Consider the following 71,716-nt stretch of genomic DNA (forward strand, 5'->3'; position numbering starts at 1 on the left):
TGGACGCACCTTACCTCCATGCACAACCAAGATGGGAACAACAACAATTTAGAGGCAGAATAACACCCAGAACTGACAGAAAATTTATCTGAATGGAAGTCGGACAGCCAAGAAGTTGAAATAGACCTGTTTATCCAGACTGGTAGGAGGGGTGGAGAGGAGAAGCCGGGCGCAGGTCGCAGCACGGAGAACAGGGAGAATTGAGTGCATAAGGCAACCGGGAGCGCATAAGGCATCTGGGGTGCGCAAGATCGCAGCAGGTGGACCCTGAGTACACAAGCGGCAGCTGGCAGACCCAGTGAGGCGACAACTGTGGAGCAGGACAGAGCGTGCAACCAAGGATCCCAGGGAAGGGACTGAGGTCCCATGGAGAACAGAGCTACCGCCATTGTTCCTTCTCAACGCTGCCCTCACATACAACGTCACAATTGAGCGACTGGGGTGCCCAGCCCTGGTGAACACCTAAGGCTCCACCCTTCACCGTAACAGGAGTGACCAGACCCCCCCCCCCCCCCCAAAAAGGCTCAAACAGAAGAACAAATCAGTGCCCCAGAACTCATCCTTTTGAGTGACTAAGAGATAGCTAACCTATCAGATGCACAGTTCAAAACACTGGTGATCAGGAAGCTCACAGAATTGGTTGATTTTGATCACAAATTAGATGAAAAAAATGCAGGTTACCATAAAAGAAATGAAGGAAAATGCACAGAGAACCAATAGTGATAGGAAGGAAACTAGAGCTCAAAACAATAGAGTGGATCAGAAAGAAGAAAGAAACAACCAAACAGGAAAGAATGGAGAAATAAGAATTCAAAAAAAATGAGAAGCTTAGGAACCTTCAGGACATCTTGAAAACATTCCAACATCCGAGTTATAGGGGTGCCAGAAGGGTAAGAGGAAGAGCAACAAGTGAAAAAGTTATCTGAACAAATAATAAAGGAGAACTTCCCCATTCTGGCAAAGGAAATAGACTTCCAGGAAGTCCAGGAAGCTCAGAGAGTCCCAAAGAAGTTGGACCCAAGGAGGAACACACCAAGGCACATCATACTTACATTAGCCAAGATAAAAATGAAGGAGAGAATCCTAGAAGCAGTAAGAGATAAGGGGACAGTCACCTACAAAGGAGTTCCCATCAGACTGTCAGCTGATTTCTCAAAAGAGACCTTGCAGGCAAGAAAGGGCTGGAAAGAAGTATTCCAAGTCATGAAAGGCAAGGACCTACACCCAAGATTGCTCTATCCAGCAAAGCTTTCATTTAGAATGGAAGGGCAGATAAAGTGCTTCTCAGATAAGGTCAAGTTAAAGGAGTTCATCATCACCAAGCCCTTATTTTATGAAATGTTAAAGGGACTTATCTAAGAAAAAGAAGATAAAAAACATGTATGGTAAAATGACAGCAAACTCACAATTATTAACAACCACACCTAGAACAAAAACAAAAACTAAGCAATCAACTAGAACAGGAACAGAACCACAGGAATGGAGATCACATGGAGGGTTAGCAACAGGGGAGTGGGAGGAGGAGAGAGGGGGAAAAGGTACAGAGAATAAGTAGCATAGATTGTAGGTAGGAAATAGACAGGGGGAGGGTAAGAATAGTATGAGAAATGTAGAAGCTGAAGAACTTAGAAGCATGACACATGGACATGAACTAAAGCGGGGGGGAAGTGGGTGGGAGAGGGTGTGCAGGGTGGAGGGGAGTGAAGGGGGGAAATGGGACAACTGTAATAGCATAATCAATAAAATACATTAAAAATATTCTTTAAAAACAAAACTGAACTCACATGGTGTATCAGCTGGACTGTGACTTAAAATGAGTAACCGAGACCCGAAATAACAGTGGCTTATATGTGATTTAAGTTCATTTTTCTTTTACATAAACGTCCAGAGGTGGATGAGTCCGGGTTTCTGTGGAGCCCCTGTGGCCACCTGGGGTCCAGGCTGTTCCTGGCTCCCCACCTCTCACCCCAGGGCATAGCCTCAGCCTCCAGGTATAAGGTGGAGTGCCTGTCATCCTGGCCACGTTCCAGGCAGGAAATGGAGGAAGGTACTAGCCACATGTCTCTCAAGGAAATTTCCCACAAGCTGCCACTTCTATTCATGTCCCCTCAGCCAAGGCTGAGCCACATGGCCACACCCAGCTCAAGGAAGACTGAGAATTTTACTCTTCACTGCAAGTCATCTTGTGCCCAGCTGATGCTTAGAGCGGTGGGGATTATTGGGACAGACAACCACCAGTTTCTGTCAAGTCTCATGACTTCTCACATTTTTCTCTTTTCTGTCTCCACCAGGGCCCATGTTTCACTGCTGTATTTGCCAACAGAGATAGTTTGTCTGGTTTGGGATGTGGGTTAGAATATTATTTATGATAAGTAATATTCTAACATACTGTTATACATTATGTGTGATTTTTTTCTACCTTAATAAAATGTTATCTGGTATTTTTTAAAGGTTTTATTTATTTATTTTTTAGAGAGTGGGGAAGGGAGGGAGAAAGAGAGGGAGAGAAACGTCAATGTGTGGTTGCATCTCGTGCACCCTCTACTGGGGATCTGGCCCACAACCCAGGCATGTGCCCTGACTGGTAAGCAAACCTGTGACCCTTTGGTTCACAGGCCAGCACTCAATCCACTGGGCCACACCAGCCAGGGCTCTGGTATCTTTTTTTATTCTTACCTGAGGACTTTTTTTTTATTGTTTTTGGAGAGAGAGGAAGGGAGAGAAACATCATGTGAGAGAGAAGCATCGATTGGTTGCCTCCCATATGCACCCAGACCAGGGATCAGGGCTCTAACCAAAAACCTAGGTATGTGCCTTGGCTGGGAATCAAAGTTGAAATCTTACGGTCACAGGACCATGCTCCCACAAACAGAGCCACACCAGCCAGGGCTATTATCTGGTATTTTAAAATTTACTTTTAAAAAATTTTAATTGATTTTAGAGAGAGAAAGAGGAAGGGAGAGAGGAACATTGATTTGTTGTCCCACTTATTTATGCATTCATTGGTTGATTCTTGTTTGTGCTCTGATTAGGGATCGGAGCCGCAACCTTGCTGTATTGACATGATGCTGTAACCCACTGAGATACCCGGCCAGGGCCTTATTTGGCATTTTAAACACATATACAGAAGCAGTTAAAACTTTACAGTCTTGACTTTGTTTAGCCAGATCCTTTATATAAAGGATTCTTAATTTTCCTCCTCATCTTTAGCTGGTGTGAATAAATCATTGAGAAAATGTATATCACTTTAGTCTAGTATTGCCTCATATTGTTTATGATTAATACTAGTTACTCTATGGTTAACCATATGAGGCTTAGTTATTAAAAACAAACCTATTTACCTGTCATAGTATACATGTTTTAACATGTCCCTTGATATAGAAATAATTAGGAAAAAAACCTAGAGCATCGATCTATAATTTGAGTTTTATGGCTTCACTGAGATGTGAACTCTGACTTGAGACCCTATGGGTACAAAGCGGCAGCTGAGTCAGGTGGCCAAAGTGCTCCTCCTCCCTTCTCAGCAGCTTTGCCCACCCTCAGCTGGACTCTGATTTGCAGGCTCATGGCGCCACCTAATGCCCAGTGAGGACACTGTCTTTTGTGCATCCCACTTTCTGTGTGTTAGCTGTTTAATTCTCACCAGAACCCTATGTACTAATGTTATCGCATTTTACAGGACAGGACGCTGAGGCCCAAAGCTCAGGCCATCTTCCCACGTGTGCAGAGATAGAAAGTGGCAGAAGCCCCAGGGTAGTGCGGGGCTGCCTCCAAAGCTCACGCTGTATCAGTGGTTCTTAACCCTGGAAAGCTCTTTTAAAAAGTGTCAATTTTTAATTTAATTGACCTGGAGGGGGAGGGAAGCATGGTATTATAGACTGAATTGTTGTCTTACCCAAATTCATAAGTTGGCATCCTTACCCCGCAGTGTGACTGCATTAGGAGATAAGGCCATTATTGGAAGTAATTAAGGGTAAATGAGGTCATAAGAGTGGGGCTCAAATCCAATCTGACTGATGTCCTTTTAAGAACATGAAGAGCCCTGGCCAGGTAGCTCAGTAGGTTGGAGCCTTGTCCCTGAAATGCAAAGGTAGGGGGTTCGAGCCCCAGTCACAGCACATGCTCTAATCAACCAATAAATGCATGGATGGATGGAGCAACAAGTTGATGTTTCTCTCTTTCTCCTTCTCTCTTTCCCACCTTCCTCTCTCTCCCTCTAAAAATCAATAAACTTAAAAACTAATTTTAGAAGAAGAGATACTAGCAATACTCCTGCATAAAGAAAAGGCCATGTGAGGTCACATTAAGGAGACAGCCATCTATCGACAAGGCAAGGGGAGAGGCCTAGGGAGAAACCAGACCTGCTGACATCTTGAGTTTGGACTTCCCAGCTTCAGAACTGTGAGAAAATAAGTTTCTGTTGTTTGAGCCCCCTAGTCCGTGATATTTTATTATGGTCATCCTAGCAGACTAATGCACTTGGACATTGTTTGTTTTTTTTTAGCCCCCCACATAATTCTAGGGTATACCTAGGTAAGAATACCTTTGGTGGTAAGCCTGAAAGAAAACCCTAAAAGAAAAGGCAGTGTTGGATTCTGGGTTAAAAATGGGCTAACCATCTTTAGAATTCTTGGAAGAGTTCAAATGTTTCTCTCAATAACTCTATCTGTGCCCACATTTTCTTTTATTCTATTTATTTGACATTAATACTTAAGATAAATAAAATGTCCTTTCTTATCTGCTTCCCTTTTGTTTTATGACTAGTACTGCCACAGTATTGTTTTGCACTGCTCATTGCAAGGGTGTGCTATTTCCCTTGTGTTATTGGACAAATAACATTTTTTGTGGGTTGCTAGGAGACCTTACCCAACAGCCATAAGGGTCAATAAATGTATTTCAGGGTTTAATAACCAAATTAAAAATGGAATTTGGTAGTGTCTCCTGAATCTAGGTTTAAGGATATCTGTATACCTGTGTGTCTTGGCACATATTTACTGAAATATTTATTAATAATTCTACTGAGTATGAATTCAGTATCCAGGCTGGCTGTGCAACCTGGATACTGAATTTAAATTGGAAGTCTTGTTCCTAAAAGTTGAGGTGATACTTAGATTTAGCAATGCTTTAATACATCAGAGTCACCTGGGGATTAAAATACAGATAGCTTTGCCCCCATCCTGGGCTATCTAAACCACAGTCTCCTGAGGGGGGCCCAGAAATCTGGAATCTGTCTTCTGGTCTCCAGGGGATCAGCCTTATAATTGTGTGGTGTTACTGGACATTTTATGTGATGTTGAGTAATTTGAAAGCATATGATACAAAATTCATTTTATACACCAAATTTGAAATAAAGCCAATCCTCTCAAATTAAAGCAAAATTTCAAGAACCGCAGTTTGAAAGCTTATGAAGGAAAGTTCACTGTTCACACCGATGTCCCCTTCACTGATAGACACATGCCTGCCTCCTTTGTATCGGAGCTGAGTGGTGGTTTTGATTTGCTTCTGCACCTCCTGTGGTCATGTTGTACAATGTCCTTTATTTTAAAATATACCATATGTCACAGCCAAGAGGAGCCTAAAGAGACATAACTAGTAAATGTGAAGTGTATTCTAGACGGGATCCTGGGATTAGAAAGGATATGAGGTAAAAACTAAAAATATGAGACTTCCAGCCAAGATGGAGATGTAGGTAGACACACTGTGACTCCTCACACAACCAAAATAAGGTCAGCAACAATTTAGAAACAAGATAACAACCAGATCTGACAGAAAATTGAACTGTATGGAAGTCAGACAACCAAGGAATTAAAATATACACATTCATCCAGACCGGTAGGAATGGTGGAGTCAGGCAGCTGGGCATAGAGGGCTCGAGGCACAAAAAGCAGTGGCACTGGGTGCATAAGGCATCCCGAGTGCAAGACTGCAGTGGGCAGAACTTGGGCGCACAGGCAGCTGGCAGACCCAGTGAGGTGGCGACTGTGAAATGGGACACCGCTCGCAAGACGCCTGGCTGTCCAGGCGATCCCACATTCACGCGCAGATAAACCAGATGAAATTGGTCAGTGAGACAGGCTGCACTACCCAGAGTCCCAGCGCCAGCAAATAGAACCTCGGGACACTGATTGAAAACACCTGTGGGGGTTGAGGCACAGGGAGAGACTCCCAGCCTCACAGGAGACTGCGTTGAAGAGACCCACGGGGTCTAGAATGCTAGAATGTAAAAAAACTCACCCACCTGGGAATCAGCACCAGAAAGGGCAAGTTAGCTTGGGGGAAGTGGTGGAAGGGACTGAAATCCGACGGAGAGAGGAGCAAATGCCATTGTTTCCTCTCAGACCCTGCCCCCACATATAATGTCACAACCCAGCGACTGGGTTGCCCCGCCCTGGAGAACACCTAAGGCTCTGCCCCTCATATACATATGAGTCACAACCTGATTTAAAAAAAAAAATGGCTCAAATGGAAATATAAATCAAAGCCTCAGAGCCAATACTTTTTAAAAAAAGATTTTATGTATTTATTTTTAGAGAGGGAAGGGAGGGAGAAAGAAAGAGGGAAACATCAATGTGCGGTTGCTGGGGACAGTGGCCTGCAACCCAGGCATGTGCCCTGACTGGGAACTGAACCTGGGATGCTTTGGTTCGCAGCCCCCGCTCAATCCACTGAGCTATGCCAGCCAGGGCAGAGCCAATACTTTTAAGCGACCAAGAGATAACCAACCTGTCAGATGCACAGTTCAAGGCACTGGTGATCAGGATGCTCACAGAATTGGTTGAATTTGGTCGCAAATTAGATGAAAAAATGAAGGCTACGTTAAGAGAAATAAAGGAAAATGCACAGAAAACCAATAGTGATGGGAAGAAAACTGGAACTCAAATCAATGGAGTGGACCACAAGGAAGAAAGAAGCAACCAAACAGGAAAGAATGGAGAAATAAGAATTCAAAAAAATGAGGAGAAGCTTAGGAACCTCCAGGACATCTTGAAAACATTCCAACATCCGAGTTATAGGGGTGCCAGAAGGGTAAGAGGAAGAGCAACAAGTGAAAAAGTTATCTGAACAAATAATAGAGGAGAACTTCCCCATTCTGGCAAAGGAAATAGACTTCCAGGAAGTCCAGGAAGCTCAGAGAGTCCCAAAGAAGTTGGACCCAAGGAGGAACACACCAAGGCACATCATACTTACATTAGCCAAGATAAAAATGAAGGAGAGAATCCTAGAAGCAGTAAGAGATAAGGGGACAGTCACCTACAAAGGAGTTCCCATCAGACTGTCAGCTGATTTCTCAAAAGAGACCTTGCAGGCAAGAAAGGGCTGGAAAGAAGTATTCCAAGTCATGAAAGGCAAGGACCTACACCCAAGATTGCTCTATCCAGCAAAGCTTTCATTTAGAATGGAAGGGCAGATAAAGTGCTTCTCAGATAAGGTCAAGTTAAAGGAGTTCATCATCACCAAGCCCTTATTTTATGAAATGTTAAAGGGACTTATCTAAGAAAAAGAAGATAAAAAACATGTATGGTAAAATGACAGCAAACTCACAATTATTAACAACCACACCTAGAACAAAAACAAAAACAAACTAAGCAATCAACTAGAACAGGAACAGAACCACAGAAATGGAGATCACATGGAGGGTTAGCAACAGGGGAGTGGGAGGAAGAGAGAGGGGGAAAAGGTACAGAGAATAAGTAGCATAGATTGTAGGTAGAAAATAGATGGGGGGGGTAAGAATAGTATGGGAAATGTAGAAGCTAAAGAACTTATGACACATGGACATGAAATAAGTGGGGGGAATGTGAGTGGGAGAGGGTGTGCAGAGGGGAGGGGAGTGAAGGGGGAATGGGACAACTATAATAGCATAATCAATAAAATATATTAAAAAACTAAAAATCTGAATAAGTTACGGATTTTAGTTAATAACAGTGTATCAACTGGTTATAACTGATTACAATTAATTATAACAAACAGCCCTGGCTGGTGTGGCTCAGAGGGTTGAGTGCTGGCCGTGAACCAAAACATTGCAGGTTCAATTTCCATTCTGGACATATGCCTGGCTTGGGGGCCAGGTCCCTGGTTGGGCATGTGCTAGGGCAGCCAATCAATGTTTCTCTCATACATCAATATTTCTCTCACTGTCTTTCCCTCTCCCTCCCCCCTCTCTAAAGATAAATTTAAAAATGTTTTTTTTAATAAATTAAAAAATTATAATAAATGTACCATACTCGTGCAAGATGTGAACAGGGTAAATTGGATATGGGGTATATGGAACTCTGTACCACTTTTGCAATTGTTCTACCTGAAAACTCTTCTAAAGACCTGCAACCTGAAACTCTTCTGAAATTAAAAGTTTACTATTTTTTCCAGTCTTATGGAGATATAATTGACATATAACACTGTATTGGTTTAAAATGTGCAGCGTGTTGTACACCATAATGAACGAATATATGTATATGTTGTGAAAAAGTTTACTTAACATAAACAATAAAATATTACAAAGATGGCAAAATGTAGTTATAATTTTTAATATTTTATAGCATATAATATAACCCTTGCACTTATTACATAATTGTGATAATGTTAGCACTGAAAAAATGCATATAGAAATCTTACTTTAAAGTGGAAGTAAGATGTAATTAAACCCCATCGAAAGGTTTTAACGGCTGCCATGCTGCTTGGTTCTACAAATTTGGGAAAGAGTACCCTGTGAAATCATGGAGATAATAAACACGCCTTAACACTGAACACACTGAGTGATTCCAGGTGTAGGAGCCATGTGATGACACCTCTTCACTTTACCTTCATTCCTATGGGGAAATCGTTTTAAATTATGTGATGTCTTTAGAAATTTGTTTCTTGTCTAAAACTGGCAGCTCTGTACTTAGTGGTTTCCGCATCTAAGGTGTACATCATGGGCAGATGTGGCACACCTGATTGCTCCCGTTTCCAGCTATGGAAACCAAGAGGTTAAGCCACTCTATTCAGGTCCCAGAAATAGTAAATATGTGGCAGAGCCAGGAGCAGATTCCAGGTCTTGTGATGTTTCATCTACTCTGCAGCAGCAGGAACTGGTCCTTAATCCTTTAAAGGGTATGCCAGCCTCTCTTTTTCCTTCCTATCAGAATGCCACTCTCACTCGGGTGTCTACACCTGTCTGGGGCCCCTGACCTCCAGAAAAGACAACCATTCTTCAAGTGGCTCCTCAGTAGTCTAACATGAGGGGTTCTCAACTTGGGGGCACATTGGCATCACTTGGGGAGCTTCGCTGATGCTTCAATCCCACCTCCAGAAGTTCTGAGATATTTGGTCTACAGAGAAGCCTGGGATTAATTTTGGCTTTGCCCTAAAATTATGATATGTTGTTGTTTAATGTTGCTACCAAAGAACAGAAAAGGATCTGTCCATTAAATCTGCTTCAAAGAAGGCCACCAGAGATTTGATTGGATGTCATTCTGCAGATCATATCAGATGCTAGAACACTTTCCCTTTTGAAGCAGACATCTGGCTTTAGCCTATAGTCTTTGGGTCTTCTCTCCAAGAAGGAGAAGTTCTGCATCTCAGGATATGAAACAGAATTCACCTTGCTGGTTGGTTCTAGGTTGAATGGCTAGTCACACAAGGTAAGGGCTATAATAAACCTAATCATATCCAAATGTGGCATGCTCTTGTTTTAAGTAAGCTAGTCCAAAGAAGAAGAATAGTCCTTTGACTGGCCTCTTTCTTTTATTGAATTTATTGGAGTGCTTTGGTTAATAAACCTTTGGTCTCTGAGTGGGCTGAAATAGTCAATGAGTGTTGTAATTTAACATGTAGGCTTTGTGAAGACAAGGGAGTACCATGATTTTGACAAGGCCTGATATAATCATATATGTCCCTCTGCATCATGCCTAGTCTCCTCCAAGTTCAGCCCCTATCTGTCCTCATCCGAACAACCTACATCTCATATTAAGCACTATTTATTAGAATGCTGGGAGGTATTACATACTTACCTGATTCGGAGATGCTTGTCCATCTCCTTCAGTGATGCTGTTTTTCCCTTTGTGGGCTCTGGCAACTTTCAGCAGTTTCCCACCAGTGCTAGAGATGACCCCAGAGTCTTCTAACATCTTGGTACCAAAGATACTGCCTAGATCAATGTGTCCTCCCTTGGGTCCAGCACAGGAGGTCAAACTACATACTCAATCATGAGTAGGGAAGGGTCTAGTTAAGAATGTGTAACTATAAAATTTATTGTTGCTTATCCAGAGGTGGTCCTGTCCAAAAATAAATGCTGAAATATATAAAATGAAGAGATAAAAATGTGAGTTCAGTGTAACAGAAAGAGAAAGGGGAACAGAAACTGAGATGTATTTGAAATACATACTTGCACACATCAGCCCCTCGCACTGGTTGCTCACATACTTCATCCCAATTCTATTTGAGAATCTTCCCTTTTTTAAGCTTCTTAATATCAAGATCAACCAACATCATTAATGAACCATCTCATTGTTACAGTTTTTTAAAAGATTTTATTTATTCATTTTAGAAAGAAGGGAAGAGAAGGAGAGAGGGAGAGAAATATGAATTGTAGTTGCCTTTTGTGTACCCCATACTGGGGACCCTTTCTGACATTTCATATCATAAGGACTTGGTGATGATGAACTCCTTTAAATTGACCTTGTCTGAGAAGCACTTTATCTGCCCTTCCATTCTAAATGATAGCTTTGCTGGAAAGAGTAATCTTGGATGTAGGTCCTTGCCTTTGATGACTTTGAATACTTCTTTCTAGCCCCTTCTTGCCTGTAAGGTTGTTTGTTTGTTTGTTTGTTTGTGAAATCAGCTGATAGCCTTATGGGAACTCCTTTGTAGATAACTGTCCTTTTCTCTTGCTGCTTTTAAGATCCTCTCCTTGTCTTTAATCTTGGGCAACTTAATAATGATGTGCCTTGGTGTGTTCCTCCTTGGATCCAACTTCTTTGGGACTCTCTGAGCTTCCTGGACTTCCTGGAAGTCTATTTCCTTTGCCAGATTGGGGAAGTTCTTCTTCATTATTTGTTCAGATAACTTTTCCACTTGTTACTCCTCTTCTTCTCCTTCTGGCACCCCTATAATTCAGATGTTGGAACATTTAAAGTTGTGCTGGAGGTGCCCTGAAGCCTCTCCTAATTTTTTTTTGAATTCTTGTTTCTTCATTCTGTTCTGGTTGAATGTTGAATTTCTGGTTGAATTTCTTCCTTCTGCTCCAAACTATTGATTTGAGTCCCAGTTTTCTTCCTGTCACTGTTGGTTCCCTGTACATTTTCCTTTATTTCACTTTGCATAGCCTTCATTTATTCCTCTATTTTGTGACTATACTCAACCATTTCTGTGAGCATCTTGGTTACCAGTGTTTTGAACTCTGCATCTGATGGGTTGGCTATCTCTTTATTGCTTAGTTGTATTTTTTTCTGGAGCTTTGATTTGTTCTTTCATTTGGGCCATATTTCTTTGTCTCAGGACACCTGTTACACTGTAAGGTGCAGAGCCTTAGGTATTTTCTAGGTCCAGGCAACCCATGTCACTGAGTTGTGGTGCTGTACATGGAGGAGTGGTCTGAGGGAGAACAATGCCGTTTACTTGGTTCTTGCCCCATTTTCAGTCACTTCCCCTGCTACCCACCAGCAAATTGGGCCCTTCTTATGCTGATTTCCAAGTGGGTGAGTTTGTGTACATTCTAGGGCCCTGTGGGTCTCACCAATGAACTCTCCTGTGAGGCTGGGAGTTTCTCCCACAACCTTAACCCCCACAAGTTTTTTCAGTCAGAGGTTTTGAGGCTGTATTTCCCTTCACTGGAACCCTTGGTTGCTTGGTCTATCTCACTCTGGAGTTGTTCCTCCCAGTTTATCTACATAAAAAAGAGGGACTGCCACCTCCACCAGCTGCTGCCTCACCTAGTCCTCCAGCTGCTGCCTTGCCGCAAGTCCCCTTCACCCCAGCTGCCCATCTCCGGCCCTCCTACCGGTCTGGATGAATATTCCTTCTTTAACTCCTTGGTTGTTGGACTTCCATATAATTCTATTTTCTGGCATTTCTGGTTACTTTTGTTTTTAAATTTGTTGTTGTCTTTTGGTTGTGCAAGGAGGCAAAAGGTGTCTATTATACCTCCATCTTGGCTGGTGGTTGTTACAGTTTTGTTTACTGACCCTCAGGTGTTACATAGAACTTGTGGACTCAAGCGTTAGCCAACATTCCTTATGAAACCCTATGAAAAAGTAATCAACCATGTTGTAACTATTGATGTAATGGGATGTAAGGGGCTCTGCAAAGCCAACTGGGCTACACTTGCTCTTTTTACCAGCTTTGCCTTCTACCTCAAATTCTTGTCATTACTCTTAGACTCCTGGGTTAAGGTACTGTTTCTGTCCACTGTTAAAATTCAAGTTAATCACAGAAGACTTCTGGTCAACATGTACAAATGGTCTCTGGTGCAGTGCCTGAGGGCAGGTTGGCTTCTTATCACCAGGTGGGGAGATGAAAAATATCTTTACAAAAGAACACAAGTTACCAGAGGTCAAATTAGCTCAAATGCCAAGAGTCAGAAAGAACAGTGGAAGAGTGGTCAGAGTGAGAAGAGAGGAGTCAGGGAAGGCTTTGTGGATGTGATTTGTGGAACCAGGTCCTGAAGTAGGGAAGCCAAAGAAGGCTTTGTAAACAATGCGAAGTATTTGTAAGGTTTGGATTTATTATTGTTCTTTTAAACCATGTCTCAAAGCCCATATTTTGCTCATGTGGATAAGACTTATACATGATTTCATTTATTTATTTTTAGTCGGGGGGGGAAGGGAGAGAGAGATGGTGAGAAACATCAGTGTGTGGCTGCTTCTCGAGTGCCCCCAACTGGGGACCTGTCCCACAACCCAGGCATGGGTTGCCCAGGAATTGAACCAGCAACCTTTTGGTTTGCAGACTTGTGCTCAACCTACTGAGCTACACCAGCCAGGGTTACATGATTTCTTATATGGTACGAACACAATGAGGTCAAGGAGGATCATTTTAATGACTCAGTACTGCAGGGGTAGAGTGAGTTTGATGTTTGATGGAGGGGGAAAGGCAATGAGCCCAAGATGAGTCTAGAGAGAGAATTTGTGGATGTTTGCAGCAGAATTAAGCCTCTTGAGAGGGACCCTGAAGTAGTATCACAATTGTGGATTTCAGTGGCAGTGGAACAAGGTCAGCATTGTGAGCAGGCTCACGGCATAAGTGAATACACAGAATGAATAGTGAGTAATCAGAGTGTGGGAGATGGCAAATGGTCACATTCGTGAGAGGAGGAAAGCTGAGTCATAGAGAAGAGATCTTATTGGAGGACTAAATAGTTCATCTAAGATTTTTTGATGGGCCACATTCAGCTGGAAAATGACACCATGAGAACAGAATTCAGAGTCATTCTGGCAGTCCCATGGTTCTCTAGTCACATGTGGAATTTATGTCCTTGTGATAATGGGAGACACTGAGACTTGATTTTCCTCTCATGTTATTTTCTCTTAAAAAGAGCCTCAGAAATATTCATGTAGGATATTTGCCCTGGCAGGGCAAATAATTTCTACTCAAACACAAATTCAGACTAATTAGTGGCAGTTAGCTGGACTTGGGGCTCAGTGGTCGGGGGCACCGTTATGGCTCAGTGATGTCTTAAACCTGGTAGCAAGTGTGCTGATTATTTTGATAACTTTGTGAAGACTCCAGAGCCCTGGTCAAGAGCCTCATATGCTGTGTGGTACAGCTGTCTTCTGCTTTGCTTTCGGATCACTTGCTCCCTTGTATACTCTGCTGTTATTTCCAGTGCAACACCTTCTACTGCTTCCAACTTCCTTTCTCAAAGCCAAGCACTGATCCTTGCACCAAGGCAACCTTCTCTGCCTCTGCATCTGACACCAAACCATGGAACAGTTATTAGGAAGCTGAGGTTTCAGGTATTGTTGCATTTTATCCTATGTGAAAGGGGTCATAGTTTCATCTGAGAGATGTGGATTCTGGAGGCACCCTTTTGGCTTAGAGACTTGTCCAAGAAGGATCTGCTGTCCCAGAACTGAAAACATGACCTTACTAGGTCAGGCTCAGAAGTGGTCTCCCTGGATTCCTCGGTATAATTGTTAACTCTGGAGAAGGCGGTTGACTTTCTGTTTTACCTTTTTCTTCTGCATTGATGGAGGTGTGAGGGGAGCACCAAAGACTTAATTGAACCTTGACTCCGCTTAAGCCGGTTGTGTGCGGAGGTGAGATATGAGGATTTCAGGTCAGCTGGGTTCTACTGAAATGGATGCAGCATGGCTAGTGCTTCTCAGGGGCATGTACATAGTCTGATTTCTCAAGGAACACTCTGCTTATCTAGGGTAAAGTTGTGTTCATAGGAAATGGTTAGGTCACAAAGGCAAGATGCATTTTTGTCATGCTGAATGAAACTTCAGGTGTGTAAATTTGGCTAGTTAAAAGAAGAGAAGGAAGGCAGGATCAAGAAAATAAGATCAAGGACAGAGATCTAAAAAGTGGATGTGTGACAGTGGGAGGAGGAGAGCAGTTCACAGGAAGAGGAAGCTATCTCAGCCTGTGTCCTAGTGTTAAATCATAAACTGGCCCAGAGTTATACAGCTGGTCCTCACTTACCATTGTTGACAGGTCTGTGACTTGAAGTGAAACGACATATAACAAAACCAGTTTTACCACAGGCTATTTGATATAAACAAGAGTTAAGTTTTTATGGCATCTCAACAATGTCCCAACAAAGTGATGTTGAACAAAACAACACTATTCAGGGACCTGCACCTGTGAGAGAAGGGGTTTTGAAAGACCTGAAGATTTTCAAGGGGGCTGCTTGTGGTCATTTCTTCCAGAATTCTAACAATGGCTTACACTTATGTGCCGTCTGAGATGACATTGAGTTCTGTTATTTATAGTTTGGTGATAGCTTGGAATGTGGTCCATAGACAACTGAAAATATAATTACAATCAGCACCAGGCCCCCAACAGAGTTGTAAGCTAATTAGAGAGATGGTGTGATTTAAAGTATTAGAAATGAGGGTAGCTAGTGCTGGGAGCCCTCTCCCCATGTGTTCCATGGATAGAAGAGAATGGACCAGGGTGAACATGAACAGTATGTCTTTTATTTTTCATGTGCCTGTACCTGTGTGAATTGAACAAGGCAGGCAAGGTTCCTACCTGCCATTTTTTTCAAGAGGAGCAAAACTTCTTATACTTACCTATAAAAATCAATTCATTGAAAATCTTGAGCCTATCAGGAGACCGTGAAACATCAGCCTCTCCCCAGTCATACATATCTGCCTATACACTGGAATGGGAATGGTATTTGTGGATCATAAACCTTAGTCCTCTTCCCTCAATAGATTCCCATTGCTCCACATGGCCCCTAATTGGCTAGTATAATAAAGCAGGTGGGTAGGGGAGCTGCTGGGAAGATACAGCTTATCCTTTTCCTGTCTAACTCACATACAGGGATTGATCACATGAAGCACTGTCAATATCAGGGTCAGTCACACCCAAACTTTAGTGTGCGTCAGAACCCCTGAAGGTCTTCTTAAACACAGATTGTTAAGCCCCAACCCCCAAGTTACTGATTCAGAGACCACATTTTGAGAATCACTGACCTAGGCTTTTGGTTTTCAACCTTGTTAGCTGTATGTTAGAATCACTTGGAAAGCTAAAAATACAAACACTCCAAAAACAAGCACTCCCTCTCCAAAAACAAACAAACAAACAACTTTCTCAGACTATATCTGAGATCAATTTCAACAGAATGTATATGGGTGACACTGGACATCAGCATTTTAAAGGTCCTCAGGGGATTCCAATGTGCAGCCAAGTTTGAGAATCACTGATCGAGGCTCTTGAGGCAGATGCCCATTAATGCATGCACACTAGGTAAAAGTATCTAGTAGAACCAAACATCCCCCACCCTTGGTTCTGAGGAAAGATACTTTTGTAGTCTGGGCTTGGGATGAATATAGCTGGCTCTTGCGATGGTAATTGACTCCTCTTGGATCAGGGTAGTGGCTTGAGCAGAATGGGGAAAGTTGAAAAAGCAATCATGGAAAATGGCAGGCAAGCTGACTAGGGAAACACAAAATTATTCTGGACAGTGGAAATCATACATTTATCTTGGGGCTCATCTCCAAAGTGTAACATTTTTCTCACTAGTTATTAACAGCCTGTACAAGGAAAATGAATATTCCAACTAATGTGGGGTTAACAAACTTCTTGGGAAGTTGCAGAAATTAAGGCTAGAGTTAAGGATATTGGTGGGAGAGTGGCTAAAGTGATGGACCTTAGAGTTTAGGGCCTTACCTCAATGGTGAACTCAAGAGAAAGTTTTCTTTTCTGCTAGGTTGTATACTGGATATATATACACAGTATTCTTCTCTGAGAATAGTCACCCTTTATGGTGAGGCAAACACAGAAGCCTGCCCCCACGATTGGGGTAGAATGTGACCCAGATTTGGCTCATCCTACTATCCTGTTTCCCTGAATACAATGATTAGTTCAGGGGCGAGCAGCAGACCCAAACAGGGCCAATAATAGTCCTTTTCTGTAATCGGTATTTGGGAGGGGTAGTTAGTTAGAGGCAACATTAGGTGGGATGGAAGGCTTCTCCAACCAGTTTACCTTTGAACTGAGACCTGCATAACAAGAATCCTGTGCAACGAAGGACAGAGGAAGTAACAAGTACAAACAGTCTGAGGTGAGAAGAGCTTCACCTCACTTGTTCAAGAGGTAAGAAGGCGAGTGTAGAATGCTGTCCTCATTGTCCGAACCGCTCTCCCCCTCACTTTGGGTAATTCCCATTCATCCTGCAGAATTTAGCCCAAACATTACTCCCTTCCTCCAATAAGCCTTCCATGACCTCAGAGCAGATCACCCTTCCTCCTCAGCGTCTTCCTGGGATCCAGGGGTGTGTATTTACCAGACTAATGGAATTCAGGAAGGGCAGTGGTGGGATAAGAGATGCAGGTTGAGGGTATTAAGAAGACCCCGCAACCTCTGCCCCTGAAGAAGCGAAGCCCACTCCTAATTTCTCAAAGCCCAGGTCCTTGCTCAGGGAGCGACACCACCGCGCAGAGCGGCCTGTCGAAGGGCGGAAGTGCATCCCTGCAGCCGTTCTAGGAATCCGGAGGACTCAGCTCGTTAGAGATCCCCGGGCTGAAGTGGGCCTCCGCCGAGTCACAGGGACACTCCAGGTAGCAGCTTTGGCAGGCAACGGTGAGAGGGCGCTCAGGTAATGGAGCGAACACTCAAAGAAATGCTGGAAAAGGGGAGGTGGCGTTGGCGTGCGAGCCACCTGCTCCTCCAGCGGAGTGGGCGCGCGTAGATTGGCTGGAGTGCGGGCCGGGTACCGGAAGTAGTTGATGCCTGTCATCAGTGAAACCCAGACAACAGCTGCGGGTTCTGTGCGAGCGGGCTGAGCAGCCCCGGGAGTCCAAGCGGAGCAAGCGTGGGGCCGTGGCGGCCTGCGGTGAGACCTCATTCCGTTCCGGCGGGAGGGAGGAGGGCTCTAGGCTCCCGACTTCCCGGCCCTTAAGCCGAGCGGAAACCCAACAATTAGGCCCGTTCCTGACTTAGGTTCGCTGTGTGACCTTGGACTTTATGGTCAGCTCTGGCCTTCATTTCCCACCTGCACACTGAAGTTGTGGGGCCTGGACCCTGCTAGGGTCCATCCGCACTGCGGTTCCGTGCCCGTCAGCCTCTGGGACGGAAGAAGCAGGGGCACCCCCTTTTTCGGTCCCGAGGTGGGGGGCCAGTAGGAGCTGTGGTTTTCTGACATACCATGCCCAAGTAAACAGCGGGGCCAAAATGGCAAAATGTCAGGGCAGTGTCAAAAACCTAAGGCTCCCTTGTCATATGGTGCCTTATGCTGGCAGACAGGATATTGGCTTATGAGGGTTAGTACTGGAAAGGAGATAGGTAATCGAGCCTTCTTGATTGCGGGAACCAGGAGGACAGCGGAAAGGATAATAGTGCTTAAGTTAAATGTCATCCCGATTGGGAAAAGGAAATTATTTTCACAAATAGTTATTGTGATCAGCCATGTATCAGACATCATTTTAGGCTCTTTAGATACAAAATGAATGAAGTATCCAGTTAGTCCTCAAGGGTATCCCAGTTTCATCATGTAGGTGAGACATTTACACAGAGTCATTTAACAAATATTCGCCAAGTACCTGAAATCTTCTAGGCACTGGAATACCGCGATGAAAACATCATTCCTGCTCACGTTATAAAGAAGAAAGCATACATGAAAATAGACTAATAATACAATGAGGTAACCGCTACAAAATCAAGGAGTTTTAGGGGCAGGGAAGGGGAAGAAAACAGAAGGTACTCTGTGCTGGAGCTTGCTGGAGCTGAGTCCTATAGATGTTAAGTGTACAAGGTGGCCAGGCAGTGGGAATAATCTGTTTGCAAAGGCAAAGAAGCTTTCTAGAATAGGAAGTGTTTGCTCTTGTAGGACCCAGAGCATGGCTACAGCTTTCAAATGTCATTGGAGAGCACCGGACAGGAGTTGGAGAGGGAGACAGGAGCCTGACCAGGAGGACATTATGAGCCAGGTTAAATTTTTATTCTGTAGGTCTTGGAAAGCAATGAACAGGAAGAGACATGATACTGTCGTACAAAGAAAGAGGTGAATTAAATGCTGGTTCAGAGGACCAAGAGAGAGCTACCTTCCTGCAGGTGTTAGTGAAGACTTCAGGGAGGAGGTGATTCTTACACTAGATATACTAATATCTGCCCTTTCAGAAGTTAAGGGAGATACTAATATATGCCCTTTCAGAAGTTAAGGGGGAGTATTTACATCAGTTAAAATGCTTTTGTCTACAAGTAAGACTACAACTCAAGCTGGCTTAATGCGATGTATAAGCTCTCATAATTGGAAGACAACAGGTAAAGGGTTTCAGGACATTTAATCTTTTGGCCCTGGCTCCATTTTTCCTCAATTTTCTGAGCTGTACCTGCCTTCATCCACAACGTGGGAGCAAAATGGCAGCAGCAGTTGCAGGCAACCACACATAGACTTCTCTTCCTGTGACTTCTCTCAGGATGGCAAGAAGCTGTTCTCATAATCTCCCCGCAAACTTTCTCAGACTATCATTGAGCCAGAGGAAGGCATGTGTCCATTTCTGAACCAATCCCTGCTGTTTTGAATGGTCACTTGCAAGGGGGATGACTTTAATTTGACTGGGTTGACTCAGTTGGGGTTCACTCCTGGAGCTCTGAGAGCAAGGCCACTGCATTTTTTTCCCTCAAATACCCCATAAAATAATTTGAAAAGCTTTGTATCCCCTTACATTATTTGTAAGTTGATATCCAAAATGTTTCATCTTTTTGTCATAAATTTGAATGGTTGCAAAGGATATTATTTTTAGTATATTATAAATTTTGACATTTCAATATTAAACCTCATGCCAGTTTCCTGGACACCTGCCCTTGGTTCCTTGTGCTCACCACGTTCTTCACCTTCTCTGTAACCTCCATCTGTTAGTATCCTACTCCTCCCTCCTTCCCCCACTTCATTTGCCTCCCTATCTCAGTCATCTCGGCTATGTTCTGGCTAGTATCCTCAAGCCCCTCACTCCCTCATTCTTCCACTGTGCATATCCTGACTCCCAGCCTGCTCTAGGCCATCAGATGTGTTGCTGGAGAAAGACAGGAAGGCATGCTGATGGATTCCTCCTCATTGTGATGCTCTCCAGCATACTTGCCTAATAAGGAGGTTGTGAGGGTTTAACAACCTGTTGTCTATAAATTGCTTAGCACACAGTACATAGTAAGTGCTCATCATTACTCTCCACATTAAAAGGTCAGTGCATCCTCACTTCTTTATCTACCCCAACTCTGCACATACTACATTGAGGTTAGAATGTTCTTTCTGTTCTTTATTTCTCCTGTACTTCCTGGCTTCTGAGGCTCTGCCCCATGTGCTGTTGTGCAGTAGTCTTTGAACTGAAATCATGGAGGAGGTACACAAATCCTTTGTAATGTCTGTGGGCACATGGATTACTGAATGGGAATCGGTTTCTTTCTAGGTCTTTGACTTCAATATTTACCCTTGCTTACCACTAATCTATTTGAAAATGGGCTTGTGGTGTATAGCTTTCTCTTTTCCTCCTCTACAAAAGAAGGATATATGTGTCACTCATGCCCTTCTGATTTTACTGTGGTGTATTATTACTCTGGCATAGACAAATCTCTGGAGTACCACCTAAAAGGAGAGTTTGTTGAGGAAGTAAATGATTCCTGGACCTGTTGTAATTTAAATCCCAATATATGCTTTCAACAAAAGTTTCAAAAGACCAAATCAGACTGTAGGCTGATAGATTGTTTAAATTTTTTTTTTACTGCAAATTGCAATATGATTTTTGGCAGGTAAATTAAAAGGATTAAGTGATACTGCTATCACAAGAGGTCATTGTAAACTCTGACTTAGTCAGTTTGGGCAAACTCAGGTACAGTCACAGTATCTAACTAGGGTCAGTCTGATAAGCTTAGGAGGAATGTGATTTTTAACTCAGAAAAGGGGATCTAGTTAATTGTATTATATCTTCCCTGTCTGTTCTCAGAAGTTTAGGGAATGGTAGGAGCAGTTAAGGTGGAAGGTAGGAAAAAAGAGTGAGAATTGGCTGTATATCTATAATAATGCTGCTTTACATATGTGTTTAGTTATTTGGTAGACAAGACCTTGGGTTGGGATGGATGCACCAGACTGAGAGTGGGATAAATTCATTTGTTAATTAACACTGTCTAACACAGTGGTTTTTAAATCTTGTGGGGCATCAGAATCACCTGGGGCACTTGTTAAAAATACAGAAAATACAGATCCCTTGGCCGCCCCTGGAAATTCTGATTCTGAGAGTTCTGAGGTGGGAAATTAGTATATTTTAACAGATTTTCCAGTTGATTTTTAGGCATCTAGCTTAATTTCAGGCAAAGAATCATTATTTAAGAGCAATTCATAAAAAAAAAAATCTTGCCCTAGCTGGTATGGCTCAGTGGATTGAGTGCTGGCCTGTGAACAAAAGGGTCGCTGGTTCGATTCCCAGTCAGGGCACATGCCTGGGTTGCAGGCCAGGTCCCCCATAAGGGGCACATGAGAGGCAACCACACATTGATGTTTCTCTCCCTGTTTTTCTCTCTCCCTTCCCTTCTCTCTAAAAATAAGTAAATAAAATGTTTTTTTAAAAGTCTTGCTAGATTTCAAGCCTATTAAACATTTTTCAGTGTTTATTTTAAAGGTTTTATTTATTTATATATACTTAGAGAGGGGAAGGGAGGGAGAAAGAGAGAGAGAAACATCAATGAGTGGTTGCATCTCACATGCCCCCCCACCAGGGACTTGGCCTGCAACACAGGCATGTGCCCTGACTGGGAACTGAACTGCAACTCTTTGTTTCTCAGGCTGGCACTCAATCCACTGAGCCATACTAGCTAGGGCAATTTTCAGTGTTTTATGTGGCTTCCCATTGTAGATTTTCATCTTTTAAAGTTTTACTTCTCATCATTAATTAACAGGCAGGTATCTGGTTTGCGCATCAGTATTTCGTGAATGAGGCTTTCTGAGCCTACTCTTGGGTGCACTAAGAAAAACAAATCCAGGTCTGCAGAGTTGAAGACCCTATGCTGAACTGTAGAGATCTGGTAGAGGTCTGCTTGTCATTCCCCTGACTGAGGGCCAAGAGTGGTCAACTTACTCCTCTGATGGCACCTCCCTCTTATTTCTCTCCAAAAAGAGTTAATTTCAGTGTAGAAAAGTAAAGAAGTGAGAAACAGAAAGATAGGAAATTATATTTGGAAATGTAAATTTAGGCTATGAGTAGTGGAGTGTTTCCATATTAGGATGAGGTTTAATGTGTGGCTGTGCCTCTGGGAAAATCAATCAACTGGAGATTTGCTTTGATTTGTATATACCTCTGTAAAGCACTATTTAATAAATGACGTTAATATTGTGTCACTGGTAGAATGCAAAGCAAAAGAATGGTCAGACAGGGTCAAATTTAGTGAGGGAATACTTTTTGGATTTGAATTTTGAACCAGATTCTGAATCTGGGGATAGGTACATACCTAACTTTCATATTTTTATCTTGTTTTACTGTGGACGAGTGATTTTTTCATATGGTGTGGTACAGATTTAGGTTCTATGAATGGTGACTTTGTAAAGAGCTAGATGATAGAAAAGAAGTAACTATGGGAGAGATGAGGGTGAAAAGGAAAGGCCAGAGAGGGCTGGAAGTAGATAGGGACTGAAATACCAGCCTGTGGAACTTGTTCTTGGCTGAGTATTAGAGAGAAATTTGTTTAAGACAGTACTTCCCCACTCAAATGGTACCACAGGTGAAGAAGATAGCTAAATTCTCTACAATGGATCCTTACAATTATATGGATACATATTGTCTATATTTTCAAAACTTTCAACAGAAAGGAGAAATCTGCTTTTGGGTGCTTGCTTCTTACTCCATGGAAAAATGAGAGAAGATGACATGGCAGGGAAAGCTGACAAAGATTCCATGTCATTTTGAGGGGTAGCACAAAGAGTTTCCAAGGCTTCAGGATTCCAGTAGGAGATCAAGTTCCTAACAGGTGCTGGAGGTGGGGGTTTGTGGGGGCCCTTACTAGGGCTGCACTGATGAGTGACTAGGAAGGCCTCAGGGTAGGAAGGTGGTAGTAACTACCACCCTGAGGATGACTGAGAGGCTGGGCAGAGAAAGAAGGGCAGTCCTAAGGTCACCCCAAAATTGCCACTTTCCCCTTCCCTCAGTACTTGACTCCAGTGTCTCCTGCCTCTCAGAGTCTTCATTTCTTCAGTAATCTCATCTTTTCCCTCTTAACCCCTATTTCTCTACTGGCACCATCACTTCTAACATAAACATGTTCAAGTCTTTCCCTTCACAGAAAATTCTTCTTTGACCTTTAATGCTACTGCCCATCTTCATCCTCTCCTTTCATCCAAAATTTTTTAAAAGAAGCAGCAAATTTACTAATCAGTGTATTGTCACTGGCTTCTGTTTTGTCATTCTACTGAATCTGTTCTCACAGATCATCTGTAACCATCCAATTGTCCCAGTAGGGGTTTTCCAATTCTTATTCTACTGGATATCTCAATGCGTGTGTCACTTTTTAATTCTCTCTGACATTGTATTCTGGTTCTTCTCCTACTTCATTAACCATTTTTTCTCTCTCTTTTTTTTGGCAGGCTTCTCTCCCTCTACCCACCCTTTTATCATTAAGGTCCTAACAGGAAACAGATACTTGATGCCAATTGGGATAATTTCAGGAGGGTTTATTTGCAAAGAGGTTAATTATAAATGATATATATGTGGACAGGGTGTTGAGGCAACAGTGGAGTGGTCATAAGAGACTAAAGATAGGAGAGGTTAATGGAGAACCCAGTTGTTTAGACATTTGAGTAGGATAGACTCCTTGAGAGGAGTAATGACCTACCATTGAGGGAGACCATGAGCCCAAGGTGATCTCATAGGAACTAGGAGAATAAATATCCTGACCTTACTATTGTCCCTACTTCCAGCTGCCTGCTGGGCCTCCCCATTGATGGAACCCAACTAGAAGCCAGACGGCCTGTTGATATATGCTGTATAGGGTAGCCATCTGGGGCAAAGAGCAAGGTGGAGATAGGTAGAAAGATCTGGAGAGGAAGATGGGAGATAATTGGAGTACCCTTAAATGTTAGCTTTGGCATTTTAGGTTTCTGTCCTCAGTATATCTGACAATTCTCATACTATGCTCATACCATTTATGCTAAGTACTCTCAAGTCTGTATTTCTAGTCCTGACTCTTCTAAACTTTAGACTAATATGTTTTGGCTGATTCCTTGATACCTTTATATGGATATTTTGAAATTCATATAGTTCAAAATAGAGCCCATCTATCATCTTCCTTTCTAAACTAGCTGCTCCTCCAGTATTCCCAACCTCAGTGGTACCACTGTCCATCTAATTACCATTCCTCAAATAAAGGGAGATCTGGCATCATCTTGGATTCATCCCTATTCTTCACACACCAAATCTTACAGAATTTGTCCTCTTAAATATTTCTCCAGTATTTGTCCTTTTCATTCACCACTGCAGTTGCCATGGCTAGATTTAATGACCCTTTACCTTGATGACTGCATCAACCTAACTGATCTTCCTATGTCTAGACATACTACTGTATAGTTCAGCCACTAAATGGCCACTAGTGTGCATCTACCTGAAATGCTAGTCTGGCAATGGACTGTGTCACCCCTTGGCTTAAAAACCATTCCATAACACTGCATTTTCTAAAGGATAAAGCCCCATATTTACCTATCCCCCTTGAGAATTACCTTCCACTTTTACTGATGGGAGGACTATATTCCTCAGATTTGCTATGGTACAAAAATACACTCGCCTAGGCAAAAACCCCTGTCAATATTAGCTCTACATTGCTTACTACCTCAGCAGAGGCCAGGCTTATTCTCCCATCATTTGGATTTCTGTGATTGGGACAGCTAAATTCCTGGGGGCATTGTACCAGTTTGGAATAGGTTTGGCTTAATTAAACACAAAACAAAACAAAACAAACAAACAAAAAAACCCCCCAAAACCCTCATCCTCACAAAAAAAAATCCAAAAAACAACAACTAATGGTTCAAACAAGGAAAAGCTTATTTCTTAAATAAAATAACTCCAGAGGCAGGCATACCAGGGCTGCTATGGCAGCTCCATGGACTTGTCAGGGACCCCCGTCCCGTTCAGCTCTGATCCTGTCATAGGGTATTCCAATGTATTCATGGTTCAAGATGGCACTCCAACTACCAGCTCACACCCCAGGCACAGCATGGAAGAAGAAGGTGAAGGAGTGCATCCCTTCACCCTGAAAGAGACTTACCGTATGTCCTGTGTTCTTTCATTTGCATCTTACTGTCTTGTTGGCCAGAAGTTGGTCACATGTCAATACCTAGCTGCGAAGAAGTCTGAGAATTTATTTCTTTAGGTAGGCTTATTGCTACCCTAAAAAAAAATTCATAATTCTCTTGCTGATGAGGTACGGAAGAATAGATTTTTGGATAATAATTAAAAATCTTTGGCATAGCATTTTAGAAGTTTTAAAAAAGCATAGGCTGTAGATCTATAAAAATACTGAGAAACTTCTATAAAGGGGCCAATTATAAAATTAGTATGTAAAAGTCAATAGCATTGCTATATATGTAAATAGAACCAGTTAGGAAATATGCAAAAATGTGCTAAAAGAAGATTCATAAAGAGACATGGTAGATACAAAACATCAGGATGTTAGGAGATTTTGCAAAATTATGCTAAGATTTATTTAGAAAAATATAAAAATAAGAAATATGTGAAAAAAGACTAATGAGAGTGAACTTTCTCTAACATTAAACATTTTAATAAAGCTATAGTATATTGAACACTTTGGTATTAGAGAGGGAATAAACAGATTAACAGAACTGAATGGAGTCTGCAAATTGACCCAGAAATTAACCAAATATATATAGATGTGCTATAGATGGCATTTCAAATCAGTAGAGAAAAGAAAGTAGTTATTTATACAATTTACTAACTGTCTGGAGAAAATTAAGCTAGAACCTTACGTCATCCAATTATAAGAGAGCAAGGATAGTTACTTCTGTGCTAGTTATAGCTAACTCAAGTTAACTTTTGAATGGATATATATACAGTCCCCTGTTCTGTAGAGCTGGTGAGCACCAGAGGACTGGACTCAGGATAGTTCCTCTTGCTACTAATTTTTTATTACTTTTTCTATAAATCCAAAACTTGTTTGTATTAGTCATTTCTTTTGCCCCATCTCTCAGACTTTTCCATGTACCATGTATTAATATGGCCACCATTTTCGCTAAATGTTTTTCTTACCAAACCTCAGGTTCTGCCCCAACTCACTGTTAATACCATGGGACTTTTATCAGCATCTCCTTACCTTCCAGTTCTTGTTTCTCTCCTTAACTCTCTTCCTCTAATCATTTCTCTCACTCTTTTCAGTCAACATTTGCTGTTTGTCTGGCATGTCCACCATAATTCTAAATATCTTTCTTCTCTTCAGCAGCATTCTATCATTTCAGCAGATAACAGGACTGCTTTTGAGAGCTGTCAGAGCATGTCAGAGCTCCATACTCTTCTAGCATTAGCTTCATTTAGGTATGATATAGCCACTTGACATACTTTCTCTCATTTCAGATTGTGAGATGGGGACTGAGAACAAGGAGATAATTCCCAAAGAAGAAATTTCTGAAGAGTCTGAGCTACATGGGGCAATAGAAAAACTGCCAAAGGTAGTTTACGAGGGTCATGAGTGTGGACCCTCATGTGAAGAAGACTTGTTGGAGGGGCATTCAGGAGAGTCCACAGAAGAGATTATGGAGCAGATGTCTCCTCAGGAGAGAGACTTTGCATCAGGGTTGATTGTCTTTAAGAAATCACCCTCAAGTGAGAAAGACCAGGAGAATGTGAGTGTGAGAGAGTGCAATCCCAGCCCAAGACTGATTACACGTCAGGGAGATATTACAGCAGAGGCATTTGCTACCTGTGGCCAAAACATTATAGAGAATTTAGAACCTAACAAAACACAGAGAAGTTCTGTGGGAGAAAAACCTCATACATGTAAAGAATGTGGGAAAGCCTTTAATCAGAATTCACATCTTATCCAGCATATGAGAGTTCATAGTGGAGAGAAACCCTTTGAATGCAAAGAATGTGGAAAAACATTTGGAACTAACTCAAGTCTTCGCAGGCACCTGAGAATTCATGCAGGAGAGAAACCCTTTGCTTGTAATGAATGTGGAAAGGCCTTCATTCAGAGTTCACATCTTATCCACCATCATAGAATTCATACTGGAGAGAGACCTTATAAATGTGAAGAATGTGGTAAAGCCTTCAGTCAGAATTCAGCCCTTATTCTACATCAGAGAATCCACACGGGAGAGAAACCATATGAATGTAATGAATGTGGGAAGACCTTTAGGGTTAGCTCACAGCTTATTCAGCATCAGAGAATTCATACTGAAGAAAGATATCATGAATGCAATGAGTGTGGCAAAGCCTTCAAGCATAGCTCAGGCCTTATCAGACACCAGAAAATTCATACTGGAGAAAAACCATATTTGTGTAACGAATGTGGGAAAGGCTTTGGTCAGAGTTCTGAGCTTATCCGGCATCAAAGAATTCATACAGGGGACAAACCATATGAATGCAATGAATGTGGAAAAACTTTTGGCCAGAACTCAGAGATTATTAGACATATTAGAATTCATACTGGTGAGAAGCCCTATGTATGTAAGGAATGTGGAAAGGCCTTTAGGGGGAACTCAGAACTTCTTAGACATGAGAGAATTCACACTGGAGAGAAACCCTATGAATGCTTTGAGTGTGGAAAGGCCTTTAGGCGGACCTCCCATCTTATCGTGCACCAGAGAATTCATACTGGAGAAAAACCTCATCAGTGTAATGAATGTGCAAGAACCTTCTGGGATAACTCTGAGCTTCTTCTCCACCAAAAAATTCACATTGGTGAGAAACCTTATGAATGTAATGAGTGTGAGAAAACATTCAGCCAGCATTCTCAACTTATCATACATCAGAGAATTCACACTGGAGAGAAGCCTTACGAGTGCCAAGAATGTCAGAAGACCTTTAGTCGGAGTTCTCACCTCCTTCGACATCAAAGTGTTCATTGTATGGAGTGACTTACAAGATAGGAAAGCTTTCTGTGGAAAAGCTCAAGTCAGACTTAATCATAGGCTACATCCCAAGTTCTCAGATCAAATGAATGGACAGAACTTCCTCTGTCTTTCTACTGATTTTTATTTAAACTGTTGGTCAAATAGGATGAGGCACTTTTATGAATTATTCATTGAGAAGTTTCAATGTACTGAGTTAAATCATAAAAGCTGTTTCAGGCCTTAATTCTCCTCTGTTCTTTTTCCTTTTCTTCCTCTCTTCCCCTAGTGGGTCACCTACCATTAGGGGTCTGTGTACCAGCCATTTAGTCTAAATTGTTACTCTTCAGGAAAAATGGAGGAATGTGATTCTACCCCCTCCTAAGAATGAGAGTTGACTCATTGAATGTTATCCCCTGAAATCTTAGAAAGCCTTGGCCTAGAAACAAACCTTGTTCTCTTGTCCAACATTTAACATTGGAATAATACTGTAAGCTTTTACTAGCTTCACAATTTTTCAAACATGCTATCAGTTCCCTTAGAAGATGGCAGCACTAATGAAGTGGAACTCTTTGGGTCATTTCATATCTCCTGCTAGAAGAGGGTGCCACAATGAAGGAAACTGACAGGCAATTTACAGGATCATAAGTAAAGGCACTCAGAATCTAGAGGGACTGATGAACAAGGCCAGGGGATGATAAAGGTGAGGCCAGACTACTCGGGCAAAAACAGCCATTTAGCAGCTATTTCACGCTTTGGGCTGCTCAGACTGACTGCTCCCAAGAACTCTACTGCATTTACTTTTGGCTTCAGTTCCTGCTGCTGCTGACAGATCCTGTGTCAGAAAGTAGCAGACAGGACTATGCAGCTTCACCATCACCAGGCACCTGCCACAGTGTTGAGCCAGGTCACCTGGCTGACCAGGGCCTCCTTGCCAAAGCACTTAATGTTCTCATGACGTGGATCCCACTGGACTGATAGGCCAGGATGTGATGGCCTCTTCACAGTTTGCCCTTGGCCTCGGGACCCTCTTTCTTCATTTCTACATGAATTTTTTGTGTTCTGTGTTTTTTTTCTTTGAGGAAACACATCCTCAATTTTTCATGTGTTCATGTTTCTGAGGCAGTGGGTGGGAGTGGGAATTGCACTGATGGGGATCCAGTGGGCTTAGGCCTGGTTTTAGAACTATACTTTAAATTAAGGCACTTCACCTGCTGGTCCCTAATTTTCTCAACTGTAAAATGAGGGGAGTTGAATTAAGCGATCTCTGAAATTTCAGCCAACCCAATAGTTATTTGATTCTTTTAAAAATCTAACTTTATGTATCTTTAGTGTTCTACTCTTTAATCCCTTCTTTATTATACTAATACTAATCACTAGTATTTATGAATGTTTACTATGTGCCAGGCACAGTGCCAGTTTACATTTTTATTTTTACAGCATCTCTCTGATCTAGATACTCTTTAAAAACAGCTTTATTGAGTATACTTTACACACCATAAAATTCACCTGTTTTAAGTGTTGAATGCTTTTTAGTTGATTCACAGTTGCACAACCATCGGTGATTATAGAGATGAAGAGGGGCAGAAGGGATGTTAAGTAACTTACCCACGATCACACAGCTGGTAAGTGCTAGAGCCCAAACTGCAGTCCTAGTCTGTGCTCTTAACCACTATGCTGTGCTGTGGCTAGGTGGATTCATTACTGCATTATTTGAAATCATTTGCACATTTTATATTAGTAATTGCTACATGGATTTGAATATAATGGATTTATATCATGCGCTTGGGAAAAAAAACTGGTCACAGCTCAAACCCACCAAGTGGGTTTATTCTATACCCCAATATATGATCTCCCAGGTTCACACCCTTGGCGTGAGAAAAGGACTGAGCAAATAAGCAGTTGATTACACAGTTTTCACATCCTTTCAGGTACTTCTGCCTCTAGCAGCCAAACTCTTAGCAGAAGTTCTTTGACTTACCTCTTTCTATAGGGTAATTATGAGTGAGTGACTCTTAAGTTCACATTTAATTATACCCAGGCCATATATTCCACATAAAACATGGATGTCACCTATCCATTTAACTTCTGATTTCTGCATTTGCATAATTCATTTCCACATTTATCCCTTACCAGCTCTTGATATAGATCCCAGCACCACCTCAAGCTCCCCCAAGAATCCCCTCACACAAACACATCCATGAGTAATATGGACTTTCCTGAAGATGCTGTTGTATAAGAGGTGGAGAAGTGGGTTTACATCCTATCATTTTGTTCTCAGAAGTCCCTTGGCCAAACTGCCACTGAAGTTCTTTCTCTTTGTCCTCCCTCTCAGGGCTCACTGACTTCATGCCTTTTTTTCTTGTCAGATATCCAGTTCCTGTCCCCACCAACTCATCCCCACCCCCCAGCTCAAAAAAAGGTCATTCAGTTAATTCGCTCCTTGGGACATTTATTATATAAGGTGATTTGGTGACTGACTTGTGTTGTATCTGAGCATATTCATAGGGGGCTAGGTCTCACATTTTATTTCAAGAAGAATCTTTCAACGAGGAATTCTGGTGAAATTTTCACCTCACTCCCTGCTCTTGTCCACCTCACCCAGTTACCTCAGGAAGATTGCTCTCCTTGTTTGCCTCCTTCCCTCTCAGTTTACTTGGGAGTCAAAATCTGACTGTAGTTTTGACAGGTGATCATAATTTTGTGCAAGTAGAATTCTATCAAGGAAGAGAAAAAACATGAATTTTCTTAATTTTAGACCCATTAAAAAAGTCTCACAATCTCAAAGACTTGCCCAAATACCCAGAAATATACTTCAGAATTTTTGCAGCTATGTCTGTGTATGTTTTTATCCTCTTCTAATAAAGGAGTTTTACTGGTATACTAACTTTAGATAAGTAAAGTATTTCTTCACAATTTTACTAGTTTGATACCTTTCTAATGTTTATTATTCCAAAGTACACTGTTTCATTATGTTCTTAATATGGTGTCTACTATCCTGTTAAGTCCCCATCCTGTAAGTTTCACTCTTACCTTACCAACCCGTTGTGTGTGCTCCATGAGCACCAGCTCTGCATAAGCCCCTCCCTCTGCCCTTGATCTGTTCTGCTTGGCGAGAGCCTGCATCTTTCATAACAGGACACATGTTACCTATTTGTATGTGTGCGTGGTTTTTCATGATTCACAACTTCATGTAAGATATTCTGATCATTTGGATGGGTCAGTTTTTAAAATAACTTATTACTGAGATTTTGTCCCCATAACTTATTTCTGGGCTGCTGTTTATTATTATTATTGGCTAAGATACTTTAAAAAATGTTTTCTAAGTGACTCCTGGTCTAAGGCAGGCCTCTAAGGTTGTGCGGTCAGAGATCTTTGAGACTCAAGGAAGCTCTGCCTAGAAAAATGTACATGTGGTTTCAGGGAATTCATGGACCATCTGAAACCCGTCCTTGGACCCTGTAGACCTTCACAAATTCCTGAAAAGCACACTTTCACCTTTTTAAAAAAATTACCAAGTAACCCCAATAACCTTTACCTCACCACATCCCCTCAGCTTTTGGGATAAAGCTGTGTGAAAACGACCTGCCCAGGTGAGCCCCTGAAAAGGGATGGGAGCTGGGGCCTCAGTAAAATCCAGTGGGGAGGGGCAAGGACAATTCCGATATTAACTCGGGCAAGTCCACATTCACCAGCCACTTGTGGGGCATCTGCGATGCAGTAGGACTTGTTCTGGGTCCGGGTCTAAGCACTGAGAGGCTGGTGGGGACTCAAGCAATCCTAGCGGTCAGCACTGCAGAGCAGAAGGCTTGGTCATCCCAACAAGCAGAGGATCATCTGCCTCTCCCCAAGCTCTCAGAGCTGGGAAGAGTGCACAGAAGGGAAGGAGAGCAACAGCCTGAGACCCAGGGAGCCCTCTATAAGTCCCAGAACCTGAGTTCACTCCCTCCCCATGTCATCTCCCAACATGCTACTTTGCATGGGGACTCGGCTGCAACTCCAATGTCTCCGGCAGTATCCTGGCGAGAACACTGATTTTTTTTTTTTAACTTGATTGTAACACGCTTTGCAGGCAGTGTTTTCACCTGGTGGACTCAACTTTGCCAGTACCCACCAAATCTCCACGGAGTCACCAAATGTGCTTGGCCTCCACTCAGCTTCCGGCATGAAGAGGTAGGAGTCCCACCCAGCAAGAGAGAGGGACTGACCCCTGTCTCTGTGGTTGCTCTAGGAAGCCAGGACTCCCACTTTTGTGCAAGACCTCTGCTGGCCCCCGGGTGGAACTTGAGGGCCTGAGGGTGCCAGTTAGTTGAGATCCTGCTGTGCCTTTTACTGGTGACCAATGAGGTAAGGATGTTAAAGCCCGGGGTCCCAGGGTGGGCTGGCTGTGGCGCACCAGCTGAATCCTACTTTCGAGTTCTGGATATGATGACCCAGGACCTGGGCCTTTGTCTCAGCCCCAAGTGACCTGTACTTTGTGAAAATGTTTCCCACCCCAGGGTGGGATTCAATAGCCAGTCTGCAGATACTTAGGGGATCCTTAATTGGCCTAGGTTATTTCAGACTTCCAGCTAGATATATTAAGATACTCTTTTAATAACTAATTTTTAAAATTTAATTTAATTGCAGTGTGAAAGGATAAACTCAGTAAAGCAGGGTTGGCTTTAGAAAGAAGGAAGAAGGAAGGCACTGTCCTCTGAGGCTGCTGGAGGAATTAAGACAATAGATGTGAAGGCGATAAGGGCCAAGGCCAGCAGGGTCCATCACTTGAGGCCTTTTGCTGAGAAGGGTGGTTATATGTTGGAGTGGCAGAGGTCTGGGACAGCTCCTGGGCATATCACCCAGAAAATTCATCAAGAACAGAGCAAAATGCTTCTATGCCTTTGATCTACTGGTTATATCTGGCATTCTCTAAACTGGGCTGTGGGTGGGAACGGTGAGGGCCCTTAGTTACAGTAGGACTGTAATCCACATTCTACTCCATTGACTTCCAAGTGGGGGAGGGGGAATCCAAGAGTGCAGTGAATGTGGTAAAGAGCTGGGAGATCTTCATGCCCTTGTGTGGAGAAGTCTTCAGGTGGAGTTCAGAGTTTCCCTGCATCAGAGTGTTCATGCTGCTAAGCAACCCTATTGTTGTACTGAATTCAACCCTAAGATGGAATTTCCACCTTGGAGTTCACAGAAAATTTACATGGAGAAGCCCTTTGAATATCAATGTGGACAACTTCAGCATCAGAGCACCCATAGTGCACATTGATCTGGGATTTACTGACTGTAGGACACCTTCATTCTGATCCGAACCTTTTCCCTGATTTTTCTTCTTTCCTGAGGTCACTAGACTGGAAATGCCCTTTGTGTCAACTAAGTTTGTTCTGCTTCTTGAGGACAGGGCTGACCCGGAGGAAGAATAGGCCACATTCAGCCCAGGGTTGCCACTCAACAATTAACAAATGAATGAATTCAACAAATAAGAGGTTGTAAACAATGACTTGGGTATCAGAAATTTAATTCACTGAAGGTATAGCATCACGAGGTCTTTGCTGTCCTTTACTTTGCTCTGCAAATCCTTTATCCCCCAAAATGATGGTGATGGCATTAAAGCCCTATATCAACCATCTAATCTAAGTAGTATCCCTTTATGTGACATGGGCACAGGTAAAATGTTAAAAGGGTGAACCAAAACTTTTCTTTAGCTGAGGGAATTGATCTGCTATTCCATTTACTCAAATATGAGGTATTCACAGGTTGCATTCATCCATTCATTTTTTAACTGCTCCAGGCAACAAAAGGGAGACTTCATTGAGGCCCCAGGGCCACCGGGTTTGGACAGGAGGTCAGCTGCACTACTGAGAAGGCGGTGCAGGGGCTTTAATTGATCTTCTTTCGGGGTGCAGATGGTTGGTGTAACACTTGTGGCATATCACCCTGTCACTCAGAACTTCCCATGGAGCTGTAGCCATTGTCCAGTCTGAGTGGGAGCCAGGCTCTCTCACCCCTGCAGCCTCCCTGGTTAACGTGTGGAATGGCCACCCAGTAGAGTCCTTCCCTCTTCTAGACCAGCCCAGAGAGGGGTCACACTTCTGCCCACATGAACCATTGTCTGTCCTAGTATCTGAGGCTTGGTCCTGGAGTCACTGGACCTGCAAAGACCAGAAAGATCCAGTCCCTTCCCAGTGGAGCTCTGTCTAGTGTAGCGACAAATCTATCAACGTCTGTGCTATGATGGCTGTGGCGTCTGGGAGCACAGTGGAAGCACTTAACCCTGACTGGGTGTACATCAGGGAAGATGACCAGAGTAAATGAGGCCAACATGAAGGAACTGGGAGGCAACACAGCAGTGCCAAAGGAAATGGGCTTTGGAGTCAGGCAGGCCTGGATTTGAATTCCAGTTTATTTACTAGTTTTGACTCGCTGGGCAAATTATTTTGCCTTCCTGACCTTAGTTTCCTATTTAGAAAACAGTAGTATTCACCAATTAAGATGGAGACAAAGAATGCAAGAGAAAATGAGTGTTAAGTCCTTATCACAGTACCCAACACATAGGAAATACTGAAAAAAAGAAAGGAGCTAGGTAAGGAGGGAGGGAGCATTCCCGGCAGAGGGAACAGCTTGTGGAAAGGCCATAGAGTAACAGGGCAGTGTCTAGGTCCTTGGGGAGCTACAGATAGTTCAGAGGTAACTGTTGGATTTAGGAAGGTAAGCACTTTGCAGAAAGGCCTCCCCAACTATCTCCCACTGCACTCCCATGCCTTTCCTTTTTGGCACTTACCATGGTTGTAATTTTACTTATGATGCTAATTAATCTCGCCTCTGCTCCACCAGGGCAGAGACTGTTGTCTATTTCTACTCCCCCCTCTTTGTACCCCCACCCCGTACCTGACACATATTAGAAGCTCAATAAATATTTACTAAGTGAGAGGATGAATGGGGCTGGATCAGAACACATATATCACTGTAAGGACTGGGCTTCAGGCTCAAGTTAGTGGGAAAGCTCTACAGAAGTTTGGGGATGGGTGGCTCTATCAGATTTGTTCTAAAGAAAGGACACTCAGGCTGCTCTGTAGAAAAGTGGAAGCAGGAGGCATGTCAGGAGGCTGTGGTAATAACATAAGTAAGAGATGATAATGGTGGCCTCACTCTAAGGGCATGAAAAATTGAGAAAATGGACCAAATTGGAAGATTATTGGGCAACACTCCCTTCCTCTACTGTACTGATATGCTCTTTCCCCAAGGCTGTAGTAACAGTGTTGTTTCCTATGAAATATTTATATGGAGGAATGTCTCTTAGTCCACAGTCTAATCACCTGTTCCTCAAAAAGACTTGGAGTTTAGGTCTTTAGCTATTTAAGGTCCTTTCAATATCCTGCTTATCCCTATAAACATCATTCTCACTGTATAAAGGACATGGAGATGGGTTTATAAGAATAAGTTCCCAATTCCCTTTGTTTACATAAAGAAAAAAAAGAATGCTAAAATGTCCCAGTTAGCTAAAGGTTTTGATTAGTTAGAATCTAGGATAACTAAAAAGTGTTAAGTATCTTTAATTTTTAATCCAGGTATATCACTGATAATAGCCATTTTGAAATCCTTTTGCTTCCTAAATATATTTAAAGACATTCTGATATAAAAAGAATATTAATTTATGTGAGATTATTAAAGAGCTTTAACATTTGAGACAGTGATGGGGGTAGGCATGCTCTGTACCACCATCCACAAGCAGCCAGCTTTTGGGATGGTGTGGGATGGTGTAGATGGGCTTCTTCACTTCAAGACATCCCACTAATCTTCAGAGTGCCCCTCTGGGGATGCTACAGCCCCCCAGAGCCTTGAACTTTAATAGGTCATATTCTTTATACCAGTTACAAGACAGCACTGTATCTTACATGGTATGTTTTACTTATAAATACTTTATTTTGTTTTAAAATGATTAGAGCTCCAGATGGTTTTCTGTGTGTCAACAGCAAATTTCAGTTTCTCATTTAAAACTCACAACTGGGTTGGTGGGGGAGAATGGAGGAAATGGTATAGCGAATCAGAAGAGTAATGGGTAGGTACAAAATAGACAGGGGATGTTAAGAATAGCATAAGAAACGGAGAAGCCGAAGAACTTATAAGTATGATCCATGGTGTGAACAAAGAGAGGGGGGCAATGCCAGTGGGAGGGGGGGTGCAGGATGAAGGGGAATAAAGGGGAGAAAAAGATGGGACAACTGTAATAGCATAATCAATAAAATATTTTTAAAAAACAACTCACAATTAGTCCATGAGGTGGATTACTTTATCACTGCTTTATTAATAAGGAAAATAAAGATCAGAGGGGTTACATAGTTTGCTCCAGTCCTGAAACCAATGCATCATATGGGGATTCAAACCCATGTCTGTGCTCCCTCCATACCAGATTGCCTCCTAATTAAATGAAAGGTTTCTATGAATTCCCCTGGGACACTGCCCACATGACACTGAAATGCTCGCTTAAATGGCCCCAGGTGACTGGTGTTCTAAATAGCCATGGGCAGGGTTCCTCAAGGATGACACTAGTGACACTTGAGACCAGGTAATTTTTTGTTTGGGAGGGGCACAGGGCTGTATATTTTAAGATATTTAAAACATCCCTGGACTTTAGACAGTCAATATTTTCTTCAAGTTGTGACAACCAAAATGTCTCTGGACATTGCCAAATGTCCCCAGGAGGCAAAACCATCCCATTGTGAACTACTGATCCCTTCCATGCATTTCACAAGCTACTGCCACTGAGGAAAGATATGAGGTCGAAATTCTCCTTGCCTTACATGGTTTTCTCAGTAGCTTTCTTATTTGATGACTCATGGAAATTCAGATGCAATCTGCCAGTAGTTCAAAGTATAAGAAATATTTAAGGACCAAGTTTGCCCAGAGGCAGGGCCTAATTACCAAATTAGTTGGCAGCTTAAATGATGACCTCTCTTCAGAGTTCTATTTAGATTCCCCAATTCTCAAATAAGCTGTGCCCAATTACATACAAAGTCCTGGTTCAAGACAAAACCACTTCCCCTATAATCAACTGACCTTTCATAGCAGATGCTTTCTTTGAATTCCCAGCAACCCATGTCAACTAAATGCTCAGTCCCAGCACTCAGTCTTATCCTAGTCCCAAAACCTACTGTCCTTCTGTCCCTTGGTCTTTCATTTCCTGATACTACCAGTAGTCACCCCTGTTTCTCTGGGGAAACTCCTCATGTGGCTCTTGTCTCCTCCTGGCCTTCAGCTATCTCGTCATTTCTATTATTTTTTTTTTTTTTTGGTTTCTTCTCAATTAGTGGTTCATTCTAATTCGTACTTTTGCATATGTATAAGCATATTTTTATAAGGATGGAAAAATAAAGAATGTGTAAAACACCTACCTAAGGGGAAGAATTCATCCCAGAGAAAGATTTAATCACACTAAAGTACTTAAGATTTTTACTGGTCACTGGACTCGGTAGTCAAGATTTAAAGGGCTCCTTTCATGGAGAATTTAGTTTTGGGTGTTGCCAAAGTGATTTATAATGATTTAGTAACAACAGAAGTTGCCTAAAACACTGTCAAGTAATTATATGCTGGGGACCATACTCCAATGTAGTTCTGAGGCAGAAAAAGGCTATTTTATGCCCAAGAACTTTTCCACCTGACTACACTTACATGTTTTCCATCCACTAGGACTCTTGTAATGTTACCTTTTTTCAAGTGGTTTTCAATAATAAGAATCCTCTATAGTGCAATAAGATGTGATCTCCACCAGGCTTTTCCTACATGCATTAGGTTGTGCAACCTGTTAGAATAAGTCCTGTGTGAAAACCCTCTCACATTCCCCAAGTTCCTGTCCAGGATGAAGTTTCTGATGTTTAAGAAAGGCTATGTGCCCACTGAAGGCCTTCCCACAGTTACTGCATTCAAAGGGTTTCTCTCCAGTATGAATTCTCTGGTGACTAATAAGATGTGAGTTCTGACTGAAGGCTTTTCCACATTCAAGGCATTCATAAGGTTTCTCTCCAGTGTGAACACGATGATGTTTAATAAGACCTGAGCTTCCCCTAAAAGATTTCCCACATTTAGTGCATACATAAGGTTTTTCACCACTGTGAATTCTATGATGTCTCATAAGGTCTGAGCTCTGACTGAAGGTTTTTCCACATTCTTTACATTCATATGGTTTCTCTCTGGCATAAGTGACTTGATGTGTGATGAGGTCTGAGCTGTTCCAGAAAGTTCTATCACACTGATTACCTGGACAAGCATTTTCTTCATAATGAATTCTCTGCTCTCCTTTAAACAACTCATCCTTGCTGAATGTTTTCTCACCTTCAAGTTTTTCTCCAGTATGAAGTCTTTGATGTTTGAGAAAAGCTGTGTGCCAGATGAAGGATCTTCCACATTCCTTACATGCATAGGGTTTCTCCCCACTGTGGATCCTCTGATGTTGAATGAGGAGTGAACACTGCCAAAAGGCTTTCCCACATTCTTTGCACTGATAGGGCTTCTCTCCAGTGTGAATTTTCTGATGTGTAACAAGGTGAGACCTCTGGCTAAAGGCTTTCCCACATTCACTACATTCATACAGTTTCTCTCCAGTATGAATTATCCAGTGCCGAATTAGATCTGAACTTCCCCGGAAAGTTTTACCACACTCAGTACATTCATATGGTTTTTCTTCCCTATGTATTCTCTGTTGTTTGATAAGGTCCAACTCAGAAGTGCAGGCTTTTTCACATTCAAGTTCCTTTCCAGTATGCAGTCTCTGATGTTTAAGAAAAGCTGTGCGCCCACTGAAGGATTTCCCACATTCACGACATTCATGAGGTTTCTCTCCACTGTGGAGTCTCTGGTGTTCAGTAAGGCGTGAACGCTGCCGGAAGGCCTTTTCACATTCATTACACTTGAAGGGTTTCTCTCCAGTATGAATTCGCTGATGTGTGACAAGGTGTGAACTCTGGCTGAAGGCTTGTCCACATTCATAACATTCATAGGGTTTCTCTCCTGTGTGAATTCTGTGATGTATTATAAGATCTGAGCTTTGATTGAAGGCCTTCCCACATTCATTACATATATAAGGCTTCCCTCCGCTATTAATTCTCTGGTGTAGGACAAGGTTTGAGTTTCCCTTGAAGGCCTTCCCACACTCTTTACATTCATAGGGATTCTCACCGCTGTGAGTTCTCTTATGTCTAACCAGATTAGAGCTCTGATTGAAGTCCTTCCCATATTCATGGCATATATAAGGCTTCTTTCCTGTATGAATTCTCTGATGTATAATAAGATTTGAACTTTGATTAAAGTCTTTCCCACATTCGTTACATACATATGGTTTCTTTCCTGAATGAGTTCTCTGATGTATAACTAGGCTTGAGCCCCGATTAAAAGTTTTTCTGCATTCCTTACATTCATAGATTTTCTTGATATTATCAGTTTTCTGACGTTCAGTTAGTTCTGACTTCTGTTTGAAGCTCTGGCCACAGACGTCATACCTGTGGGATCTTTCTCCAGCAGAAAGTATTTTTCCTCCTTCATTGTATCTGTGGCCCCTCTCTTCTGAAATGGCTTTCTTGGGGATGAGGTCCACTTCCATGATGGCTCTCTCCTGGGAAGGAGGCTGCCTCACCACATCCTCTGAGCACCACTAACCTGTCCTTGGGATCACTGGTTTTGACTAACCCACATTCCTGGGAGGTTTGTCTTTGGTGTACTCCCAGTACAGCCCTCACTAATTCTTTTTCTTCAGAAATTTTCCTCTTTGCCTTCCAGTTCTTCATCTTATTCCTGGTCTCAGAATCTGAAATGATAAGTAGTAGGCCATTCTATAATTCCTAAAATACAAAAATCACCTCTCCCTATGTTGGGAAGTTTAAGAAGGAGGAAAAAAGAAACTAGAGGAGGACTCTTCCCCACTGGGGCTGAGATTCAGACCTTTTTAGAGAGACTGTAGCATCACAGGAACACATACCCTACCAGCAGAGAAGACATGTGTCAGGCGCAGGTTGGAGCTGGTGTGTGGGAGTGGTCTGTTGGGGTGATGGGAAAATTCATGGGAGGAGGCGGGCGGTCTGGAGCTGGCTCCAGGATGTGGCCCTTTTGATGGGGTAGAAACTTGGTGGATCCTGTGTGTAATAAAAGCACACCAGCACCAGGAAGAGTTTTCTTCTTTTTCAGTGGCCTTGCATTGTCCCTCCAGCATCCTCTGTTGACAAAAATCTAAATCTTGTACCAGCTGGCAAAGGAGGAATGGTTGAGATTCAGTAACAGAAGCAAAGCAAGGCAAAGAAGAGTAGATTTGGAGTTGAGAGGCAATAAATTAATAACTGGCACCCTACCCTTTCCTCCCAATAATAACAGTTAAACAATTCTGAAACTATGCCTCAGAATAAAAATGTTTGCCTGTCATTTTAATAGGAATCAATTCTCCCTTTCTCAGACCTGGCATTTTTCTTTCTGGTATTCTGGTAGACTTGCCTCCTTTTGTATGGCAACTTTGTATCCTCCTGTGACTGGAAGCAGATGAGTTTACTATTTTTACGTGTCTATACCCTCAAATTCCTGACATTTCCCCCACAAAAACACATTTCTGAGCTCCTTGAGTGAGCCATTTCACCTTGGCCCTAGTGCTATAAACGCTCTAGCCATTAATCTGTTTGCAATGAATAAGAGGTAACACAACACAATGATTCAGAACACAGACTCCTAATGGACTACAGGGCCAACTGCCTGGGTTTGAATCCTGGCTCCCTCACTTACTCACTGTGTGATCTCAGGCAAGTCACTGCAGCCCTCTGTCCCTCAGTTTCCTCACTCTAAAATGGAGAGAGCAATAGCATTTACCTCACAGTTGTTATGAGAATAAATATATATAAAACATTTAGAACGGTGCTTGGCATATAGAAAGCACTATATTAGTGGCATCTGCTGTTATTATTACTATTAATGTTGACCCTTTAAGCCCAAGAACTATCAGTGAGTAGAATGTCCCTAGCATAAACCTCCACATCCAGGCTGGATTTAAAATACTGGAAAGAACTGGCTTTATCATAATTTTCTCCTAAAGTGTTTTTTTGTTTGTTTGATATATATTGTTCAAAAGTCAGAAACATGCTAAAAGATGGTAAAGGTACTTCTCAAAAGCCACTGAAAACAATGAAAAGAATGATAAATGAGGTGAACTCCATATTTTAAAAGAGGGCCACATACAGACATCTCCCAAAGGTTCATATTTCTGAATGACACATTCAGTGACCTTTTGATCAGAGTGAAGACATCTAGAGCATGGCAGGAGGGGAGTCATGGAGAAAGCAAGGACTGTCCCTGTAGACATCTAGTCTGACACATCAGAGTGGGAAGAGGCGGTGCTAAAGTGGGGAGCCATGCTGGCAGGTCATCTCTATTCCCTATGCCTAGTTCTAGCTACGGAACACTGACAGAGGTTAAGCAAGGTGAAGAAGGAGTAGACAGTGTGACTTTCAAATTGTATAATGAAAAGCCTGTGATCTAAAGGGCTTTCCCTTGTGCCATGTTGATCTCCTGGAAACCAAAAACTGAAGGGAGATATGACTGTAGATTAGATGAGAAGGTGTTTGTGGCAGCAAATCTGCATGAAGGTTCTAAAGTGCCCTTGCTCTGTTCCCTCTGCCTCTTCCCATGGTAATCTTTAATGGAGAGTCTGATTCATTCACTGCTCAGTCGTAATCATTAAGGTAACTGTGTGGGAAGTGTGCTTGAAAATAGGTGGTGGTGATTGTTTTAAGAAAGAAAGGAATGTGAATAACAGAGGGATTAGGAGCATACATCTGAGAAGAATACCAAAGGAATTGATATGAAACATCAGAGTTCTCCATTATCTCAAAGAAGAGATATAAGGCTTTAAAATAGATTATAGGTTATAAAATAATAAAAAATGAGAATTTGAAAGAGTTGAGAAAAATGCAAGAGAAAACTAGAAGTATTATGTAGATGAAATTCACCTAAGAAACAACAAAATAATCACTACAGGGTTATGATGAGACCTGGAGAAATCATACTGAATGAAATGAATATAAATATGATTATAGAGAAGACCAGTAGCAATAGAAAGATATTCAAATACATAAAATTAGTACTACTGAAGAAAAGAACAAAATAAAAACATTCAAACATGTAACAGAGGAAAATATTGCTGAAAAGAAGACTTGAATCTATTGGAAGGGTGTGTTGTAGCCCATAAAAAGTTGATATGTAACAGTCAACACCAAGATATCTCCTGGTGAAATAACTATATTTCAGGAACAAATGAGCCAATGGGCATGTAGGCAAAAAAACAAGTAATATGTGAGGTAATTTCAGGTTGACTTTACACTTCTCCACAGTTACACTTAATGCCAGACAGAACACAGTTGGCCCTCCACACTCTAGCATTCTATAATTGTAGATTCAACCACTACTGTTGAAAATCTTTTTTTAAAAAGTACATAGTTGCCCGGGCTGGTGTAGATTGACTCAGTGGGTTGAGCGCAGGCTGGGAACCAAAGGGTCACCGCCGCAGTGGGCCAGGTCTCCAGTGCCAGGTCCCCAGCGGGGGCCATGTGAGAGGCAACCACACACTGATGTTTCTCTCCCTCCCTTCCCCTCTCTTTAAAAATAAATAAATACAATCTTTAAAAAAGTTACATTGTTGTTGACATGTACTTCATAGTTAGGCCTATGATGGTTGCTTCTATACTGAACATGTACAGACTTTTTTTGTCATTATTCCCTAAACAATATAGCATAAATAAGTACATATCATTTACATTAGGTATTGTAAGTAACCTAGAGATGATGTAAAGTAGATGGGAGGATGTGTGTAAGTTATATGCAAATACAACACTATTTTATATAAGGGATTGAGCATGTGTGGATTCTGGAATCCACAGGGGTCCTGGAACCAATCCATATCCCAATACCCAGGGATGACTGTATAGTAATGCCTAAAAAAGTTATGAAGAGAAAAAATGTGCTCCAAAAAAGTTTGTACCCAGCAACATGCACTTTCATGTTAAATGCATGGGAAAACATTATCAGGTAGGTAAAAAAAAACTCATGGAGTTTGACACCCATGAGCATCCTTTTTGGAAAGGACTGCTTGCCTGAAATATAGCCAATGAAGAAATAAATTAAACATTAAGGAATTGAGAAGACAATGTAAAAAAATCGATGGTGAGCACTGAATCATTTTAATTGCAGGACTGAGATTAAATAACTGGAAACTGTTTTTGTAGAATAGGAAGTGAATGATTTAAACCATGACAGTGTTAAAATAATTATATTATAAAAATTGCACTGTGAGGAGGAAAGGTGGTGGGAATGAGTATAAATTGTGCTGCTTTGCCTATCTTTCATGACAGGAAATCAACAGATACCATTAGAGTGACTCAGACTCTTAATGGATTTCATAATCATTTTTTCATAATTTTAGAGAAGGAATCTCTTAAAATTACAAATACTTTTTCCATAACATTTTTGTTGATTATAAAAATACTGCATGTTTATTACGGGAAAACAAAAAACAGAGAAAATAATAAGCACCTATAATCCCTCGATCCTGCCATCCAAAGACAGCCACTGCCAATGTTCTGTTATATACAAAAGTGGGATCGTATTATACAGTCCCATTTTGTCTTCTTCAGCCTACTTTTGGTACTGGAGCTGGACCATGAAACATTTCTCCTGTCCTCTGGCTTAGTCAGCAGAGGGCGCTGAAGGACCACTGTGAGCCACACACAGAGAAAGGGATTTCTCTTCCTGATACTAGTAAGCTATTTTGGTTTTGGGGGGGGGGGGGGGCAACAAATCAATAGATGGGATGCTTAATAGCTTGTGGTGGACCAGCTCTGGCCCACTCATGCCCTCCAATGAGTTTTCCACCACCCAGCAGGCAGACTATACCCTACAGTGAATTTCTCTGCATTAGGCAGACCACTCTTACAGACCAGCTCTGGCCTATGCCCTTTGACAAGACTCTTCACCACCATCAGGCTATGTGTCCCTCTGGCAGCCACAACCTCTTCAAAAACATCTGAATCTCAGCTTTGAGCTATGGAGTCCCCTTCTAAATTCTTGGTTCCCTCCTTGTTTATTCTCCCTTAATGTGAGGCAAGGCTGCTTCCTGCATCATCTATTTCTGTACTCTTCAGAGTCCTCTTGTAACCCTTTAAGTAGTTAACCACCTTTTACTATGTAAACATTCTTTATATAAAATGTCCCTTGTTTAAATAACTGGTATAGTTTTTGTCTCTTGACTGGATCCTGGCTGACAGTGAATACACAGTATAATTTCATCTTAGATCTAAGACAAAGTGAAGATGATATAAGCAAAGTAATAAGGGAGCTAGAAGGAGGAAACAATACATTATTTGCAAATAGTGATAAAAGCACTCTTCTATAAGAATCATTAGAATCAAACTTTGCCACAGGCATGGGAATGGTAATGTACCCAGTCCTTTGTCATACACAGCTCTCTCCTCAGAGGCTGGTGGCCACACTACTCAAATTTTTCATCCAATTCCACCAGAAGTAGTTTAAGGAACTCTTTTCCTCAGAGGATGTCTGAAATAGAAGGGAACAGCATCTGAAACATAAGCTTGATCAGTGATGAGTCCTCCTCTACAGTCCGATATAGTGGAACTCAGAGTTTCTGGGAAAAGGGCCTCAGTGTTCATGTCACTTACTGATTTGTTTGTCTAACATACACTAACTGAGCACCCACTGTGTTCCAGACATCGCACTAGGTATTGGCAATACAAAAGTGAACATCAGATGTGGTCTTTGCCCTCAAGGAACTTACAGTTTAATGGAGGGGAGACATATATGTAAACAGATAACAACAAGATAGTGTGATCAGTGACTAACAAGGTAAGCACTGTCTACTGTAGGACAGCTTAGAATCAACAGAACATGGTAATGTATGCGGGGAAAGAAAGAAGTCAAGAATGGCCTTTCAGTTTTCTTTTTTTTTTAATTTTTTTATTCCTTTCAGTTTTCTGACTTGAGCAACGAGTGGGATGTGGTGCTATTTATGAAGACAGAGGACACAAGAGGAAGAGTGGTTTTCAAAGATGGGAGGAATAGGTCTGAGATTTGAAGATGAGTGGAATTTTCATCATCTATTGGTCTAACAGGACTAATAAGACAGAGAGAGAGAAAGCACAGGGCAAGTCAAGAATCTGTGATTTATAATGTCATAGGTCAGGCTAGCTATCCTTTACCAAAGAGCTGAAGGATCTTGCCTCCAAGGTTCAAAGCCATTGGGAATCCTTAATCCTCTAATTCCACTGAGATCTTAAAAACATTTGTTTTTTTTTTTCAACTGAACAAGAAGTTAGAGTGTATGGATTCTATGTTGAGGATGGAGCCCTTACCCAGTAAGACCAGCTCTGCCTCTTCCTTGCAAAGATTCCAACTGAGTGCAGATCTGGTGCCCAGCATCCTCTTGTGATTCATTCACAGCTGCATCCTGCAGCATCTTGAATTCTGAAATAGAAGTTCCTGCTCAAAAACTGCCCAATGGAGAGCCAGTAGCAAATACGCCATACCCTCTCTTCTCTTTTAAAATCTACTACTTCCTGTATTACTCTTGGTCTCAGTAGCTCATCTTGCCTCTCCCTCTAAAAATGTGAGAGACCAAGATCTAAGACAGTGGTGGAGTAGGTGGATGTTACACTCACCCCCTCCCAGGACCAAACTGGAATTACAATTAAAACATAGAACCATCAACCTGAATAACCCAACCGAAGACAAGCTGAACAGAAGTCTCATAACCAAGGATTTACAGAAGAAGCCACATCAACATTGATAGGAAGTGGGGGAGAGATGCGAAATGGGCTGGCCCCACTCCCATGGGCTGCAGCTGATATCTGGAGGGATACCTCAGCTGCAAAGGTTCCCCCTGAGGAGCATGGGGTCTCAACCCCAGGCTGGGATTCCCAGCCCAGAGCACCAGAGCCCGATGAGGAGCCTATGTAACATCTGGCTGTGAAAATCAGTGAGGATTCTGTCTGCCAGGGAGACACAGGAGTCTGCTAGGGCACAGGAGCTCTTTTAAAGGGCCAATGCACAAATATCTCAATTGCAGCCATTCTGGGTTCTGGTGGAGGGAGAGAACAGTGGACTAGAGTCACTTGAAGAGGGACTGGGGATTGTGGATCCGGGAAGAGGGCTGAAGGGACAGCTGCCAGGATTCCTGTGCTGAGTCCCTCTCCCACACTGCAGATGCCACCTTTCTTGGTAGGAACATTACCCTCCTTCTGGCATCAGCCTAGGGGAATGCAATAGCCCCACCCTCCGGATTCCCTGTCACCCATCTTTCAGAGCCCACACCCAGCTGAGGATTCAGTTGTCTGGGAAGGGGTTTAGAGGTCCAGGCAGACTCAGGGGGTATTGGTGACTGGGGTGGGGGCCACTCCTCCCTCCTTCCCCTAAACCTGACTAGCACTCCCCGACATGGGAGATCCACTAACCCCACCCTCCTGGACTCCTGGTGGCCCTGCTCTGCTGAGCTTGGGCTCTCCAAAAAATCTGGGACAGACTAAGCTGTGTGTCTCAAGGACAGGAGCTATTTTTCTCTTGCATTCCCCACTGGTGCACAGCCCTCTCTTCACACAGCCAAATCTTGGTCTACTTGGGCCTGATAAATTCCGCTTGCCTAAGTCTGATGATTTCCTGACACCATGGCCCACCACAAAGGTCTGCAGAAACCCAGCAGGGGGAAGCTAGACTTGGTATACACTGGGACTTTTGCTAAGTGGCCTCAGACCCAGCACTAGCACTGAGACTGAACCTCTATCAATCTGGTGAACACCATGTGCTCACTGAAAACCTTTCTCATGCAACTTGTGTACTGCCAGAGACTCTTTCAGTGAATGAGCCTATAAGGCAGCCAGCAGGCGGAGGCAGATCTTTGGGTGCCTTGGGCCTTTTGCTGACCTGCCCCCAGGCTCAGTGGAAGCCTGCCTTGGTGCATAGCTCAGTCCTTCCTGTGAACATGCGGGCCCAGCAGAGGCAGCCACAAACTGTGGATCACTTTGTAGATCCAAACAGGGTGCCCAGAGCCAGTCACAGGCTCTAAGGGATAACTGTTCTGTGCCTCTCTCCTAGCATCTGGTGACAATCCTTGTCTTCCCTGCTTTGTAGATGCATCACTCCAATCTTTGACTCAATCTTCACATGCCACTCTCCCTCTGTCTCTTTCTTCACATGGCCATGTTCTTATAAGAACACCAGTCACATTGAATTAGGGGACAATTCTATTCCAATATGACCTCACCTTACCAAGAGATAGTTGCAACAACCCTATTTCCAAATAAGATCACTTTCTAAGGTACTGGAGATTAGGACCTTACGTATCTTTTTGGGGGGACATAATTCAACCCATAACAATAGCTCAACTCTATGATTCACCTAAAGCAAACCTATGCTCTGGAATCCTCCCTAATTTCTCCACATACTAGGCTTCTCTCCATTCCATCCCTTTGCCCATGACTCTCTTACTCGTGATGCCCTCCCTATTTGCCTCTACCTACATCTGGAATCAAGAACTCACATGGCTGCAAGGGGCCAGGCAGTTAATCAGGAGTGCAGCAAACTAGGTGATAAATGACAACTGATACATGTTTTCCATGTCAGGGAAAGACAATAGATCAGTGGGGACAAGGAATCTGGAAATTTCAGACCAAGTCAAAAGGAATGACTTGCTACTCAACTCCTACTAACAATGAAGCAGGAGACAGCATAGGAAGAACTCTGAGACTGCAATACTGTCATTGGCCAGCATTTATCACCCTGGTTGCCAGGAAACACCTTTTACCAATTAGGTAAAATAAATAGTAAACTGAGGCAGGGAGGAGGAAGGAGACAAGTCTCATGTGCTAAGTCAGCAGTCCTAAGTCTGGTCTGATAATATCACCAGGTGTTCTAATACCACAAGAAACACTATATTAGCAAGAAAGAGCCCATAATTTGAGTTTGGTTAATTGCCTACCTCTGGTTACTATCTGTTTTACAAGGGAATCCCTGATGCTTACAGAAAGTGCCCACAAATAACTTCAGAAATTGCCCCAAAGTTTAATTAACTGCCTCCTGTCACGTATTTGTTTTACAACAGGATGACCAAATGGAGTCTGGAACAAGATAAGAATTTGGGCGGACAGACCCCCATTCATCCCTAAATTTGGGTAATCACATTATACCAGGAAAGCTGGTGTCACATTTACCCATAAATCAGTATGTAACTTTTTACCCTCCTATCCCACCAACTATGTAAGTCCTGAGAACAAAGGTCTCTGTCTGTCTGTCTCTGTCTGTCTGTCTCTCTCTTGGGCTCAGGGTGCTCTTGGCTCTCAGGCCACAGGGCCTCTGGCCACCCAGCCTCAGGCTGCCCAGGGGCTTGCCACTCTGGTCTCCAGCCTCTCTTGTTTTTCTCACCCTGCTTTGCTCTGAAACTTTGCCTTTCACCCCCTACTCTACCCAGTCCTGTTCTCTTCCATGGAAGCGAGCCACTAATAAACTGATTACATACTACTAGATTTGCTGATATGTAATTCTTTACATGCGTCAGTAAGAAGAACCAGGTCTCTCCCGTCAACAACAGCACCATGTAGGCACGTGGGCCCTGTTTGGCTACATCTTCTGATTTTCTAAGAGGTACTGAAAATCTAGATTTTTGTGTGAGTGGATGTCAAAGAAATTTCCTGATATAAAAGTTTGGCCACTAATTCAAATAAAACAAATACCATGAACTATGAAAATATATCTACAGTTGGATCTGGCCAGGAGCCATCATTTTTCAACCTCTGGCTTACACAAATACTGCCCACTGTTGCAGGCCCACCTCAAGTCAGTACCTTCTAACCATTTCAATCCTTTTTTAAAAATTGATTTTAGAGAGAGGAAGAGAGAGAGAGAAACATCAATGTGGGAGAGACCCATCCATCGGTTGCCTCCCCTATGCACAGACCGGGGATCAAACCTGCAACCTAGGTATATGCCCTGACCAGGAATTGAACCAGCAACCTTTTGGTGTACAGGATGACACTCCAAACAACTGAGCCATCTGGCCAGGGCACCATTTCAATCCTTTTTAATTCATACTCATGTGCACACATTAGGTGATGCTAAACAAAGACAGAGTCCCTGCCTAGAGTGGGGGCCTGTACCACACACGGACACACACCTGAAACAAGGAGATAAGAGTTTATGAATTTAGCACTAGCTCAATAAGCTTAAAAAAGATGAGAAACTTAAAAATGGAGGTAGGTGAAGGCTTCCCAAAGAAAATGACTTTTGAAGTTACTCCTAAAAGGATATACAGACCTTTACAAAGAAGAGACCAGCCTTAAATCAGCCTCCTCCTTTGAACTCCAACAGTGCTAATAGCTTAGATCAAATATTAGAACATGTCTAAAGCATACACTTCATTCTTGTAGTTCAGCTTAGTCTCCCCAGCGGGGCTGTCAGTTACTCCCGGAGCTTAGAAACCAGATCTCGTCCATTGTTACAAACTACAAAGGAGCCTGCCACAGCGAGGGGCAAGGAATAGAGTCAATTTACGACTGAGGATTGTTTCTGGGTTTGGGGGAGGTGCTGTCTGCGAAACGCACAGGAGAAAACTGGAAAACACTAGAGCGGGGTGGGGGTGGGGGTGGGGGTGGGGGTGGGAGGGTGCGGAGGCAGTGAGATGGGGGGAAGGCCGTGGGCGGGGCACACCGAGACCCAGAAGAGGGCCAAGGGTCAGAAAGCCCAGGCCCAGGCCCCACACACCCATGTCCCGGAGGCCCCAGCCTCTCCCACTTCAAGAAAAGAGGGGTGGGTTCATCTCCTGCCTCGGAAGATCTGCTGCCCACCCAGCTATCGGGAGGGCCCCAGGCGCCAGGGCTACCAGTTCTGCGAACGCAGCGGGGTCTCACCTCCAGGCCACTCCCCGCCCCCCGCTCTACTGGGGCCCCCCTCTACGGCCGCCATCGCGCATCCCGTTCTAACTCGGGCGCGGAGCCAACATCTTGGACACCAGAATTGGGTGGCTACTTCCGGCGTGCTCCCTAAGGAGGCGGTCGCGCTACGCCCGCACCCCCCCTTTCGACCCCTGCTGTGCCCACCAACCCGCGTGTGCTCCCACAGGCTCAGATATCTTATCTGCGCAAACTCCGCCGGCTCGGTCCTACGCTGGGTGTAGCGTGAGTCGACTCCCAGAGGGTCCTGCGCCGCGCAGGTTGGTGCACCTGGGGGCTCCAGCGCCAGGTGCGCTTGCTTACCACCGAGATGTAGAGTCCTCCGGAGGTCCTAGACTTGCCTACGGCCGGGTTTCAGTCCGGTCGGTATGGGTGGACGACCCCATCAAATAATTTTACATTTTTGTTTTGCCTTTTAAATGTTTTTCTGCCCCCCCCGCCCCCCGCATGCTATTGTTGTCTCAAACAGAGAGAAACAAAAATAGGGTAAGTTCAGAGGTCAGAAAGTCAGACAATAGCTGACCCACCACTAATGAGCTGTGTGGCCTGAGTCCCATTGAATGGATCATCCTCTTCCTCACTGATTTTAAATGGCGTCTTTATCATTAACTAAATTTACATATGTATTTGAAGTGTGTTTCTGTTCACTTGTCTATTTGTCTCTTCTTCGATAATAAACTATTCTACCTGTGAGCTTTTAAATATGTTTTAAAATCTGGTAGGGCTAGCCCTTTATCCATTTGCTCTTCTTTTTTTTTTTCCAGGAAAGTTGTAACCATGAATGTTTTCATGTATTTCTTATTTTACTTTGAAATAACAAAATTAAGCGGGTTTTTTTAGCTTTAGTTTTGTTGTAAGAACCAAGATCTGCTTAAACAAGAAGAAGAATGAAAATGGAATTGCAGGGAAAGACAGTAGCTACATTTTTGTTGAGAAATATGAAGTCATGTTAACAGTGGGTTTTTTTGGGGGTGCTTTTTAGTCTTATTTTGAACAAAGAACTCTTTTTTTCTGACCCTTTGTGGGCTTAACTTGCTGCCCCTTTCAGAAGCGTGAATTCATTATGAGATTAACTTGTTCTACAAATATGTGTGGAGTGCCCACTCCAGTCATTGTTGATGCAATGAATGTTCAGCAAAACCCTAGGCCCTCTCATGGAACTTGTAAAGGAGATATTTAAATACATCCATGAATAAATATGGAGTGATAACTGCGGTGACTGCTATGCTGGAGAATACACTAAGAACTTATTAATGAAAACTTGACCTACACAGGAAGGTCTGTGAAGACTTTCTGGAATCTGGCTTTCTTTGATTAGTCAGGCAAAGGAAATGAAGTGGTAGAAACCCAGCTCTGGCTAGAGCATAACTTGTCTCATGTAACAGAAGCCAGGGGGGTGGAAAGACCTCAGGAAAGGCCAGGACTTAGGGATCTAAGCACCTGTCATCAGGACTCCTTTCTTTCTCTCCATCGCTTGGTCTTGCTTTTCTCTGTGTTGACTTCATAAATTTTTTTTCCACGTGGAGGTATGTTTCAGAGCCCAGGGTTACTGAAGGAGAGCATCTATAGCAATTATAGAAAAAGGGATTTGGCTTGGTTCTGCTTGGATCACATGTCCAAACCTGGACCAATCACTGAATCCAGTGGATGAGGTACTTTGACCAGCCTATATTACATGTTGGGATGTGGAAAGGGATCCATGTTACTATAAGGCCCATGAGGTGATGGAAAGAAAAGATAGGTTTTTTGTTTGTTTTTATTTTTTTACCAGAAAAAAAGAGACAGCTCTTTGGACTGTCTATTATGAGAGGGTGTAGGGGGAGAGAATCCCTGGCAGCAGGAACTACCTGTGCAAGGTCCTGTGGCAGCTGGCAATGTGCCTGAGAAACTGAAGACCAGTGCAGGTGGCTGACACAAAGGGCACTACAACCAACTGATCCACCCGGCCAGGGCTGAAAGCTTAATTAACGGTGGCCTTTTTGTTATTGTTACTCATGTTCTAGAATCATGGAGGTAAAAGGCACTCTGAACATCATAACCTATCTTTTTAAAACATAGTCAGCCTTCCTTCTTCTCTTCCATCTTCTCTTTTTTCTGCCCCACCTTCCTTCCACAATATTTATTGGACTCCCACATGTGTTAGTCATTGAGGACACAAAATTGATAAAAAAAAGGCATTGAAAAAAGTCTGTGAATATTCTTTTTTTATTAGCAGCAAACATTTATTGAGCAGTTATTATGCATTGTTTTTTTTCCTGCATGCAGTTCTAAAAATCTTTTCAGATGTAAATTAGGACCAAGCAAAGTCAAGAAAAGAGGAGAGAAAGAAAAAGATAGTTAATATGAACAAAATTATCCGTTAACTTGGATAATGGATAATTATCCATTAAAACCAATTGTTTTAACAATTGGTTTTGTTGTATGATATGAGAAATGTTAACGAATTTACCTAAATTATCTTAAGAAAATCTGAATTTCGGCTAAGATGGAGGTGTAAAGTAGATACACTATGCCTCATCGCACAACCAAAAGAAGTAAAACAAATTTAAAAACAAAAAACAACCAGAACTACCAGAAAATCAAACTGTATGGAAGTCCGACAGCCAAGGAGTTGAAGAAACATTCATCCAGACTGGTAGGAGGGGCAGAGACAGGCAGCCGCGGTGGAGAGGATGTGCAGCAAGGCAGTAGCTGTAGGACCAGGGCTGGTGAGGAGGTGGCTGCCAGACTGTGTGGTCCCACATTTGTGTGCAGATAAACTGGAAGGAACAACTGGGGATTGAGACAGACCGTGCAACCCAGGGTTCCAGTGCAGGAAAATAAAGTCTCAAAACCTCTGGTGGTAAAAGCCTGTGAAGTTTGCAGCAATGGGAGAAGCTCCCATCCTCACAGGAGAGTTTGTTGGCGAAACCCACAGGGTCCTGGAATGTACACAAACCCACCCACCCATGAATCAGCATCAGAAGGGCCCAATTTGCTTTCGTGTAGCAGAGGAAGTGACTGAAAGATGGCTAAGAGCTGAGCCAGCAGCATTGCTCCCTCTCAGACCCCTCCCCCACATACAGCACCATGAAGAAGCAGTGACCTGAGTTGGCCGGATCTGGCAAATACCTAAGTACCTAAGGTCTGCCCCTTACTATGTCACTGGTGCAAGAGACCAAAAAAATGGCCCAAATGAAAGAACAGATTAAGTTCCAGAAAAAATACAACTAAGCAGTGAAGAGATAGCCAACCCTATCAGATACAGAGTTCAAAACAGTAGTAATCAGGATGCTCACAGAAATGGTTGAGTATGGTTGCAAAATACAGGAAGAAATGAAGGCTATGCAAAGTGAAATAAAGAGAAATGTACAGGGAACCAGCAGTGATGGGAAGGCAACCAGGACTCAAATCAAGGGTTTGGAGCAGAAGGAAGAAATAAACATTCATCCAGAACAGAATGAAGAAGAACTTAAAAAAGTGAGGAGAAGCTGAGGAACTTCCAGGGCCACTTTAAATGTTCCAACATCTGAATCATAGGGGTGCCAGAAGGAGAAGAGGAAGAACAAAAAATTGAAAACTGATTTAAACAAATAATGAAGGAGAACTTCCCCAATCTGGCAAAGGAAATAGACTTTCAGGAAGCCCAGAAAGCTCAGAGAGTCCCAAAGAAAGAAGCTGGACCCAAGGAAGCACATACCAAGGCACACCATCATCAAGTTACCCAATTTTAAAGATAAGGAGAGAATCTTAAAAGCAGCAAAAGAAAATGAGAGTTACCCAGAAAGGAGTTTCCATAAGACTATCAGCTGGTTTCTCAAAAGTACCTTACAGGCAATAAGGGGCTGAAAAGAAGTATTCAAAGTCATGAAAGGCAAGGGCCTACATCCAAGATTACTTTTACCCAGCGAAGCTATCATTTAGAATGGAAGGGCAGAATAGAGTGCTTCCCAGATTAGGTCAAGTTAAAGTTCATCATCACCAAGCCCTTATTATATGAAACATTAAAGGGACTTATCTAAGAAAAAAAGAAGATAAAAATATGAACAGTAAAATAACATCAAACTCACAACTATCAACAATGAAACCTAAAAAAACAAAAACAACCTAAGTAAACAACTAGAACAGGAACAGAATCACAGAAATAGAGATCACATGGAGGGTTATCAGTGGGGAGCAGGAGGGGGGAAAATAGGGGAAAAGGTACAGGAAATAAGAAGCATAAATGGTAGGTACAGAATAGACAGGGGGAGGTTAAGAATAGTGTAGGAAATGGAGAAGCCAGAGAACTTAAATGTATGACCCATGGACGTGAACTAAGGAGGGGGGAATGTGAGTGGGGGAGGAGGCAGGGCAGAAGGGAATAAAGGCAGGGAAATGGGAGAATTGTAATAACATAGTCAATAAAATATATTTTTAAAAAAGAAAATCCTCTAGTGTACATGAAAATAACAGGGGTAACAAAGATATCTACATTGGTTATATTATTTCTAGAAAGGTCTTTAAATAACTGACTCATTTTAAAAATCTGAATTACAGAATGTCTCCAAACAAAATATGGGCAGAATTTGTTAATAACAAAGGCCAGTCTGCCCATAATGTGTGGACAGCTTAATGCTCCATTAGATGACAGTGGTTTGCAGCCTGTGGTGTTTAACAGATAAAGTACAGACACCTTTACTTTTGGACTTTAGAGAAATATGCTTACTAGTTATACAAGAATCACATTGCTTTTGGCCATTCCTACCCTGTGACTTAAGTTTACATCTGTGAAAAGATGTTCATGGAACAGAGTTAAATTTTAAAGCAAGTTGCAGAGCAGTATTTATATTTCCGTCCTTGCTGCCTCTCTCACTTCCCTCCTTCCACAGCTGTTGATTGAGCGCCCACTGTGTGCTAAGAGCTGGAGGTGTGTAGTGAGCAAAGCAACAACAGGGCAGGCAGCCTGCGTGGACTTTGTGATCCCCTGTGGATAGGCTACAATATGGACATGGGTTCCACTTTCTCCCTGTAATAAATGATACTACAAAGAACATCTTTATACGTGTGCTTGAGTTTATACATGTGCCTTTAGGGCGGTGATTCTCAAAGTGTGGTCTGGGCCATGAGATCAGAACTATTTTCATAACAGCACTAAGATGTTATTTGCCCTTATTCATGCTTCCTCTCTCAAGAGTGTACAGTGGAACTTCCCAGAGGGTACATGGTGTTTACAGTGTAACAGGTTGACTACAGAAGCAGATATAAGAATCTGGATGTCCCTGGCTGGCGTAGCTCAGTGGATTGAGCGCGGGCTGTGAACCAAAGTGTCCCAGGTTCGATTCCCAGTCATTGTACATGCCTGGGTTGCAGGCCATGACCCCCAAACCGCACATTGATGTTTCTCTCTCTCTCTCCATCTCCCTCCCTTCCCTCTCTAAAAATAAATAAATAAAATCTTAAAAAAAATCTGGATGTCTTCTATTGAGTATTAAAGATTCACAGAAGTCTAATACAATGCCACTCTTTTTTACTAATGTTTTTGCCTGAGAAAACATAATCATTTAAATAAAAATGTTACTTATAATAACATGATGACTTATGATTTTAAATTAACTAATGCATATTTAAAATCTTTCTCAGTTTTCATTTCTATTAAGCTAAATGTCAGTAGATATCTTCTGTTTAAATAAAATCTCTTTGGTGTCCTCAGTCATTTTAACGAGTGTCATGGGGATCTTGGACCAACAAGTTCTAAAGCCGCTGTTCTAGGGTATGTCTCCTGAAGTGGGGTTGCTGGGTCATCTAGAGTATCCCTATTTTCAACTTCAGTTGATGCTGCCAAAGTGCACTTCAAGATGGCCAAAGCAGAACTTAAAAATAAATCTGTATATATATATATTTTTGGCAAATCTCACATTGTAAAGAATTGTGGAAATCTTGTTAAACTAGTCCAGTGATACAATAGAGATTTGATCTATGAAATATTGATGCAACATCTTTTCTAAACAATAGTAAGAAATGCAGGGTAATATTTATTTTTCATGTATTCAGAGGAAGTTTTTTTTGGTCACTGAAAATAGCATTGTAGAGTGCCAACATTAAATGTATCGGAAAATTTATTTTTGTTTGTGCCTCATGGGAGGTAGAGATGTAGAAGTTATGCAAATAAACTTTTTTTTTACCATCAGGGGAAGTTCTTTGTTCTTAAATACTGCCTTCTGCAAGTTTTTGAAAACCTAAGCCATGTTCCATTGACACCCAATTTGTGAAAAAAATGCTAAAACATCTAATGTTTAAAAAAAATTCAAAGGGCGTTAGTTTATAGGCCACTTTGTAAGTAACCAAGGTTATTTAGTGTTGTTTTCTGATTGTTTGTAGAATATTTAAATTATTCAAGGGCAGCTGATCTAAAACTTTAACTACACTAGATTTTGGCAATAAGATGTGGGTAAATATAAAAACCTGTGTTTTACAGTGAAAGAGCCAAGATGCGACAATATTAATTGGCTGTTTTTTTACAAAAATTTTGTATCTGCTCTAGTAAAATGAAATGTGACTGCAGACCGTTGTTACCTGTTATTTATGGTGGAGGGCTTTCTGCACCCAAGTCCAATGCTGGTGAGATTTCTCACTGCTGCTTGGCCACAGCAGAGCATGCTGTGCACACTCAGGGATGTGGATGGGATCGGTTGGGAACTGAAGTACACCACAAATTGGGGGCAAATCTGAGCAGTAATAATCCTACTGAGGCAACCTGCATCACAAGAATAAATGGAACTTATTTTTTACCTGATGTTAGGAGATCATCCAGCCCCTGGTGGGTCTAACTGAGGGAACTTAGCCATCAGTGGAGAAGTTATTTGTGCCAGTAACCAGGCTCCCAGCAGGTCATAGTCTCTGAAGTTGTTAACCCTGGCTTAATATGTCTAAGTGTGGAATTCTATATGGTGGGTCATTTCAAGGGGAAGACAAACCAAAATTACTGGTCTTGGCCTTTTGGAGTACTGACTTAATTTGAACCACTTTAAGCAATAAAGAACTTAGAAATAATCTAATTTGGCTATTTATTTGATAAAATAAAATTAGACCTAGAAAGATCACTTATTCATGTATTTATTTGGAAATACTTCTTTTAAATCATTGTTCAAGTACAGTTTTCTGTCCTTTACTCCCATTCCAGCCCACCCACCCATCCCTCCCCACCTCCCTCCCGTTACCCCTACCCCTAGTTTTTGTCCATGTGTCCTTCATATTTCTTCTTGAAAACCCTTCCCATTCTCCCCTGAAATTCCCTCTTCTCTCCCCTCTGGTCACCATCAGCCTGTCCTCCATTTCAGTGTCTTTGACTATATTTTGCTTGTTTCTAGAAATGCTTTTTTAAAGAAGATTTTATCTATTTATTTTTAGAGAGAGAAAGGGAGGGAGAAAAATGGAGAGAAACATTGACTGGTTGCCTCCTGTACACCCCCCAACCTGGGGACAGAGCCCGTAACCCAGACATGTTCCCTGACTGGTAATCAAACTGGCAACCTTTTGGTTTGCAGGCTGATGCTCAGTCCACTGAACCACACCAGTCAGGGCTTGGAAATACTTTTTCTAACACTCACTCTTTATAGACATGGACTTGATCATAAATAAGTACGGTGAACAAGTAATTTATCATTCAAACCAGGACAGTTGAGAATAAAAAGGGTGCTCTTAATAATTATGCTGAGGCATCAAACAAAAGCCAAAACTGTTGTTCTTGGCAAACCTGAATGTAGAGTCACCCTAAGACATAATCCTAACCCTCAGGAGCCCAGTATCTAATGGGAAGGAGAGAGGCGTAACCACAAGATGGGGATAATTATGCATTTAGATAGGTGTTGGAGAAATACTGAGAGGGGCACACCTGACCTAGTGAGGAAAGACCTTTCAGAGAAGGTGATGCTCCCTCTGGTTGCTAAGGGGTGAGTTTCAATTTATTAGGTAGAGAAAGAGGGGGAAAAAGATCTCAGCAGGAGGAAGAGAACATACGAAGCCTCAGCAGCATTGTGATGCTTCAGGAGCTGCCAGTGGTTTTCTGTGGTCACTTCGTGGTGGGAGGAGAGGAAGTGCTGACATGAGCCCAGTAGGGACCAGGTTGTCAGGGCCTGGCATGGTGTGCTTAGGCAGTATAGATTTTATCCCTGTAGGCACAAGGGATTTTAAGCAGGGCTACGACCTAATCAGATGTGTTTTAGAAAGTTCCCTCAGACAGCAAATGAGAGATGAATTGGAGGAGAGAACAGTCAAGAGGCTTTTGTATTAAGCCACAAGAAAGATGACAAGACCAAAATTAGGCAGTGATGGTGGGGATGGATCTTAAGGGACAGTGTTGAAAGCTTTTAAAGAATATTAGCTCATGTGACTAAAAAACTCCATAAGTATGCCTACATCAAGTATGGCGATAGGAGCTCAGATAATGCCATTAGGATCTGAACCCTCCTCTTATCTCAGCTCAGTGTCTTTTGTGATGGGTTCTACCTTGAGAGTGTCTATCCTGTTATTATAGCTTCAAATCCCATGCCGGGGGGACCTGCTCTGGAACCCAAAGAATCAACAAGTTGGTCACTGTGGTCAAGGGAATGAGAAGCTCTGATTGGCCAGCCTGGGTCATGTGCTCTGCCTCTGAGTTGGGCTGAGGCTTTGCACAAATTACACCAATGGAGAGAAGAGAAAGAGGTGGCTCCAACAGAAAAATCTGAGGCTTTTGCTGAAAAGAGTGGAATCCATATTGGGGAGATGAAGAGCAAGTTTCCACCATGGAGACAGAGCTGGGTGGACCACCACTCAGGGTGCTGCTCTGACCGATGCCCCTCCACACAGCTCTGGAGAGGGCCGCAGAGCAAGGTCTAGAGAAAGTCATCCTTAGTCAGGAGGGAGTCTTATCCTCTTTCTCTCAATGTCCATAGAGGAGGAGAGTCCATTTCTCTCCCTATGAGGTGGAGAGAGGCGGGACTAACTCACTTGACTGGGTTGAATCTAAAACATTCACTGAGAATATGGATGGAGTTATTTTGCCTCAAAATGAAGAGCAGGCTCTAAACTCTCTCTTTGATGCATGTACAGCTATTCCTCATTTTCTCTTCCCAGGACCTGGGCAAGCAGGTGGGGCAGAGCTGGCCCTGCAGATCCAGACCTTGCTGCATTTAGGACAAGAACAAGGAGGCTCCATTTATACCTAAAAGTGCAGGCTCTACCACCATCTTGTCTTTGGATACATCTCAAGGTGAATGGCAGACATTGGTACACTTTTCCTAAATACTCCAGTGTACATGTCATTAACCAGAGTTCAATATTTGTTTACAGTTTTTTTCTTTTGAGGTCAGATTTACTTAGGTTGAAATGCAGAAACCTTAAGTGTGTGTTCACTGAGTTTTGACAGATTCATGCCCCCATGTCACACACACCTGGAGGACTTTTTATTATCTAAGAGTGACCAGAAGACCCAGTGGCACCTGCCTGAGATTTTATCTAAGAGGGCAAGGGACAACTAGCCCAACAGAGTGGGTTTCAAGGAACAGCAAGAGTGAGGAGACAGCAGGAGGATGCAGCTCTTCTCTGATTACCACACAGAAGTCCTGCCTGTTCAAGGTCATGGTTACATTGGACAGTGTAGCCCTTAGAACTCTGACACAGGGGAAGTGAGCAGTCACTCTGGGCTCCTGTTATTGTTGCTATTGCTTTTATTGTCACTATCTTCATTTGACTGACAGTTCTGTGTCTGTTTTTATTGGACAAAATGCTGTAGGAGAAGACTGAATGGTAGAATCTAGACGCCATACCTTACCCTGAATTCCCTAATGAATCTGAGATTGTAACAGAAAAAATAAAAAGCAAATAATGAGTAATGTGATTTTTGAGAGTGAACTGAGGCTGCCTATCCACCAGCTATTCTCTCCTTTTTCTTTGATGACCAAGAAGAAATGCTGAAAATGTCCAATGTTCACTTCCTGGCCTTTCCTATAGATGGGCATGTGAACCATTCCAGGCCAATAAGACATTACGGAAAGTTGCTAGAAAGATTTTCCTTCTTAATAAAAAGAGCTACATGGAAGGAAATGCCATTCCTAACTTTGAATGTCATTGTATGATAATGTTATGATTGGAGCTATGGCAGCTATCTTGCCACCAGGAGGGCAAAGCTGAGAGAATCAAAGAAAGGTCAGCTGACTCCTGAGTGGTTGAATTTGGAATGCTTACCTCTAGACTTCGTGTTTTGTGAGGTCATAAGCTCCTCATTGTTTCAGTTACTTTTAGTTAGACAGTCTGTTCCTTGCAGCCTAAAGCATACACACCATTTTTTAAAAAGATTTTATTTATTTATTTTTAGAGAGGGGAAGGGAGGGAGAAAGAGAGGGACAGAAACATCAATGTGTGGTTGCCTCTCGCGTGCTCTCCACTGGGGACCTGGCCCACAACCCAGGCCTGTGCCTTGACTGAGAATCAAATCAGCAACCCTTTGGTTTGCAGGCTGATGCTCAATCTACTGAGCCACACCAGTTAGGGTTGATACACATGATTTTTAAAACTTGCTGCTGGTTCTCTGACAACAATCTTATTTGTGTCACAAAGATGAGGTTGTTAACTTTCTAAAATAAATCTATAATCTATGGTTTTATTGTATGAGTGAACCTTCAGTTCTCAAAAGCAGTTAGGGTAGTAGACCAGGAGTTGTTTTAAAATGACAGTTGTCAATATTTGCAATGATTTCAATGCCATCATAATCATCTTTAGGTTCCATAGAGCTTTGGATAGAAAATATCTTCTTATTTCTAACTTTATGAGTATGTAGCTGGTAGCTGACTTGGGGTTTCCTATGGGGTTAGGATACACAGAAGGTCCTGTGAAATCTTGATATATTTAATTCTATCATCCAAACTTGTAACAACATTATTGGCAAAAATGGGGCTTTATTACAGGTGTCCAAATAATGCATGCTTGTTTTTTTGTCCAACTGATTGATAGAATTTCCATTAGTATTCAACATCCAATAAATATTAAGTACCTACCATGTGCCAGGCTTTGTCCTGGATACTTGGAATATAGCAGTGAGCCAGGTGAGTTCCACCCCATACGAGCCCCAGACTAAAAAAGGAGAATGGAAATGTAGCCAGGCAATTATAATGCAGAGGGAGGAATGTTTTCATAAGGCCAAGTACAAGGAGTAGTGAGGTCCCAGAGGAATTTATTCACTCATTCAACTGATCATTTAGTCAATATTTTTGTTGACTGTCTACAAAGTGCCTGGGCATTGAATGGGAAGAGAGAGAACCGGGGGGCAAAGAGAGATACAGTCTCTGTCCCTACGTTGCTCTCAGTCCAGTGGAGGAGAGGGACGGGTAGACAGGTAGTTACAGCATGCTGATGCTGAGAGGCATTTGCTTTTAACTTTTGTGCAGATGTGGATAGCTTACAGGAAATTTACAAGGGGAAAGCATGCATGTAAAACACTTATATCTGTTAACTTATTTTCTACAATTTTGGAAAAGGGTCCTCTCTTTGATATGTTGAATGCCAGAATTCTATAAGGCCATAGTGAGGGAACCACTGGCCTACAATAAGGAGGTATTAACAGGAAGCTGGAGGTCTCTATGGAGTCTAGAAAGAGACAACCTGGGAGAAAGATTTATCCCCACTGGTCCAGAATTGGTGGAAGGAGGAAGCTTGACATCTCTTGAAGAGGAGCTCAGCCCTGCAATCATTCCCAGGCCTTTTCACAGCTCATGTTCTCTCCCTGCTCATCAGCTGCCTTTAAAGGGATGGCTGAGAAATCAGCATCTTGTGAGTCTGGTTAGAAAGTGTCAAGTCCTGGAGCTCTAGTGGATCAACTCAAAAGAACTGATGAGGTTCAGGAGCCTACAAAGCTGACTTAAGGCTCAGTGACTACACTAGAGTACTCATTTAGCAGGACAGCAGCCCACTCCCCTGGCATCTCATCAGCTACAGAACCTCATACTGGAGATTCTGCCTCCCAGACTCTCAGGGACAGTGATCTGGAGAGAAGGGGCTCAGCTTTATATAGGGAGGAAGCAGTAATGAAAATTATGCAGGAAGGCCTTAAGCCCCTAACTCTCATCTTGAATCTGCCATTTAATCACCCCTTTCTTTCCTGTTTCCCATGATTTTTCCTAGGAGAACCTACTTTTCCTGTAGCCCAATACACATATTGCAAAATGACACTTCTACGTGTAACATCTGTCTTCCGTTGATTGTTTTGGTGCAACTGGGAAGCACAGAAAAAAAAAAACTGTGTGGGAACTTGAACACTATGGTCAGCCTGACCAACATCATAGAGAGGCACTGGGGTTTGAGGTGTGTGTAGGTGGAAAGGGTTCACAGGAACAGAAAGCACTCCCCACCCTTGAAGAACTCACAAGGCTGACGGGGTGATTTGCACACAAGAGCGCTCAGCTGCTACTGCCACCTGAAGATACTATGCAGGAGGTGGGGGGGGGGCTGGTGGGGACAAGACCTTGTGCTCCTAGCCATGGTGCTGGAGATGGGAGCCTAGAGGCCTCTGCACAATCAAACCCCAAGCTTTAAGATCTCTTAAAACAAAGAAGAGAAGGAAAGAGGGAAGGGTGCCGAGAACAGGGTACTCTCTCTGGGTGGGAGCTGTGAAGCTCAGCAGTCCTTCCCGTGGAAACTCGCTCAACAAAAGCTCAAGGCCTGACTCCTCTCAGTCTTCAGGGCTGAGAAATTGCATCTTTCTCTGGCTGACATCATTTGATCACTACATCTTCATGTATGATTCAGAAGTGCTTATGTTATACAGCCCCATAACGATACCACTGCTTTCGGGACTGGACACATGGAAGTTCAAGCATTCTTGATGGTTTTAAAATAAGCCATGTGAACCCTCTTCAGCTTGCCAAAAAGAAGAAATGGTTGTTTTAAAATGATGGTTTTCCATATCCGCAGGGATTTCCACGTCATCATAGTCACATTCAGGCTCGATATAGCTCGGGATGGAAACGGTCTCCTTATTTCTAACTTTATTTACCAATGAGTATGTTGCTGGTGGTGCACTTGCGGTTTCCTGTGGGGCTAGAATATACAAAAAGATTTTTAGACGCAAAGCTCTCATGCATGTATATATTTTTGACCATGTGGTTTAGCATGGCTTTCATGGATTTTGGTGATCTTTTTCTTGGTGGACCAGATCCTCATTTTACAAAGCAAACTAAAGCACAGACATGACACAATCTCAGGATCACCCCAGTGAGTAAATGGCACATATTGGTCAGCCACTTTGACTACCATGTCCCTCTGCCTAAGACCGCACTGCAGTAGGAGCCATGAAACAGAAACTTCGACCAGAAACAGAACAGAGCTAGTAGCCAAGTGAGTAGTGTTGTATCTAAAGATCCTAATTCTCATAAGGAAGTGACACAAACCATATTTCCATTTTGACACATGCCTCACAATGACTTACACTGTTTTCCAGAACTATCGCTAATTACTTATGTATGAATCTCTCTTCTCAGGAAGAAGGGGACAGTGGTACTTTCAAGTGGTAGAATTAGTGGAGTGTGGGTACATAGCAAAAGGACTAAAGTGGCTAGGGGAAGGGTGACAAAACAGCTCAGCTCCACTTTTCATGGGCATGGGAACTGCCTATACCACAATCTCACCTTTTCCTAAGAGAACCCAAACAACGGCCACCATTCCATTTTAGCTTAGCTGCAGAGCTAAGCAGTTAGACAGATCTGAGTTCATGTCCAGGCTCCAGCAGTCACTCGCTGTGTGACCATGGGTAAGTCACTTAACTTCTCTGTACCTAAGTGTCTGCACCTGTTGGAGGGTAATAATAATGTACTTGCTTCATAGAGTTGTTGAGAAGATTAAATGAGATAATGTAAAGTGTCGGGCACAGGGCCCAACACACGGTACGTGCTCAATAATGTTAGCTAATATCACTACTTATCCACTCAGTCAAAACATTTTCATTAATTATCTGCTAAACTCCAGGCACTATTCTTAGTGGTGGGTAAGCAGTGGTAAACAAGACAAGAAAGGTTCCTATTTCCTAGAGTTTATATTCTCGTGGAAGAGGTTGATAAATAAATGAACAATAACTAGATAAGACAATTCTGGTCATTCCTGTAAGTTTCCTAAAGAAAACTAGTGAGATTGCTCTAGATAGAGTGGTTAGGGAAGGGCTCTTTGGGGTGGTGACATGTGAGTCAACACTTGGAGGAAGAGGTAGAGCCAGCTGTGTGAAGAGCTTAAGAAACAACATTCTAGTCAAGGGAACCAGGCAGATACAAATGTGAGAGGCCCTTGCCCTGGCCAGTGTGGCTCAGTTGGCTGGGCGTTGTCCTGCAAACCAACGAGTCACAGGTTCAATTCCTGGTCAGGGCACATGCCTGGGTTGCCGGGTTTGGTCCCCAGTCAGGGCACATGCAGGAGGCAACCAATCAATATTTCTCTCTCACACTGAGGTTTCTTTCCCTCTCTTTCTCCCTCCCTTCCTCTGTCTCTAGAATTAATAAAAGAGAAATAATAAAAAATAAAAAATAACAAGTGTGAGAGGCCCAGTGACAACCCAAAGTTCCTTTGTACTCATATCTCAAGCCAGAATTTGAATATGAATTTATAAACTGAACAATGGAAGCACTGATACTTATTCTAATCCTTTTAAACTGATGTAATCAGATTGCTGCCATCTACAAATCCTTGTGTTATAGACTGAATGTTTGTGTCCACAAAATGTTGGAGCCCTAACCGCCAGTGTGGCTGTATTTAGAGATGGAGCCTCTAAGAAAGTAATTGATGTTAAATAAGATCATAAGGCTACAGCTCTGGCCCACTAGGATTAGTGCCCTTATAAAAAGAGACACCAGAGAACACTCCCCACCGTGTGAGCACACAGCAAGAAGGCAGCCATCTTCAAGTCAGGAAGACAGTCCTCACCAGAAACCAAATCAGCTGACACAGTGATCTTGGATTTCTAGCCTCCAGAACTGTAAGAAAATAAATTTCTGTTGTGCAAGCTATCCTGTCTGTAATATTTTGTTATGGGCAGCCTGATCCAACTAAGACACCTCGATAAATTTGTTATCCTCTTCTGAATGAGACTGTTATCAGCAAAATATACTTACAGGCATCTTGTTGAGAAAGAAAATCCCTGGGTGGTAGAGGGGGTAATTGAACTGATGATTGATTGAGAACATTCCTGGAGAGAAAGAAAGAGGAGTTGGTGTTTGCTTTTGACCATGCTCCATCAGTGGATTTAAAGGAAAGCATCGAAGAAAGTGGCTAGGGTCGAATAGTCAAGACTTGGTCACTATGACCTGGAAGCATTACCTTCCCTTTCTAGGGATCGCACCCCATTTGTAACTGGTACTCTAAAGAAACCACTTCCACTAGCTGAGAGCATCTGGACTTGAGGGAAGGGAGTTGAGGTGCTGTAACTAAGAGCATGGAGCACTGCCCCCACTCCTGTGCTCACCTGGGCTGGTGAAGATGGGGAGGTAAGCACCAGCTGTATTTTGACTTGCAACACTAATGTCCTCCCAAAGCTAATTGTACACACACCATGTGACAGCAATTCCACTACTAGATATACACCCTACCAAAATGCTTGCGTATGCTTGCCAAAAGACGTGTCCTAGAATGGTTGTAGCAGCACTAATAATAACATCCTGAAACTGGACACTACTCAAATGCTCATCAGCAGTGGAATGGATGAGTTCCCTGTAGTACAATACTCCATAGCAGTGAGAGTGCACAATTTATAACCACGCACAATGAATCTCACAAAAGTGCTGAGCAAGAACACCAAATAATACATACTGTATAGCTCCATTTACAAAAAGCACAAAAACAAGAAAGCCCTTGGGGTGGAATGACTGAAAGGGAATATGAGATGTTGAGGTGCTGATAATTTTGGTTTTCAATCTGGGTGCCAGCTACCTGGGTCTATTTAGTTTGTGGAAATTCGCTGATTGGTACTCTTACTGTGTACACTTTTCTGTATTCATTTTTTTTTTTGCTAAGAAGTTTCAAAAAAAGATAGACTCCAAGCAAGCCTCCTTACCTAGACCCCCATTCCCATCTGTGTACTCTGATTTTCAAACTGGTACTAGATTCTTCTGAGTTGTGGTCTTACTTATGTGGTTAATCCCCCTGGGAAAGCATAAGCATTTTTAGGTTGTGGGCATGAGTGGAGGACGGGACATGTGGCAAGAGCTCTATCAGTGACCTTTTTCTCCACCTGCCTGTGGCTCTTCCTAGGAGAGGAGGGAAATTTATCTGACTCTTAAATTTGGGCAAGTCCAGCTCCTCCCCCTTTCTCCTCCAAAGCAGGCCTGAATGCAGGAAGCATATATTCTGCTCTGGTCTTTGCCACTCAGAGAAAGGGCTGCCCTGCAGCGGAGACCTGAGGTTCTCCAGAGCTGCCTGTGCACTGCACAGGAAAGCTCGCCTGGTTTTGATTAGGAAACGCACTTGCCCACGGAGAGGTGCCACATTCTGCAATGCCGGTTTTGTTCTCAATAAAGGAGATATTCTGGTCACCTAACTGCATGGCACGTTTGTCATACTCCTCATTGGATCAGAACTAGTGGGGAAGAGGCCTATTATTTGCTGGATCCCTTGAGCCCTGACAAAATTCATTTTAGAAAAGTATAGATTTTGTTTCAGATGGTGTGTACATTCCGATGTAAGTTATTTCCTGGGAGATAACCTCTAAACTCCTGGAATATGCTGCTTGATAAGAGTGACTTTGTGTACTCAGGGCCTTGGGCCAGCCAGATAGTTTATGCTAACTATGTGACTGATGGCGAATGCCTGCTTGTGTTTGCCTAGGGCCACAGGTCATGCTGTATCTCTTTGACTTCTGGAGGGGCTGGACGCTGAGTAGCTAAAGTAGTCATGCGGGCGCTCCCTGCCTCTGTGACTGATCCCCAGTGAAATCCCTAGCAATCAAGGTGCAGGTGAGCTTCTCGGATGGGCACAGGCTGTCAGAGCTCATGCTGCAAGGAGCAAGTGCAGTCTGTGTGATTTCACTGGGAGAGGGCTCCCGGAAGCTTGCCCCTGGCTTCTCCTGGACTCCACCCTATAGGTCTTTTTCCTTTGCTGGTCTTTGTCTGGATCCTTGCACTGTAATGGCCCATAACCATAAACATAACAATGTTTCTGGGTCCTGTGAGTCCTCCTAGAATCGTCTAGCCTGAGGGTGGGCTTGGGAACCCCCAACACAGACAGCACTCATAAAGCCCCGAAGATATCACTGACAGACTTAGGCAGGCCTAGGAAGAATGGAAAATCACCAGGCTAGAAAATGGCACTGTGGGAAGCTGCCTGAGACCCTCCCCAGGAAAAACAGTTGAAGATTAGGGTCTGGGGTCAGCCTATCCAGCATAACAGGATGCAGCTTTAACTCAAGCCTGCACCCAGCAACCAGCTCTAGCCAATCAAACTCTGATACCCTTCGCGGGGGGGGGTGGGGAGGGGTTTGTGTTTAAAAACTCTGACCTAAGAACAAGCAAATGAGTCCTGATCTCCCTTGCTTGGCTCCACTTTCCCTCTTATTCCCCACTAATAAACCCTGTTCTTAGCTCGCTGTGTCTGCCTGGTTTCTTGAGCAACTCCGACCTAACAATCACAAAACACAAAAGTAAAGCAGATGCATTATCTTTGTTCAGCATAATAGCTTTTAGAGGACTATACTTTTAACCCATTTGAAGAAAAGCAGGGCCAGGCTCACTCCGAGTGGTGCACCCAGAGCACAGGGCCCGACCTGCGACCTCTACCAAAGTAGTGGACGTGAGGGACACTTGGAGAGACGTGAGGGACACTTGGAGAGCAGACAGAGGCAGATGGCGCCCCGCACCCCCACAGCCCTGAGACCTCTCCCCTTGAAGTGGGGAGAGTTGACAGGCATGGCATCTCACTGGCTGCCAAGGGAAAGCGGGCGTGTAACACTCTCGCACAGCAGCGGAAGCCCAAGAGTGGAAGTGAACCAGCGGTTCTCAAAATTAAAAAGCAGAAGGATTTCCCCTACTTACTCATACATCATTTCTTCATCTTTTTGTTTCTGTTTCAAGGGCTTAGCAATTTCCAATGTCTTGCCTAAGGAAACAAATAAACATATTGACTTAGGAAGAATTAACAAAACTTGTGATTTTAGAGTTTAAAAATCCTCAGAAACCACGTGGGTTCAGGACTTTTGGAAGAACCACCAAGAAGAAGCAGATTTAGGGACACTGAGCAAAACATCGGCAGAGCTGGAATTTAACCCAGGCTGCCTGGGCCTTTTGCTGACCCCATGAAGGCAGGAGCACGCGGGCCATGTTTATCTCCTCATTGCGAGTAGACGCAGGGCACATAGTTGGTTCTCAGAAAGATTGGTCAGATGAATAAGCAAAAGTGTTCTTGGGAGGAGATAAAGTAAAGAATGGGAAAAGCGGTTTGTAAATTATGATGTCCTGGGCATATAACTTATTAGTTATAAATAGCTTGTTAATAAGAGTGGGTCAAGATACAAGAATAGGTGATGTTTTTGTTCAGGGTTATGATTTTGTCTTAGAATGGGACATTTTAAGAAGGCAAATGGATAGGGACCAAAATACACACTTTGTATTTAAAAACTGATTACCATTAAGGGGTAGAGAGGAAATAATATTAAACAGGGAGCTCCATGGACCTGGGTTCTGCTCCCAACTCTGCCACCAACCCCTACAAGATCCCAACCATGGCTTTACCTCCTGCTGCATCTTAATTTTCTTATCTCTAAAAAGAGATTGAGAAGAATGATAGTAAGATTTCATTCTTGTGCAACCCTGACACTCTAGCACTGGCTTAGCCAGATTCTGAGGCTGTGTCCAGATGTGGCAGTGACTTGATCATGGTGGGGTGGCTCCCAGGGAGGCCCAGGGGACATGGCTGTACCTCTCCATGTATTTAGCATTCCCAGGGGTACTCCAGGTCTAGGTCATTACGTAAAGTGATAAGATCTCAAGAAAACACACTACTGAAACACAGATTGCATACCTCTGGAGAGGAATATCAAAATGGAGAACCCTCTTGTAGATAATCTAAAGCTAGCATTAATCTCCAGATAGCTGCTTATTTATGTCTGAGGTTGCCAAGAAGCTCTGGCCAAGGTGGGTAATACCAGAATTCAGAGTATGATCTTAGAGGAGGTGAGCATGGTGGACAAACAGGTTGATCGTAGATTGAGTCTATTCTTCATGCTTCAGGACATTTTTAAAAGCTACTTATTGAGGTATGACCAGCATATAAAAAGCTGTACACATTTAATGTATACAACTTGATGGGTTTGGAACTAAGACAGCTTTTGACATTACACAGACTCGTGCTCTATTCCAAGTCTCAGACATAGGATGCTGTGATCAGCAGCCACAATAAAGAGAAAAAGCACTGGAGCACAGTGCGCCTTGGAAGAGACTCTGCTTTCACCCAAGCCCTTTGGGCTGCAACAGCTCTTGGACTTCAGTTAACCTCCCTCCCTTCACTATGTGGATGGGGAAACCGAGGCTCAGGATACAAGTTAGTGGCAGGGCTCGAACTGAAACCCAGAAAGCATGATGCTTAGTCCAAAGTTCAGCCCATACAGGCCCAGAACTAATCTTCTTGCTCTAAAGGAGCCCTAATGCACTGATAACCAGCCCTCCACCCGCCTAGGTGAGATGGCTATTACCTCGTCTGAACAGCCACCTATAGACACAGCACATGATGAGGCCCACGACCAAAGAGACTGTGATGATGGCCACAGCTAAGATGATCCAGAAATGGTCTTTCCACCAATCCATTGCAGTGGATTCCTGAGGACAATGGAGAGAGAGGAATGAGGCATGAGTGAAAGGCATCCTGGGGTGGCAGGGACGGTTACCTTCCGTGTCGTGTGAGGATACATCTGCTCAGGGATCAGGCGGGCACTGGTTCACTGTCAAATCCTGCCAGTCAGCAGCCGGGAAGCGGCAGGCAAACCACTTAACCTACTCTGAGCCTCGGTGTCTTGTCGGCAATATGGGAGTGACACCACCTATGACTTCACAGGGGATTCGTGAGGGTAAGCTATGAAGGGACTAGGTACTCTAGAAATGACAGAGGTAATCACTGCTCTTTCTTATATTGTCAAACATGCAGTAGGAGGAGAAATGCCATTAAAGCGAAACTGACTGCAGTTGCTTTTATATCAAACAGGCAATATAGGCTTAATTCATAATGCAGAGACAGAATTTTGAGAGGTTCTTTTGAGATGAGGGCTAGAAAAATACCTTGATGGGTGTTTTTGAGTGAAGCATGGTCAGAAGGGGGAAGGTGAAGATGCAAAGCACACTGAGTTAGTCTGCATGAGAAAGTAACAGGAATTTGGGGGCTGAGGGTGGGCTGACTAGAGAGCAGGAAAGCCTGGGAAGAGAGTAGTAGCAGAGGGCAAGGTCCAGAAGAGAGTGTTAGATGTTCTCCCCACAAAAAAGAAATTGTAATTATGTGATGTGATGGGGGCGTTAGCTAATGCAATGTTGGTAGCCATTTTACAATACAGAACTGTATCAAACCAACAGTGTGATTTGTCACAGTGTAATAGGTCAATTACATATAAATAGAGTTGGGGGGGGGATAAAAACAAAGAAGATAGCACAAAGTCGGGGCATCATTAGAAAGATTCCGCGGTGCAAAGTGACCAGTGCCTTTGTAGGACAGTTATGTCCAACATTCACCCTTAAACTGTTGTCATCTTCTGTTCCCATCAAATCTTCCATTAAATGGCACAACAACAGCTTTTGTGAAGAGAACCTGTAGAAAAATGACATGTGTGCAGTAGTTGTCCAAGCCAGGGGTGTCATAGGGACAAGCAGAGAGAAGATATCAGCTGCCAGGCTCCAAGTGACATTGGGGGGCAGGCTTCAGGAATTCAGAGGGACCTGGGGAGGGTCTGGGTTCCCCTCACTCACGGAATGGGTACTCTGTGAATACCCTTGGATATTAAAGTAAAAATGGTCCTTGAGGCCTGGGAGAGATCCTGGAATATCCTGGTTATGTGAGAATCAGCTTCTTGTGTCATCATTTAGCCCATGCGTGTTGATGCAGTGCCCTTTCTGATTCATGCTTTTGAGTAATATCAACAATGTCGACAGGAGCCCAGGCAGGTGGCAGAGGAACAGGGGCAAAGTCAGCTAAGGCCAGCATTACTACAAAGACCTCCTAACCTGACTGTTTAAAAGTGTACATTACTGACAGTGTCTTTATTTATTAAGTAATCATTTTACAATTTGGATTTTCAGTTCCAAATTCTGTTTCCTTAGTGAAGGTTTGGCTTAATCAAATATAATGCTTTGTCTATTAATAAAGTTGTATGGGGCAGAACCCACCATGTATAACCAGCACTGTTCTGTGCTCACCATTCTGTAGCTGTCTTTTTTGCTCAACATTGTTTTTGTTATTTACTCATGTTGGAAAATGTGCTGAGGATTTATTTAAAGAGAGCAAAGTGCCAACGACCAGAGATGAGGGGTATCTCATCGCCCAGGCAGGTGGTAGGCAGAGGTTTTGTTGTAGGTCACCCTTTTAGGATGCACACAAAAAAGTAATGGGAGGAAGAAGAACAAAGGGAAAAGGAAGCCATGGAGATGAGAAGCTTGGCTTTCAATGGGGGTTATGAAAGTGGGTTTTGCAGGGACCCATGAGGTCAAAGGGCACTGGACTTAAGTGCCACCACATAGCAGAGGGCTATGTTCAGTAAACCTAAATTGGAATCTGACATTTTAAAAATGTCCTTTTAATTCCTAGTTTAAAAAATTATTTTTGAACTTTTACCTTCTTAGTGCTGGTGAACCAGATAGGTCAATAAATAGAATTTCTTCCCATCATTTCTCTTTTTTTTCTCATTCAAATGTGTGTCTCTTTATCTAATGTTTCTCTCCTACTTTTTATCTCTTTGTCTTTTTGTCTTACTCTTGACGGACTTCTCCACAAAGCAATATGAACACCTCCTTTAGAGCAATGGAAGCAAATACTGGGACACGAGGGTTAAAAGCCAGTGCATCCAAGGAGCATGACTGGGTGGAAGGAGGGAAGTGGGAGGCTGCTGTAACTTTCCGCCGTAAACCTTCTGGAT

At 42.8% G+C, this 71,716-nt stretch overlaps 3 protein-coding genes and 1 long non-coding RNA gene across 10 annotated transcripts in view; 2 read left to right on the top strand and 2 right to left on the bottom strand.

Annotated features, from left to right (window-relative positions):
- Positions 1–17,176: 17,176 nt before the first annotated feature.
- On the top strand, positions 17,177–31,183 carry ZFP3 (ZFP3 zinc finger protein). 4 transcript variants are annotated; one of them, XM_036033196.1, is made up of 3 exons: positions 17,177–17,482; positions 18,596–18,649; positions 26,205–31,183. In XM_036033196.1, the coding sequence occupies exons 2-3, from the start codon at positions 18,625–18,627 to the stop codon at positions 27,707–27,709; spliced, it is 1,530 nt and encodes a 509-aa protein (XP_035889089.1). In that variant the 5' UTR covers positions 17,177–17,482; positions 18,596–18,624; the 3' UTR covers positions 27,710–31,183. The 4 variants fall into 4 exon arrangements, with proteins under 4 accessions (XP_035889089.1, XP_028390176.1, XP_035889088.1 ...); XM_036033195.1 differs by lacking the exon at positions 17,177–17,482 and adding an exon at positions 17,554–18,289; XM_028534375.2 differs by lacking the exon at positions 18,596–18,649 and having other exon boundaries at positions 17,178–17,482.
- Positions 31,184–32,684: 1,501 nt separating this feature from the next.
- LOC118502110 lies at positions 32,685–45,492 on the top strand. Its single transcript, XR_004904782.1, has 3 exons — positions 32,685–32,698; positions 42,162–42,164; positions 45,336–45,492. It is a non-coding gene; the product is annotated as an uncharacterized LOC118502110 (long non-coding RNA).
- Positions 35,954–50,386, bottom strand: ZNF594 (zinc finger protein 594). The gene is given in 4 exon segments (XM_028534537.2): positions 35,954–39,315; positions 39,317–39,467; positions 45,058–45,169; positions 49,793–50,386. Coding segments are annotated over 3 exon segments (2,076 nt in total). The 5' UTR covers positions 45,140–45,169; positions 49,793–50,386; the 3' UTR covers positions 35,954–37,472.
- A 9,830-nt stretch (positions 50,387–60,216) lies between these two features.
- The window catches only part of LOC114515250 (SLP adaptor and CSK interacting membrane protein), a 23,448-nt gene continuing 11,948 nt past the window's right edge, over positions 60,217–71,716 (bottom strand). For 3 of the 4 annotated variants that reach the window (XM_036033197.1, XM_036033199.1, XM_036033198.1), the window contains 4 exons: positions 69,296–69,419; positions 67,641–67,704; positions 64,731–64,804; positions 60,217–62,673 (listed from right to left, as the gene is read on the bottom strand). In XM_036033197.1, the coding sequence (XP_035889090.1) occupies positions 62,465–62,673; positions 64,731–64,804; positions 67,641–67,704; positions 69,296–69,419 (471 nt within the window). In that variant the 3' untranslated portion in view covers positions 60,217–62,464. Of the gene's footprint in view, positions 62,674–64,730; positions 64,805–67,640; positions 67,705–69,295; positions 69,519–71,716 lie in introns of those variants that run through there. The other variant, XM_028534601.2, reaches the window with a different exon arrangement.

Source organism: Phyllostomus discolor, chromosome 8 (genome assembly GCF_004126475.2).
Source record: "Phyllostomus discolor isolate MPI-MPIP mPhyDis1 chromosome 8, mPhyDis1.pri.v3, whole genome shotgun sequence".
NCBI lineage: Eukaryota > Metazoa > Chordata > Mammalia > Chiroptera > Phyllostomidae > Phyllostomus > Phyllostomus discolor.

Bases quoted from the DNA above. Each gene is read 5' to 3' on its own strand.
- ZFP3 (XM_036033196.1), top strand. From the start codon at position 18,625: ATGATACTGTCGTACAAAGAAAGAG. The intron at 18,650-26,204 runs GTGAATTAAATG...CTCTCATTTCAG, and splicing joins ACTGTCGTACAAAGAAAGAG to ATTGTGAGATGGGGACTGAG.